General features: G+C 46.5%; 3 protein-coding genes across 10 annotated transcripts in view; 1 reads left to right on the forward strand and 2 right to left on the reverse strand.

Annotated features, from left to right (window-relative positions):
* Positions 1 to 576: 576 nt before the first annotated feature.
* Positions 577 to 20,511, reverse strand: LOC125915515 (leukocyte immunoglobulin-like receptor subfamily A member 6). 6 transcript variants are annotated; one of them, XM_049621421.1, is made up of 10 exons: positions 20,422 to 20,511; positions 9,079 to 17,157; positions 8,754 to 8,887; positions 8,560 to 8,595; positions 8,082 to 8,366; positions 7,629 to 7,931; positions 7,108 to 7,404; positions 6,588 to 6,890; positions 1,863 to 1,910; positions 577 to 1,717 (listed from the first exon to the last, which is right to left on the reverse strand). In XM_049621421.1, exons 2-10 carry the CDS (start codon positions 9,102 to 9,104, stop codon positions 1,572 to 1,574), a joined length of 1,578 nt encoding a protein of 525 aa, XP_049477378.1. In that variant the 5' UTR covers positions 9,105 to 17,157; positions 20,422 to 20,511; the 3' UTR covers positions 577 to 1,571. The 6 variants fall into 6 exon arrangements, with proteins under 6 accessions (XP_049477378.1, XP_049477377.1, XP_049477382.1 ...); XM_049621420.1 differs by having other exon boundaries at positions 1,863 to 1,913; XM_049621425.1 differs by lacking the exons at positions 577 to 1,717; positions 1,863 to 1,910; positions 6,588 to 6,890 and adding exons at positions 5,568 to 5,853; positions 6,067 to 6,220 and having other exon boundaries at positions 7,262 to 7,404.
* On the reverse strand, positions 17,904 to 27,276 carry LOC125915578 (leukocyte immunoglobulin-like receptor subfamily A member 6). Its single transcript, XM_049621520.1, is given in 14 exon segments — positions 17,904 to 20,932; positions 21,691 to 21,746; positions 21,928 to 21,965; positions 22,043 to 22,085; positions 22,415 to 22,531; positions 23,442 to 23,492; positions 24,843 to 25,145; positions 25,363 to 25,659; positions 25,884 to 26,186; positions 26,333 to 26,617; positions 26,799 to 26,834; positions 26,991 to 27,047; positions 27,050 to 27,091; positions 27,094 to 27,276. Coding segments are annotated over 14 exon segments (2,055 nt in total). The 5' UTR covers positions 27,131 to 27,276; the 3' UTR covers positions 17,904 to 20,542.
* A 30,598-nt stretch (positions 27,277 to 57,874) lies between these two features.
* CDC42EP5 (CDC42 effector protein 5) overlaps positions 57,875 to 62,928 on the forward strand; it is a 10,347-nt gene continuing 5,293 nt past the window's right edge. The window contains exons 1-3 of one of the 3 annotated variants that reach the window (XR_007455698.1): positions 57,875 to 58,490; positions 58,748 to 58,883; positions 60,583 to 61,502. Coding sequence is in view for 1 of the 3 variants with exons in the window: in XM_049621530.1 (XP_049477487.1) it covers positions 62,697 to 62,926 (230 nt within the window). In the remaining 2 variants the exon portion in view is untranslated. Of the gene's footprint in view, positions 58,491 to 58,747; positions 58,884 to 60,582; positions 61,503 to 62,696; positions 62,927 to 62,928 lie in introns of those variants that run through there. The other 2 variants (XR_007455697.1, XM_049621530.1) reach the window with 2 other exon arrangements.

The following is a 62,928-nucleotide window of genomic DNA, read 5'->3' on the forward strand; positions in this document are numbered from 1 at the left end:
GCCTCCAGTAAGTTTCTGCTGGGAATGGAGTGCAGAGACCCTGTCCCCATATGCCAGCATCCCTGAACACAGCTGCCTGCTCTAAAATTACTGAGACTGAGGGAAAGACGCCCACAAATGAGCTGGGAGTGATGGTCCAGCTGAGCCAGCTGCTCAGGAAAGTGCTTGGATAGGGCAGAGGGGGAGGTAGTGAGGTGGAACAGGCAGACTCTTAAGGACAGACCTATATGAAGCTCAGGCATTTATATGGTTACCACCATAATGGATTGCATAGGAAGCTTTTCCTTCCATTCTTTATAGGGCTGAAGTTAGTCATGCCTGCTTAAATAATAACTGTGGTCTCTTCTTGACATTAAGTATGTGATGGAATAATCCTACATACAGGCTTCTTGATGTTTTCTTTCATTTTATTTAATGTGGTGTTTGAAACTGTTGATTTGTTTGTATGGTTTTATCTACACTAAATGACACCCTTGTCAATATTCTCATGCATATATCAGCATGCATATGCACACGGTTTCCGCTAGGGCATAGAGTTGTGGGACAGAGCTGTGTCTCTTCCTTTGACCAGGTGAATCTGACCTACTCCCCAAATTGAATGGAACAATTTATACTCCTACCAGTAATGTATTGGAATTCTAAGTACACGGTATTTTCTCCAACAATCGATTTTGCAATTGTGCTCTCTTGCCTCTCATGTGAATGTACTAGGAATGGAGATTACAATTCACTGAAACTGTGGCATTACACTGAGGTGGTAAATCCAAGGATCTTACAAATAGAAGGAAGCATACGTACATGCTGGGGTTACCAGTGAGGTGTCCCACAGCTGGATCACACTCACCTGTGAAAGACGACTGTGTCCATGCTGGGCACACAGTGCATTCACATGACATCTTGATGTTGGCCATGAAGGGTGTGTTTACACCGAAGAAATGGGCAAATGCCGTGGGAAGCAGCTTTCTAAAAAATGGTTATTTCGTGAACCAGTGTAACAGCACAGCACCAGGCTGTCACTTCAGACAACCCTGTGCTCAGTCCAACTACAGGTATTTCTGGAAAATACCTCAGGAATCATTGGATGAGGAGCAAAGAGCTTTATGAGTCCGGAGGGAGTTAAGGCATTAGTTTTGGATTTCTCTGTCACAAAGTGGATCTGATTTTCACCCACTTACTCACTTATTAAAACAGATATTTTGTTTGGTGCTGAAGGAATGGAAGTAGACAGCACACATTAGGGAATGTGAAAATTGAAAATAAAGGAAAATGTATCCCAATAAAGTGGACCAGAACATGACACTGTAGGAAGGTATGAACCTAAACCAGTGTGAGATGTACCCTCCTGTCACAGGGATGAAAAAAGACAGGGTGGCAGTGAAGGGAATCCATCAATGGCAGGAGGGAAAGTACCACAGTTCATGGACGAAGAGTCCTGGCCAGGCAACAGCCCAGACAGTTTTTCAGCAGACAGTTCTGCTGGCAAAGCTGCAGATTTTCTTCCAGAACCCCCTGGACCATTAGGTTCATTCCCAGAGCTCTGCCACAAAGAGTGGTGGGTTGCCTCCATTTTCTCATTGTGTTTGTCTCCTGGTTGCATCTGGGGTTCTTCTGTGGCTGTGTCGAGGCTGAAATAGCAGAATCCCAAGGACCACCAGGATCAAGCCTGCCACACCCATGCGGATGAGATTCTCCAGCGTGTAATCTTTGGGGTTGGAGGCTAGGAATGAGGACCAAGAGGTTACAGAGGTCAGGGGAGACCCAAATCACCCCGGATCCTGGATGTCCACCAAAGTCACCCACCTCCTCTTGATAGGACTTTACCCTCCATGCCAGTCCCAAAACTGAGATTTTCTTCTACTCACCAATGTTGGGGTCTGACTTGTTTTGGGGTGGGCTGATGGTGTCAGCTCCTACTGTGGGGAAAATAGAAGCAGATGCTCAGGAGCCTGAGACCACTGTCCAGCCTGTCTTCTGACTCTGTGTTCTATATCCGTCATTTCCTCATTACATAGTTTTTATACAGTTCCTGAACAACCCCTTCTCTGCAGTAATGGGGTTTCCTCTGGCATACTCATTGGATTTCTTCCATATCCATGTCTTCTTTGAATTCAGACTGCTTATGAGTCACTCTGGAGTAGATGCTACCTGTGCCCTAGGAGCTCAGGGTTGGGGAGAAAAATATCCTCCCAACACAGAAATAATTGTGTCCTTATATGTCCCCTGTTCAGTCTGGGATACAAAACCCCATGTGCTCATGTCCCCACAGCTGAGAGTTCCCATTTATTCAACAGCCAAGGATCCAGCATCCATGGATGAGGGGTTGGTATCAGGGGCTCCTGAAGGTTAGGAGCACAGAGGGACCGGATATTCCGGGGCAGGGTCTCCTTCCCTCCATCTCAGCCAGCTCCCATCTTTCTGGGACTGCATTTTAATCTGTACCTGGAACTTTACATCCTCGTGTGCTTCCATTAATTCATTTTTCATATAATTAGAAATGCCCACACTGGTTGATAGATATACACATAGATAGGTGCACACATCTATACAAAACACATTAGTATGTATTTCCTAAAGGTGATGTGCATTTACTGGGTCACATAAACACCATTATTCCTTGCTTGTGTGTGGGTCTAGGCAGGGAGATCCTATCGTGAAAAGCTATTGAATGAAGAGTATGGCCATGAAGATGAATATCTGTATATATATGTTATATATTCATAGATCATTTGTATATACATATATAACCATATATATTTATATTAACAGAAATATTATAGATATATGAATACATAATCACATGTATTTGTATAGATATATAGATCTTCCTGTCTAGAGAAAGGGAGAGACAGAGAGGTGTGGTCTGTCTGTTCCTCAACAGAACTGCAGTCACGTCTGTGGTCTGGGGGCAGGAAGACGACAGGAACACCTGGTCTCAGGCTTGGTGAATGGAGACAATTCAGGGAGGCATGCCCATAATGGGAGGCTCCATCATCATCTTGGTGTTTTGGGACAAACTCTAGAAATCTGGTGATGTTTCCAGTAAGGATAGCTAATCATTTTATTTACATTGTCAAAGACAAACTTTGCTCCCACTATCTCACAGGGTCAAACTGAGGAAGTCCCTATGTATGGTTTTCAACTTCAAGGAACAGAGAAGTTCAGTGGAATTATAATATCGAGTGAACACAAAGACAAGGAAATCATGAAAAGCTATTACCTCATTTTAATATGAAAATCAAAGTAGCAAAAAAAAAAAAAAGAGAGAGAGATAAAAATTACAGACCCCAAATACTGAAAGTAATGTTGAAAAAGAAACCAAAGCAGGAGGCATCACAATTCTGGACTTCTAGCTGTACTACAAAGCTATAATCAACAAGACAGTATGGTACTGGCACAGAAACAGACACATAGATCAGTTGAACCCAGTAATGGACTGACACATTTATGGCCAACTAATCTTCAACAATATAGGAAAGAGTATCCAATGCAAAAGAGACAGTCTTTTCAGCAAATGGTGCTGGGAAAACTGGACAGCTACATACAGAAGAATGAAACTGGACCACTTTCTTACACCATACAGATAAATAAATTCAAAATGAATAAAAGACCTAAAGATAAGACAGGAAACCATCAAAATCCCAGAGGAAAACACAGGAAGTAGCCTCTTTGACCTTCGCCACAGCAACTTCTTACTAGACATGTCTGGAGGCAAGGGAAACAAAAACAAAAATGAACTGTAAGGACCTCATTAAGATGAAAAGCTTCTGCACAATGAAGGAAACAGTCAACAAAACTAAAAGGCAACCAATGGACTGGGAGAAGTATTTTCAAATGATATATCAGATAAAGAATAGTATCTAAAACCTATAAAGAACGCATCACACTCAATCCCACGAAACCAAATAATCCAGTGAAGAAATGGGCAGAAACCATGAATAGGCAATTTTCCAAAGAAGACATCCAGATGGCTAACAGACACATGAAAAGATCCTCAATATCTCTCATTTCAGAGAAATATAAATCAAAACCAGAATGATAACCACCTCACACCTGTCAGAATTGCTAATGTTAACACCTCAAGAAACAACAGATGTTGGCCAGGATGGGGAGAAGGGGGAACCCTTTACACTGCTGGTGGGAATGCAAACTGTTGTACCCACTCTGGAAAACAGTATGGAGGGTCCTCAAAAAACTAAAAATAGAAGTATGTTAGACCCAGAAATTGTAATTGTAGGTGTTATCCAAAGAATAGAAAAATGTTGATTCAAAGGGGAACATGCACTCCAAGGTTTATAGCAGCACTATCAACAATAGCCAAATTATGAAAAAAGCCCAATGTCCATTTTCTGATGAATGGATAAAGAAGATGTGGTGTGTATGTGTGTGTGTAGGATACATACACACACACACACACACACACACACACACACACACACACACACGAAATACTACTCTGCGATGGAAAAGAATAAAATCTTGCCATTTGCAACAATGTGGATGGAGCTAGAGTGTATTATGCTAAGGCTAAATAAGTGAGTCAGAGAAAAACAAATATCATATAATTTCACTCACATGTGAAACTTAAGACAGACAACAGATGAACATAGGGGAAGGGAAGGAAAATAAGATAAAAATAGAGAATGATTTTAAGTGATACATCACTGGGTTCTGCTACTGAAGCCAATACTACATAGTGTGTTAACTAACTTGAATTAAAAAATATTTTTAATGTTTACTTATTTTTGAGAGAGAAGGAGAGACAGAGTGCAAGCAGGGGAGGGGCAGAGAGAGGGGGAGAGACAGAATCCAGAGCACGTTCCAGGCTCTGAGCCATCAGCACAGAGCCCAATGTGGGGATCACACCCACGAACCACGAGATCATGACCTGTGCTGAATTTGGACGCTCAACTGATTGAGCCACCCAGGTGCCCCAATAAATAAATTAATTAGAAAAAAAAAAACAGCAATGGGAAGTCAGAGAGTGCATAGTGAGTTAACGGCACATAAAAATATGCCCAAACCAATAGCTCCCTTAGGCATACTTAGCTATTATTCAGACAACTTACTTTGTGGTATTAAAGTAGTTAACCAATTCTTAAAACAAGCTATGAATTGACACCATTTTTATGAATAAAGTTGAAAAGCTTTGAACCTGGTATCAGGTGTGCACCCTGTGGCAGTGGGGCCCCCAGGTAAGCATAGGGGGCAGCAGAGCAGAGCCCACAGGTATAGAGACTTCCCTCTAGGGGAGAGTCCATGGGGCCTGACACCACAGTTCAGATTCTGATATGGAGGCATCAGGAAGAGAGTAGGAGGCCTCTGTCTACTCAGAATCCTTCACCCACCCCTCACCCACACCCTACCTCTCATCTCTGCTGAGACTGAAGGATGGGGGAGCCTGGGTGGAGGTCCCTGCTCTTTCCAACCTCTCCTGGGCTGGACCCTACTCTACGGAGTCCCCTGAACCCTTCATTTGTCACTGTCTCAGGTTTTCCTGAGGATTGGGCCCTGAGCTGATGGAGTCAGTAAGGACAGGGTTGGGGACCCCTCACCTGAGACCTGGAGCTCCAGGGTCACTGGGGTGTGACAACAGGTGGGGGGGAGGTGCTGTATGAGCCATAGTACCTGTAGGTCCCAACCTGGGCTGAGGTCACAGGATCATGGAGAATTTGGCCTGGTAATGCCCATCTCGGTACTCTGATCTAAGACGCAGGGGGGGATTGGCTTCCCCCTCCTTGGACAGAAGGAAAGTGTCCACAGAGCTCCAGGACTGACACAGCAGGGTCACATTCTCTCCTGAGGCCACCATGGGTCCTGGCTGCACTGAGAGGGAGGGTGTGGAGGGGAGCTGTCCTGGAGAGAGGAAGGCAGGTGAGGGGCTGTCCATCCTTGCTCTGACTGTCTGTCTGTCTGTCCTCTGAGTCTCTCCCCTTCCCCATCCCCTGTCTCTCTGTCTCCCTCCTCCCTGGGGACCCCACACCCCTGATTCCAGCCACCACCACCTGGGATGCCCCCAGCAGGGCCTGTGCAGAGTCTGGGGCCCTGACTGAACCCGTGTCCCCTCACCTGTGACCAGGATGTCCAGGGGGTCACTGGGGGCCGACCACTCGGAGGAGAGGTTGTGTCCACCATAGCATGTGTACCGGCCCCCGTGGGAGCTGTTCACTGGGCCCAGGGGGAAGTCGGCCCCCGAGAGCCCAGCCTGGGGCTGCAGGCTAAGGTGCTGGGGAAGGTCACGTGCCCCCTCCTTGTACAGAGTGAATCTGTCATAGCCAACATCGGAGCGACACTGGAGGGTCAACCTCTGTCCAGGGGTCAAGAAAGGGCTCTGCTGGGTCAGGAGGGAAGGCTTCCTGGACACACTTGGGAGACAACCAGTCGTGGATTGAGGAGCAGATTCTCCCCAAACCTCTCTTCTCCTATCCTGGCCCCCAGGTCTCAGTGTCTCTCACATTCTGTCTCTCTGACCTGTGAGACCCCCATGTCTCCTCCCCCCACCCTCTGATCTGGGGCTCCCCTGGGAGCAGAGCCTCCATAACCTGTCTGGTGGTCAAAACACGGATGGAACAAAAATCAGCTTCCCTCACCTGAGACCAGGAGCTCCAGGGCGTCACTGGGGTGTGACAACAGGTAGGGGAAGTTGCTATATGAGCCGTAGCACCTGTAGGTCCCCCCCTGGGCTGAGGTCACAGGACTCATGGAGAATTTGGCCTGGTAATGTCCAGCTCGGTACTTTGATCTAAGACGCAGGGGAGGGTCGGCTGCCCCCTCCTTGGACAGAAAGAAAGTGTTCACAGAGCTCCAGGACTGACACAGCAGGGTCACATTCTCTCCTGAGGCCACCGTGGGTCCTGGCTGCACTGAGAGGGAGGGTGTGTAGGAGAGCTGCCCTAGAGAGAGGAAGGCAGGTGAGGTGCTGTCCATCCTTGCCCTGAACTGAGTCTGTCTGTCTGTCCTCTGAGTCTCTCCCCTTCCCCATCCCCTGTCTCTCTGTCTCCCTCCCTCCCTGGGGACCCCACACCCCTGATCCCAGCCACCACCACCTGGGACACCCCCAGCAGGGCCTGTGCAGAGTCTGGGGCCCTGACTGAACCCGTGTCCCCTCACCTGTGACCAGGATGTCCAGGGGGTCACTGGGGGCCGACCACTCGGAGGAGAGGTTGTGTCCACCATAGCATGTGTACCGACCCCCGTGGGAGCTGCTCACTGGGCCCAGGGGGAAGTCGGCCCCCGAGAGCCCAGCCTGGGGCTGCAGACTAAGGTGCTGGGGAAGGTCATGTGCCGCCTCCTTGTACAGAGCGAATCTGTCATAGCCGACGTCAGAGCGACACTGGAGGGTCAGCCTCTGTCCAGGGGTCAAGAAAGGGCTCTGCTGGGTCAGGAGGGAGGGCTTCCTGGACACACCTGGGAGACAACCAGTCGTGGATTGAGGAGCAGATTCTCCCCAAACCTCTCTTCTCCTGTCCTGACCCCCAGGTCTCAGTGTCTCTCACATTCTGTCTCTCTGACCTGTGAGACCCCCGTGTCTCCTCCCCCCACCCTCTGATCTGGGGCTCCCCTGGGAGCAGAGCCTCCATAACCTGTCTGGTGGTCAAAACATGGATGCAACAAAAATCAGCTTCCCTCACCCGAGACCAGGAGCTCCAGGGCGTCACTGGGCTGTGACCACAACTGGGGAGTGTTGTTGAAATAGCCATGGCATCTGAAAGTCCACCTGGCGCTGGGGGTCACAGGGCCCACAGGAAACAGGGCCTGGAACTGTCCACTGGTGGGTTGCTGGGAGTCCAGGGTCCAGGAGGGTTTGGGTTCTCCTTCCTTCATCAGGACGAACCTATGGAATTCCATCCATGAGGTGCACTGGAGGGTCACCTTCCCTCCTGAGGTCACGACGGGGCTGGGCAGGGCTGAGAGACGGGGTTTGCCATGGAATCCTAGGAGAGGAGGAAGGGGTGTGTTAAATGGGGCTCAGATTCCACCCCCCACAATACCCCCAGGGCTGGACTGTGAGAGGGAGACGCTCTGGGAGCAGACCCCCTCCCTGAAGGCAGAGCCTGGGGCGGGGACTCTGAGGGGGCTCGCACCTGTCACCACCAGCTCCAGGGGGTCACTGCGCTCTGACAAGCCAGCGGGGCTTCGATAGGAACAGTGATACCGTCCTGCATGTCTATCTGTCATGTGTGTGATGGAGAACTTGGCCGTGTTCCCAGGCTTCTTTGGGATATGAACATCCTGAAGCCCTAATCTTCCCTCTTCATCCAGAAGGAACACTTGGGACTCCAGAGTCCCCTGACAGCAGATGGTCACAGGTGTCCCCCAGGGGACCACAAGGCCTGGCTCAGCCCAGATGGTGGGTTTGGGGAGGGCCCCTGGAAGGAAACAGAGGCAAAATCACAAGACCTTCCCCACCCACCCCCAGTTCTCAGCTCAGACCCAATCCCCCAGACGTCCCCTCTCCATTTGCCCAGAACTGCTGTTCTCCATTTGCAGCTGCCTGGTGGGTGACCCCTGTCTCCAGTGAGGAGGGGACATGCTCCTAGGGACCCCTAGGGACACACTTACCTGCCTGCCCTCGGGTCCTGGGGCCCACACTCAGTCCTGGAAGAGAGTTCCTGTGAGAGGATGGCCCCAAATCCTGAGCAGAACCCCTCCTCCCCATGAGCCTCCTGTGCCTGGGGTCTCTGAAACCCCAGGGCCTGGCTGTGACTGCGGGCCCCTCCCAGACTAGGGCGTCCCCTCCCCTCCTGAGATCTCACCGAGGAGAAGCAGGGCTGTGAGGGTGGGGGTCATGGCGTCTCCTGCCTCTGTCCCTGGTTGTGCAGATGGAGGGATCTCAGTGCCCGCAGGACAGAGAGAAGCACAGGGTGTGGCCACTTGGGGGCTGGTCTGCCTGGTCATGGGGTTGTCACGTCAGCAGCCCCACAGGAAGGAGAACAGCCTGTCCCCAGGGGGTGGCTCTGGTGTCCATGAAGGTGCAGTAAGTGGACCCCGAGTTTTCCTGAGATGCCCTGTCTAGGTGAGGAGACCAGGGCACGTCCTTCCCTCCCAGAGACTCCCCTATGGGTTCTCCGTCATTCTCACCACATCCTGGGGGTGCCACCACACATGGGGTTCCCAGGCTCCGGAGATGCTGTAGGTGACGAGGGTTCTAGATCTTCTGTGGCCTCATGTCAGTGCAGACATACCTGTGGCATTTCTGCATGATTCAGGTCAAGGTCACCATGGCAATGCACACAGAGGAGAAATACAGGGAAATAGGGAAGGAAACACAACCCTCTCCTGGCCTTAGAGTGTGGGTGGGCTTTCTTTCTGTCACAGCCTTCATGGACTTCTCTATTTTCCTGTGTCATCATCCACCTCCACTTCCTGGGAACACGCCCATGAGTCCCTCCTGTCTCTCAGTGCCCCTTGTGTCTGGGGCAGAGTCCTCCTTTCCATTCTGGGACCCTGCATGCAAGATGTAGGGGACAATGCATGGGTGAGTGCCCTGATCTGGGGGACAAAGCTAATTCTAATGTAAATATTACTCCATCATCTGCTGCCCATGTGACCTTAGCAGAGGGACCTGGTCTGTAGCACTTTGTCCTTAACCCCACTCCTCACAATGGGTGTGGGGTCAGGGGTACCCAGAACATGGCAGAATCAATCATTGTTAGTTTCCCAACCTGAATAAGAGGGGTGTGGTTGGGACAGGAGAGGACCAGGTGTTGGGCCCCACAGTCAGGTTGGACCAGGGATACACCCTCTCTAGAGGACCCATCTGCTTCTAACGTGGAGAAATGCTATTTATGATGTTTCTGAAGTAGCTGGCATCCATCAACTGCAAGAAAGGGGAAACAAACGTTTCTAGAATTGACAGGACCACAAGAGAAAAAGAGGCCAAAGCCAAGTGACCACCAGTCCCTGGGATCCAGCTGGGGGTCATCCAATTTGACTTCTGCCTCTGTGTGGCCAGGAGGGGCAGCCAGGTGTTCACAGGCAGGAAGGGCATGTGCTTTCTGGGTGACTGTGGAAGCTTCATGACCCTCCACCATGTTTGGGGTGGGACCTGACATGTCTCTGCCCACTGATCCAGCCCAAGGTCAGCACTGAGCCATGTTCCCTCTGTCTGTGTGTAAAGTGCTTCCTTCCGTTGGAGCCCCACATGGGTGTCAGTGCATGTGTGAATGTGTGGCTCCCATGGGAGCCATCAGTGCCCAAATTTCCCTCATCAGATGCTATGTTGGGAGAGTGGAGGCCACAGGACAAGGTTTCCATGACTATCCACCCCTTACAGCTTCAAGACAGCCCTGGGAGCAACTGTCTCTGGAAATAGGTGTGTGGAGGTGAGTATACAATATGAATGGACGTCAGACTCTCTATAAGTCATTTATCATAGCTGAGATTATAGAACAGTAAGAATATAGGAAACTCATTATGTTATCCATGTTACACATCTGAAAGAGCAGAGAAGAAAACTGAAGTTTTGAAGCCATAACAGAGATTATATTATAGAAGATACATAAATTTAGAAATGCATTAGTGAATACGCTGGAGGTAAAAACCTATAGATCAGCTCTAGCTGTTTTTGGTGGAGACTTTCAGGTTTTCCATGAAGACTATCATGTCATCTGCAAAGTGCAGGATATAAAATCAATCTACAGAAATCAGCTGCATTTCTTTACACCAATAATGAAGCAGCAAAAAGAGATATCAAGGAATTGATCCCATTTAGAAACTGCACCAAAACCCTTAAGATATCTAGAAATGAACCTAAGCAAAGAGATAAAAAGATCTGTTTGCTTAACTATAGAAAGCTTATGAAAAAATTGAAGAGGAAACAAAGAAATAGAAAATTATTCCATGTTCATGGATTGGAAGAACAAATATTGTTCAAATGTTCATACTGCCCAAAGCAATCTACTCATTTAATGCAACCCTATCAAAATAATACCAGCATTCTTCACAGAGCTAGAATAAAGAGTTCTAAAATTTGTGTGGAACCAGAAAAGACTCTGAATGGCCAAAGGAATGTTGAAAAAGAAAACCAAACCTGGAGGCATCACAATTCTGGACTTCAAGATGTATTACAAAGCTGTAATCATCAAGACGGTATGGTACTGGCACAAAAAAACAGACACATAGATCAATGGAATGTACTGGAGAGCTCAGAAATGGACCCACAAGTCTATGGCCAACTAATTTTGACAAGGTAGGAAAGAATATCCAATGGAAAAAGACAGTTTCTTCAGCAAATGGTGTTAGGACAACTGGACAGCGACGTACAGAAGAATGAACCTGGACCCTTTCTTACCCCATACACAAAAATAGATTGAAAATGGATGAAAGACCTAAGTGTGAGACAGGAAACCATCAAAATTCTACAGGAGAAAATAGACAGCAACTTCTTTGACCTAGGATGCAGCCACTTCTTATTGAACATTTCTCCAGAGGCAAGGGAAATAAAAGCAAAAATGAACTATTGGGACCTCATCAATATAAAAAGCTTCTGCACAGCAAAGCAAACAATCAACAAAACTAAAAGGCAACCGACAGAATGGAAGAAGAAATTCTCAAATGACATATTGGATAAATGGCTCATATCCAAAATCTGTAAAGAACTTCTCAAACTCAACACCCAAAAAACAAATACTCCAGTGAAGAAATGGGCAGAAGACATGAATAGACACTTCTCCAAAGAAGACATCCAGATGGCCAACAGACACATGAAAAGATGCTCAACATCACTCATCATCAAGAAAATACAAATCAAAACCACAATGAGATACCATCTCACACCTGTCTGAATGCCTAAAATTAACAACTCAGGAAATAAATGTTGTAGAGGATGTGGAGAAAAGGGAACCCTGGTGCACTGCTGGGGGGAATGCAAACCAGTGTGGCCACTCTGGAGAACAGTGTAGAGGTTCCTCAAAAAATTAAAAATAGAACTACCCTACAACCCAGCAATTGCATTAATAGGTATTTAATCAAAGGATACAAAAATGCTGATTCAAAGGGGCACATGTACCCCAATGTTTCTAGCAGTACTATCAACAATAGCCAAAGTATGGAAAGAGTCCAAATATCCACTGACGGAAGAATGGATAAAGATGTCTCAATGGAATACTACTCAGGGAACAAAAAAGATTAAATCTTGCCATTTGCCACAATGTGGATGGAACTAGAGAGCATTACGCGAAGTGAATTATGTCAGTCCGAGAAAGACAGATATCAAATAATTTCACTCATATGTGAAATTTTAAAAAGACAACAGATGAACATGGCAAAAGGGAAGGAAAAACAAGATAAAAACAGAGGGAGGCAAACCATGAGAATGTTAAAAACCAAGAACAAACTGAAGGTTGCTGGAGGGGAGGTGGGTGGGGTAATGGGCTGAGTGGGTGATGGGTATTAAGAAGGGCACTTTTCGGATGAGCACTGGGTGTCATATGTAAGAGATGAATCACTGGGTTCCTCTCCTGAAACCAAAACGGCACTGTATGTTAATTAACTTGAATTTAACTTTAAAAAAAAGACTAGATGGAACAGTCTCAAACTATTTTTACCATCATTGAGAAGACACAGATGAATATAAAGACACAGAATATAAAATTGGAAAACAATTTTGAGGACACTTTGTCAGGTGCAATGCACAGACTGAAGTACTTGGGGAACAGGGAGTCTGGTGGATATGGTGAGTTCTGGAAGGAGAGCAGTGAGGAGGATATTGGGCAGCCATCAAGGGGTCACTGGCTGGGAATTTTGCAGAGATGGAGACAGGAGACTGCTGGTGTGCACAGTATATCCATGACATCTGTGTCTTGATATTTCGTGGTGGAGTTCATAGTGGGAAATTTCTCAGTTTTTCCTCATTGAGGATGATATTAGTTGCATGTCTTTTGCATATGGACTTTATGATCTTGAGGTATGTTCCTTCTCCCCCTACTTTCTTTTTTATATATTAAATGTAATTTATTGTCAAATTGGTTTCCATACAACACCCAGTGCCCATCCCAACAGGTGCCCTCCTCAATGCTCATCACCCATTTTCCCCTCTCCCCCACCCTCCATCAACTCTAGCTTTGTTCTCAGTATTTAAGAGTCTCTTATGGTTTGCCTCCTTCCCTCTCTGTAACATTTTCCCCCACCCCTCCCCCCATGGTCTTCTGTTAAGTTTCTCAGGATCCACATATGAGTGAAAACATACGTTATCTATCTTTCTCTGCCTGACTTATTTCACTTAGCATAATACCCCCCAGTTCCATCCACGTTGCCGCAAATGGCCGATTTCATTCTTTCTCATTGCCAAGTAGTATTCCATTGTATATATAAACCACATCTTCTTTATCCATTTGTCAGTTGATGGGCATTTGGGCTCTTCCCATAATTTGGCTATTGTTGAAAGTGCTGCTATAAACATTGGGGTAGAAGTGCCCCTATGCATCAGCACTCCTATATCCCCTGGGTAAATTCCTAGCAGTGCTATTGCTGGGTCATAGGGTAGATCTATTTTTAATTTTTTGAGGAACCTCCACACTGTTTTCCAGAGCAGCTGCACCAGTTTGCATTCCCACCAACTGTGGAAGAGGGTTCCTGTTTCTCCACATCCTCGCCAACATCTATAGTCTCCTGATTTGTTCATTTTAGCCACTCTGACCAGCATAAGGTGTTATCTCAGTGTGATTTTGATTTGTATTTCCCTGATGAGGAGTGACGTTGAGCTTCTTTTCATGTGTCTGTTGGCCATCTGGATGTCTTCATTAGAAAAGTGTCTATTCATGTCTTCTGCTCATTTCTTCACTGGATTTTTTTGTTTTTAAGGTGTGGAGTTTGGTGAGTTCCTTATAGATTTTGGATACTAGCCCTTTATCCGATATGTCATTGGCAAATATCTTTTCCCATTCTGTCAGTTGCCTTTTAGTTTTGTTGATTGTTTCCTTTGCAGTGCAGAAACTTTTTATCTTGATGAGGTCCCAATAGTTCATTTTTGCTTTTAATTCCCTTGCCTTTGGAGATGTGTCGAGTAAGAAATTGCTGCGGCTGAGGTCAAAGAGGTCTTTTCCTGCTTTCTCCTCTAGGGTTTTAATGGTTTCCTGTTTCACATTCAGGTCCTTCATCCATTTTGAGTTTATTTTTGTGAATGGTGTAAGAAAGTGGTCTAGTTTCATTCTTCTGCATGTTGCTGTCCAGTTCTCCCAGCACCATTTGTTAGAAGACTGTCTTTTTTCCATTGGATACTCTTTCCTGCTTTGTCAAAGATTAGTTGGCCATATATTTGTGGGTACAATTCTGGGGTCTCTATTCTATTCCATTGGTCTATGTGTCTGTTTTTGTGCCAACACCATACTTTCTTGATGATTACAGGCTAAAGTCTGGGATTGTGATGCCTCCCACTTTGGTTTTCTTCTTCAATATTACTTTGGTGGGGCACCTGTTGGTTGAGGGTCTGACTTCGGCTCAGGTCATGATCTCGCTGTCTGTGAGTTCGAGCATCAGGCTCTGTGCTGACAGCTCAGAGCCTGGGGCCTGTTTCAGATTCTGTGTCTCCCTCTCTCTCTGCCCCTCCCCCACTCATGCTCTGACTGTCTCTCTCTCTGCAAAAATAAATAAACATTAAAAACTTTTTAAATTTAATAATGCTTTAGCTATTCGGGGTCTTTTGTAATTCCATACAAATTTTAGGGTCGCTTGTTCTAGCTTTGAGAAGAATGCTGGTGCAATTTTGATTGCTATTGCACTGAATGCCACACACTTCCAAAACTCAAAGGGAAGAAATAGAAAATTTGAACAGATGCATAACCAGTGAAGAAATGGAATCAGTTATCAAAAATCTCCCAACAAATAAGTCCTGGACCAGATGGCTTCCCTGGGGAATTCTACCAGACATTTAAAGCAGAGATAATACCTATCCTTCTCAGGCTGTTCCAAAAAATAGAAAGGGAAGGAAAGCTTCCAGACTCATACTATGAGGCCAGCATTACTTTGATTCCCAAACCAGACAGAGATCCAGCAAAGAAAGAGAACTACAGGCCAATATCCCTGATGAATACGGATGCAAAAATTCTCAACAATATACTAGCAAATCAAATTCAACACCATATAAAAGGAATTATTCACCATGATCAAGCGGGATTCATTTCTGGGCTGCAGGGTTGCTTCAATATTCTCACATCAACCAATGTGATACATGACATTAATAAAAGAAAAGAACCATATGATCCTGTCAATCGATGCAGAAAAAGCATTTGACAAAATACAGCATCCTTTCTTAATAAAAACCCTCGAGAAAGTTGAGATAGAAGGAACATAGAAGGAACATCATAAAAGCCATTTATGAAAAGCCCACAGCTAATATCATCCTCAATGGGGAAAAACTGAGAGCTTTCCCCCTGAGATCAGGAACACGACAGGGATGCCCACTCTCACCGCTGTTGTTTAACATAGTGCTGGAAGTTCTAGCATCAGCAATCAGACAACAAAAGGAAATCAAAGGCATCAAAATTAGCAAAGATGAAGTCAAACTTTCACTTTTTGCAGATGACATGATACTGCACATGGAAAACCTGACAGACTCCACCAAAAGTCTGCTAGAACTGATACATGAATTCAGCAAAGTCGCAGGGTAGAAAATTAATGTAAAGAAATCAGTTGCATTTTTATACACCAATAATAAAGCAACGGAAAGAGAAATAAAGAAACCGATCCTATTCACAATTGCACTAAAACCATAAAATACCTAGGAATAAACCTAAACAAAGATGTAAAAGATCTGTATGCTGAAAACTATAGAAAGCTTATGAAGGAAATTGAAGAAAATACAAAGAAATGGAAAAACACTCCATGATCATGGATTAGAAGAATAAATATTGTTAAAATGTCAATAAAATATTTTTAAAGGCAGAAGAGGAAAAATAGAAGAACAAACAAAAGAGGGGACAAACTAAAATGGGAAATCTAATAACAATCTTATCAGGAATTACACTATATGTAAATGATCTAAATACAACACTTAAAAGACAAAGATTTTAAGATGGGTTTAAGAAAAACAACTATATTAGTTTTGCTTCCCAATATAAACACTGGGAGAGGGACAAAACATAAGAGACTCTTAGATATGGAGAACAAACAGAGGGTTACTGGAGGGGTTGTGGGATGGGGGGATGGGCTAAATGAGTAAGAGGCATTAAGGAATCTACTCCTGAAATCATTGTTGCACTATCTGCTAACTAACTTGGATGTAAATTTTAAAAAAATTAATTAAAGATGAAAAAAAGAAAAACAACTATAAGCAAAACTCTATTTGCAGTCTATAAGAAATTCACTTCAAATATAATGGTGTAAATGGGTGAAAAGCAAAAGAATGAACAATGTGGATGAATCTTGAAAACATTGTGCTAAGTAAAAAATCCAGACACAAAAAGTCGCATATTGTATGATTCCACTTAGATGTACTAAGTAGACAAATTCACAGACATAGGAATTGGAACAGAGATTGACAAGGGCTGGTGGCAAAGGGACATGGGAGTGATTATTTAATGTGTAGGGAGTTTCCATTTGGTATAATAACAGTGTTCTGGAAATGGATAGTGGTGATGATTATCTAAGATGGTAAATATACTTCATGCCACTGAATTATATGCTTTAGTGATGGTTAAAATGGTGAATTTTATGTAATGTAACCACATGAAAAGGTAGAAGAGGGGTGCCTGGGTGGCTCAATTAGTTGAGCATCTGACTTCAGCTCAGGTCATGATTTCACAGTTTGTGAGTTCAAGTCCCACATCGCGGTCTGTGCTGACAGTGCAGAGCCTGGAGCCTGCTTCAGATTCTGTGTTTCCTTCTCTCTCTCTCTGTCCCTCCCCCACTCACACTCTATTTCTCTCTCTCAAAAAATAAATAAAAACATAAAAAAGTAGAAGAATGAAAAATGTACTATGCAAACATTAATCAAAAGAAAATTTAAGGGGTTGTATTAGTTTCTAATTGCTGTTGTCATAAATGACCACAAACTTGGTATCTTAAGATAACATAGATTTATTATAATTCTGGAGGTCAGAAGTAAATAATCAGTCTCACCGGTACAAAGAAATAGGGGGGCATCCACCTACTCTATCTTCATCCAGAACTGGAACTCTGAATGCAACTGATGTCTAAATATTGACCATGTATCCAGTAAATCTGGAATTAAAAAAAAATTTTTTTTTAGTTAACATACAGTGCAATCTTGTTTTCAGGAGTAGAATTTAGTGATTCATCACCTACGTACGACACCCAGTGGTCATCCCAACAAGTGTCCTCCTTAATACCCATCACCCATCTAGCCCATCCCCCACCCACCTCCCTCCATCAACCCTGTTTGTTCTCTAAAGAGTCTTTATGGTTTGTTTCCCTCTCTTCTCTCTCCCCCCTCTACTTCCTATATGTTCATCTGTTTTCTTTCTTAAATTTCACATATGAGGGAAATCATATATTTGTCTTCTCTGATTGCCTTATTTCACTTAGCATAATGCATTCTAACTCCATCCACGTCACTGCAAATGGCAAGGAAACTTTTTAATTTGGATAATACATCTTTATATTATTTTTTATCTTCTGTGCACACACCTGTATAATCTTGAAGCAATACAATTATTATTCTTATCCATTTCAGTGCTTATCACTTTGTTTTGCTTCATTTAATTGGTTAGTACCTCCAATTAAATAAATTCAATGCCATGCTGAATACAAATGGTCATAGGAAACATACTTGCATCATTTCCAATCAGAGAGAGGACTTCAAGTTCTCACCTTTAAAAATGATTGGCTAAGTGGTGATTGCTAAATATGCCTCTGTAAGTTCTAAGAAACAACCTTTTATATCTGATGAGTTTTTATTTTCATGATGAATTGTTGGTGTATTTTATCAAAAGCTTTGTCTGCACCTGTTGAGATTTCTTCATTTTTTTAATTTTTAACTAAAGTACAGTTGACATATTAGTTTCAGGTGAACAGTATAGTGATTCAACAATTACATGCATTATGAAATGCTCACTATGTGAAGTGTAGTTATTTAGTGTCAGAACAAAATTATTACAATATTATTGACTATATTCCCTATGCTGTATTTTTCATCCCTGTGGCTCATTTATTTTATAGCTCGAAGTTTATGCCTTTTAAGCTCTTTCATTTGCTTCACCCATCCCCACCCTCTTCCCCTCTGGCAACCACTAGTTTGTGAGATGGTCATTTTTTTTAACTTATTCTGTTAATGTATTGGATTATATTGATTGATTTTTAATACTTTAAGCTACTCTGTTCTTCCTCTCCCCTGCAAAATCCAGTATGGTCATGATGTATTGTCCTTTTTATATACTGCTGAATCTTATTTGTGAATGTTTTGTTTAGAGATTTACATCTAAGTTTATGTGAGACATTGTTCCGTGCCTTTCCCATTCTATAAATTCCTTTCCAGGCTTTGGTGTCAATATTTTCCTAGCCTGATAAAATATTACTTCCTTTTTTTATTATTATTCTCAAGAAAGGCTTGTGTAATTCTGGTGTGTGTGTGTGTTTTGTAAGTGTTTGGAGGAAATTGCCAATGAAGCCTCCTCAACAGACACATGTATATATTACAAGATGATTATCACTATGGGATTAGCTAACATTTCCATCCCATAACATAGCTGCCTTTTTTATATGATGAGACCATCTTAGATCTACTCTCTTTGCCACATTCAAGATGATACAGTATAGCTATGGCCACCATGCTGTACATTAGATCCCCAGAATGTATAATCTTAGAACTAACTATATATCTTTTAATCTTATACCTATAATCTTGACCAACACTTCACCATTTCTGCACCCCCAGACCTGACAGCCACCATTCTGCTCTCCATTTCTGTCAGTTTCCTCACACTTCAGTTGGGGGGTGATTTTTGATCACAGAGTCAATGCATTTAATGTATACATAAGGTGATACATATTTTCTACTTATCCTTCATCATTTTGGAAACTTGTATTTTTGGGGATTGTGTTCATTTCATCTACATTTTCTAATATGTTGGCATACAATCGATCATCATGTTCTATTATTGATTTAAAGTCTGTAGGATGTGATGCCCTCCTGAAAATGATAATGGGTGCCCCCCACTCTTGGCCATTTTGACTAGGATTTATAAATGTGATTAATGTTTTAAAAAATGAACATTTTGGGCTTTATTGATTCTTCTTTATTTTTTGTTCGTCCTCATTAGTAGCTACTATTATCACTATAATTTCCTTCCTTCTACCTTCATTTGGAATAATTTGCTTCTTTCCTCCTCTAAATTCTTGGTATGATAACTTGGATCATTGACTTTTTAGGCTTTTTTCTTTTCCTTTCTTCTTCTTTTTTAAAAATTACATCCAAGTTAGTTAACATATAGTGTAAAAATGATTTCAGGAATAGAATTTAGTGATTCATCACTTACATATAACACCCAGTGCTCATCACAACAAGTGTCCTCCTTAATGTCCCTTGCCCATTTAGCCCCCCACCTCCTCCCCTCCAGCAACCCTCAGTTTGTTCCCTGTATTTAAGAGTCTCTTATGGTTTGTCTCCCTCCCTGTTTATTATTATTATTTTTGCTTCCCTTCCTTTATGTTCATCTGTTTTGTATCTTAAAATTCCACATGAGTGAAATAATATATTTGTCTTTCTGACTGACTTAGGTCGCTTAGCATAATACCCTCCAGTTCCATCCACATAGTTGCAAATGGCAAGATTTCATTCTTTTTGATTTCCCAGTAATACTCCATTATATATATATATATATATATATATATATATATATATATATATACATATACATATATATATATACACACACACACACACACATATATATATACACACACACACAAACACACACCCCACATCTTCTTTATCCATTCATCTACCAATGGACGTTTGGGCTCTTTACATACTTTGGCTATTGTTGATAGTGCTGCTGTAAACATTGGGGTGCATGTGTCCCTTTGAAACAGCATACCTCTGTCCCTTGGCTAAATACCTAACTAGTACAATTGCTGGGTCGTAGGTTAGTTCTATTTTTAGTTTTTTAAGGAACCTCCATACTGTTTTCCAGAGGGGCTGCACCAGTTTGCATTCCCACCAGCAGCGCCAAAGAGATCCTCTTTCTCCGCATCCTCGCCAACATCTCTTGTTGCCTGAGTTGTTAATTTTAGGCTTTTTCTTTTCTAATATATTCGTTCCTGGTTGTTAATTTTCCTGCGCCATAGGTCTGATGTGTAACATTTGCATTATCATTCAGCGTAAGCATTCTCCCATTTCCATTTTGGGTTTCTCATTTCACTCACGGATTATCGAGAAGTCTGTTGCTTTATTTCCAAAATGTAGGGGCTCTAGCTATCTTTGATGGCAGAATCCGGTCACTCCCAGAGGGTCCCAGGAGTTCTTACTGGTCTATGTTAGGAGTCCAGGCTGGCTGGGGCCATTAGGCGGCCTCTGTGGGCAGCTCCCGCGCCTCCTGGGGTCCCCGCGGTCCCCTCCCTGGAGTGTGGGGTGTGGGTCCTTCCTGGGCTAGCGGATGGCCAGAGCAGCATACACGCTGGGCTCTGCTGGAGGCTCCCCGGCTTGGGAGGAATGGGGTGCACTCGTCTCCCGTCTGAGCGTCAAGCGGTTCAGCTGGGCGTAGGTCACATCTGGGGGGGCGTCAGATGCGGCAGCCTGCAGTGGGCGGAGGGAGAGGGGAGGTGTGTGGTTAGCGTGGGGGGAGCCTGGGAGCCTGGAGAAGAGAGGACCCACCTGACTGTCCATCTGCCTGTCTTCCTCTGCTTGTTTGTCTTCTGTGTCCGGCAATCCCCCCCACAGGGGGGAAGGAGAAGTGGCCGGTCCCCGACTGAGTCTTGATCTTGAGTGGCTCACCTGGGCATACGTCGTTCCTTGGGGGTCTCCATCCTCCGCGTCCTGCTGGAGACAGACAGTGAGGGGGAGATTCGTCTCCTTGATTCCACTCGACAGCCTCGGTGAGTTTTCCACACTATTGCCAGAGTGATGCTTTCGAACTTTTAGGCAGCTTAGGTCAATCTCCTGGTGGACTCCTCAGGGACTTCCTGAGCCTTGGGGCATCTGGGTGCTTCCTACGGCTCTGAATCTGTTCCTGACACTGTTTCTTGCTCATTTGGCTCCAACCACATGGCCGTCACCCCCACCTTCCTGAAAACGCATGTTGCTGCCTAAGGACCTTTGCGCCTGCTACCCCCACCTCCTGCCTTATTTTCCCCAGCCACGCTTTGCACTCCAGGACACTGCCCACTTCCTCGCATATGGTCTGTCGCCCACAAGGTGAGCTCGCCGAGCGTGGGTCAGGTTTGCTCACTGTCGTGCCTGCAGCACTAGGTGGGGCCTGGTAAACGGTGGGCTCTCCGTGCACATTCGCCGGGCAAATGAACGAACGGGGCCTAGAGACCTGCGGGTGCTCACGCACCCTCTTGAGACCTGAGCGAGCACCCCAACAACCGGAAGTCCGACGGCGGGTGAGGACCAGTCACGGGGGGCATGTGGGAGGTCCCGCGAGGTCACGGCAAGAGGCCCCGGGGTGCCCAAGGAGGGAGAGGGCACCCGTGGGACACCGCCCGACCGGGTGGTGTGAGGACACAGGAGTGTCCGTTGGTTTACGTTTGGCACCAGGAGGGCCCTCGGGGTCTGCACGGGAGCAGGGGTCTCACCCGCTGGTCCAGCTCCACCCCCTCCTCGGGCTGTGCGTCTTGCACGGCGGCATCTGCTGGGGCGGAAAGGGGGGCGTGTCTCTTGGCAAGGTCCCCTGGGCTCACACCCCACCCCGCGGTCCAGGGACCCCAGTGGCGGGTGAGGGGCCGAGGCCACACGTGCAGGAACGCGGTCCTCACTCCCAGCCACCAGCCCCTCCCAGCCCCCACCCCCCGGGGCGCCCCCACTCCTCTCACAGAGGGTCTCCTCCTGGGTGGCGGCAGCTGGCCCGGAGCTGGGGAGGAGATGGGGTGTTAGGGGGCATAGACGGGCAGGCGGGTGGGGGCCCGGGGGTCTGCGGGCACGAGTTACCTGTCCTGCAGGCCTCTGTCCTGGGGCTCTGGGTCTGCGGCCCCTGCAGGAAGTTGGGAATCAGCCTCCCCCTGGGCTGGGAGGTTACGACCCCCGCCACATAATCCCAGAGGAAAGGAACCCTTCACACACATTGCCTGTGTTTCAACATCTCCCGAGACGGAAAAGAGGAAAACACCTTCAACTGGCACATGGGTGCCGACCTTACGTGTTTTCTTTCTAGCCTCTCTGACGTGAGACTCTGCAGAAGTGTCTTTCTACGCTGGCCTTTCCGACATCTGGTTTCCCTCTGGCTGGTGCCCTGAGCCACTCTCCATCCACCCACGGAAGAGCCACCACCCCCTGGGGCTGGTCACCCCCGTCCCTTCTCACCCGGCTTCCTGCCTTTGCCCTGACGCTGGCGACGGACGAGGAGGACGACGAGGAGGCAGAGCAGCAGGACGAAGGCCCCCGCGGCCCCGATGAGGACGTACAGGTACCGGTTGGGACCTTGGGCAGAGCCACACCGTGAAGGAGGCAGTGATGCCATTTAACTGGGCGCCTGCTGTGTGCCAGGCACGTGCTGGGCTCTGGGCATTCACCTCTGACCCTGTCAAGGGTCACGCAGCAGGGGACTGCCGCCCCGCCCCCGCCCCCCCACTCCACAGACAGGAAAGTGAGGCACAGGGAGGCTGATCACGTGTCCCAGGTGGCCCAGCGTGGAGGCGGCAGGGGTGGGACTGGAACCCGGGCTGTGGGTTCCCTGCACTCTCCTCATGCTGCCCCCCCCCCCAGACTGACACCAGCTTGGGGCTCTGGGCTCCTTATCTGCAGGCGGGTCTGTCCCAGCGTCTTCATCTGGGGCCGAGGGTCCTTCCAGATTCCCCTCACTACCTGAAGGCCCCCAGCCATTGTCCTCCCGTCCCTCCCCCTCCAGGGTCATCCCACCGCTGCAGAGGGCCAGGTCCCCATAGAATCCCGACCCGGAGGGGCTTCCCCATGAGCCCTCCTCTCCCCCCCGGAGGGGGCCAGAGCCACGGCCAGAACTGAGGGGAAATCTAATCTGGGCCACGACTCTCTCCTTTACACCTGGGGAAACTGAGGCCCAGGCAGGGGAGGGGCGTGTCCAAGCCAGCGTCTCCAGAGGTGCCTGAACTGACGGTGTAACCAATCCCTGCTCCCATGGACCCACCTGCCTACTCCTGACAGAGACCTTCACTTGCCCGCAGAGGCTCCTGGGGTCGGGGGCAGGGGGGCAGAGGGGGCTGCCTCTTCCCCAGCTGGGCCCCCACCCTCTCCCTCTGCCATGACCACCCCAGCCCTCCTCCCCCTGGCCTCAGAGCCCCTGGAGCCTGGTGGCCGCCCTGGCATCTCTGAAACACAGGAAGGAAAGCCCTGGACAGAAGTCACCGTGACTCACCAGCTGTTGAGCTGGGATCTGTGGCTGGGGGGCCAGGCTCTCCAGAGGATCCTGGGGGAAAGGCAGTAGTAGAGGAGGGGGCTGGAGTTTCCCTTCAAGACCCTGTCTCTGCTTATAGTCTTCTCCCTCATGTGCCCTGCGGCCCCCAGGGCCCTCCTCCTCCACCTGGAGAATTGTGGTGACGGGGACAAGGGAAGGGGCAGGGAGGGAGGGGCGTGTTTCCCTTCTGTGCTCTGAGGGGCGGACCCCTCGGGTGACACTTCCCCTGAGCCCCTTCCATTATGTCTCAGCCCAGGGCTCTCTTGGGCACAGGGCCCTGAAGACAACATTGGGACACAGAGGGGACAGGGCTGGGGCCCCTCACCTGAGACCTGGAGCTCCAGGGGGTCACTGGGGTGTGACAACAGGTGGGGGGAGGTGCTATATGAGCCGTAGCACCTGTAGGTCCCCCCCTGGGCTGAGGTCACAGGACTCATGGAGAATTTGGCCTGGTAATGTCCAACTCGGTACTTTGATCTAAGACGCAGGGGAGGGTCGGCTGCCCCCTCCTTGGACAGAAGGAAAGTGTCCACAAAGCTCCAGGACTGACACAGCAGGGTCACATTCTCTCCTGAGGCCACCATGGGTCCCGGCTGCACCGAGAGGGAGGGTGTGGAGAGGAGCTGTCCTGGAGAGAGGAAGGCGGGTGAAGGGCTGTCCATCCTTGCTCTGAACTGAGTCTGTCTGTCCTCTGAGTCTCTCCCCTTCCCCATCCCCTGTCTCTCTGTCTCTCTCCCTCCCTGGGGACCCCACACCCCCGATCCCAGCCACCACCACCTGGGACGCCCCCAGCAGGGCCTGTGCAGAGTCTGGGGCCCTGACTGAACCCGTGTCCCCTCACCTGTGACCAGGATGTCCAGGGGGTCACTGGGGGCCGACCACTCGGAGGAGAGGTTGTGTCCACCATAGCATGTGTACCGGCCCCCGTGGGAGCTGTTCACTGGGCCCAGGGGGAAGTCGGCCCCCGAGAGCCCAGCCTGGGGCTGCAGGCTAAGGTGCTGGGGAAGGTCACGTGCCCCCTCCTTGTACAGAGTGAATCTGTCATAGCCAACATCGGAGCGACACTGGAGGGTCAACCTCTGTCCAGGGGTCAAGAAAGGGCTCTGCTGGGTCAGGAGGGAAGGCTTCCTGGACACACTTGGGAGACAACCAGTCGTGGATTGAGGAGCAGATTCTCCCCAAACCTCTCTTCTCCTATCCTGGCCCCCAGGTCTCAGTGTCTCTCACATTCTGTCTCTCTGACCTGTGAGACCCCCATGTCTCCTCCCCCCACCCTCTGATCTGGGGCTCCCCTGGGAGCAGAGCCTCCATAACCTGTCTGGTGGTCAAAACACGGATGGAACAAAAATCAGCTTCCCTCACCTGAGACCAGGAGCTCCAGGGCGTCACTGGGGTGTGACAACAGGTAGGGGAAGTTGCTATATGAGCCGTAGCACCTGTAGGTCCCCCCCTGGGCTGAGGTCACAGGACTCATGGAGAATTTGGCCTGGTAATGTCCAGCTCGGTACTTTGATCTAAGACGCAGGGGAGGGTCGGCTGCCCCCTCCTTGGACAGAAAGAAAGTGTTCACAGAGCTCCAGGACTGACACAGCAGGGTCACATTCTCTCCTGAGGCCACCGTGGGTCCTGGCTGCACTGAGAGGGAGGGTGTGTAGGAGAGCTGCCCTAGAGAGAGGAAGGCAGGTGAGGTGCTGTCCATCCTTGCCCTGAACTGAGTCTGTCTGTCTGTCCTCTGAGTCTCTCCCCTTCCCCATCCCCTGTCTCTCTGTCTCCCTCCCTCCCTGGGGACCCCACACCCCTGATCCCAGCCACCACCACCTGGGACACCCCCAGCAGGGCCTGTGCAGAGTCTGGGGCCCTGACTGAACCCGTGTCCCCTCACCTGTGACCAGGATGTCCAGGGGGTCACTGGGGGCCGACCACTCGGAGGAGAGGTTGTGTCCACCATAGCATGTGTACCGACCCCCGTGGGAGCTGCTCACTGGGCCCAGGGGGAAGTCGGCCCCCGAGAGCCCAGCCTGGGGCTGCAGACTAAGGTGCTGGGGAAGGTCATGTGCCGCCTCCTTGTACAGAGCGAATCTGTCATAGCCGACGTCAGAGCGACACTGGAGGGTCAGCCTCTGTCCAGGGGTCAAGAAAGGGCTCTGCTGGGTCAGGAGGGAGGGCTTCCTGGACACACCTGGGAGACAACCAGTCGTGGATTGAGGAGCAGATTCTCCCCAAACCTCTCTTCTCCTGTCCTGACCCCCAGGTCTCAGTGTCTCTCACATTCTGTCTCTCTGACCTGTGAGACCCCCGTGTCTCCTCCCCCCACCCTCTGATCTGGGGCTCCCCTGGGAGCAGAGCCTCCATAACCTGTCTGGTGGTCAAAACATGGATGCAACAAAAATCAGCTTCCCTCACCCGAGACCAGGAGCTCCAGGGGGTCACTGGAGAGTGACCACATGTGGGGGGTGTTGCTGAAATAGCCATAGCATCTGAAGGTCCACCTGAGCCTGGGGGTCACAGGGCCCACAGGAAACAGGGCCTGGAACTGTCCACTGGTGGGTTGCTGGGAGTCCAGGGTCCAGACGGGCCTGGGTTCTCCTTCCTTCATCAGGACGAACCTATGGAATTCCATCCATGAGGTGCACTGGAGGGTCACCTTCCCTCCTGAAGTCACCATGGGGTTGGGCAGGGCTGAGAGAGTGGGTTCGGCATGGAAACCTAGGAGAGGAGGAAGGGACACGTTAAATAGGACCCAGATCCCCCCACAGTATGCCCAGCGCTGGACTCTGAAAGGGAGACGCTCTGGGAGCAGACCCCCTCCCTGAGGGCAGAGCCTGGGGCGGGGACCCTGAGGGGGCTCACACCTGTCACCACCAGCTCCAGGGGGTCACTGCCCTCTGAGGAGCCAGTGGAGCTTTGATAGGAACAGTGATATCGGCCTGCATACTGCTCTCTCACGTATGTGATGGAGAACTTGGCTTTGTTCCCAGGCTCCAGTGGCCTCTGTCTGTCCCAGGGCATTGAGTGTCCGTCTTTATCCAGATGGAACTCGTGGGCCTCCAGGATTCCCTGACACCAGATGGTCACAGCGCTACCCCAAGGGACCACAGAGCCTGGCTCAGCCCAGAGGGAGGGTTTGGGGAGGGTCCCTGGAAGGAAACAGAGGCTGGGTCACAAGACCTTCCCCATCCCCAGTTCCCAGCTCAGCCCCAAACCCCAGACGTCCCCTCTCCATCCGCCCAGAACTGCTGTTCTCCATTCCCAGCTGCCTGGTGGGTGACCCCTGTCCTCAGTGAGGAGGTGGGATGGAACACCTGGGGACACACTCACCTGCCTGAGCTCGGGTCCTGGGTCCCACACTCAGCCCTGGAAAAGAGTTCCTGTGAGAGGGTTGCCCCAAATCCTGAGCAGAACCCCTCCTTCCCAGAGCTTCCTGTGTTTGGGGTCTCTAACAGCCCAGGGCCTGGCTGTGACGCAGGTTCCTCCCAGACTAGGGCGTCCTCTCCCCTCCTGAGATCTCACCGAGGAGAAGCAGGGTCATGAGGGTGGGGGTCATGGTGTCTCCTGCCTCTGTCCCTGTTGTGCAGATGGAGGGACCTTGGTGCTTGGAGGACAGACAGAGCACAGGGTGTGGCCACTCGGAGGCTGGTCTGCCTGGTCATGGGGTTGTCACATCAGCAGCCAGGCAGGAAGGGGAACAGCCTGGCTGTCATTTCCCCAGGGCTGAGGCTGGAGAAGGCAGCAGGCTTTGCAGATATTTTGACCACATCCGAGGCCTCACCTGATCCATAAACTGTTGTCTTCCTGGCCTGTCTTCCTGGTCACCCCCTTGTGACCCAAGCTTCAACACGTATTTATTAAGTATTTGCAATGTATCTGGCCCAGAAATACATCACTGGACAGGACTGATTCAAACTAGTTTGCAGAGCTCAGACTACCAAAACAAAACCCCCAGACTAAAAAAGAAACATAATTTAAAACGGAGTATCTGGTGTATTATTTTCCTGTTGTGTTGTTACCATAACCAGTCACTACAAGCTAGTGGGTAAAACTGTGAAGATTTACAATGGTACAGTTTTGGAGGGTTGAAGTCCGAAATGGACACCCCTGAGCTAAAATCTGGGGGTCCTCAGGCTGTGCTCCTTATTTTTTTAATGTATATTTTTGAGAGAGAGAGAGAGAGAGAGAGAGAGAGCACAGAGGAGGGGCAGAGAAAGAGGGAGACACAGAATCGGAAGCAGGCTCCAGGCTCTGAGCTGTCAGCACAGAACCCGACGCGGGGCCTGAACTCACGAGCTATGAGTCATGACCTGAGCCAAAGTCGGACGCCCAATCGACTGTGCCACCCAGGCGCCCCAGACCGTGTTCCTTCTAGAGGCCCCAGGAGTGAATCCATTCACATCTTCCCTGCCATCTTCAGGACATCACATCACTCCACCTGCTCTGGGGTCACTTCTTTGGCTCTGACCCCCTGCCTCCTTCTTTCACTCATTAGGACCTTTATGATGACTCATGTCCAGACATTCTGTGTCTACTGGAGTCCAGGAGCACCCCAGAAGGTCTTTCACAAAGGAGACTAGTTCTCTACGGAAATGGCATAGTGTGGTTCCAAAATCTCTAATATCTATGCCCTCCTTCTTCCATATAGTTCTCTGCTGAAGGATGTTGACCTCATCTGCCACAGGTGCTCCAAACCCCACTGCATGTCTTCAGTCATGTAACTCAGGCCAGGGCCCACTGCAAGGGTTTCTCTTGTTTCTCACCACTCAAAGCCAACAGCCTCTCAAGACACTCAGTAAGTGGGTGGAGGTCGCAAGCCCAGGGAGCTGTATGTTGTCTCCACGTTCCCAAGTTGGCCCACTAGGGAGTGAATTTTTGTCTCATTAGCAGGAGGATGAGACAGAGCAATGAGTCTTCACCTTGGATGGGGTATCTCTCAACATGCCTCAGGCAGCTGTCCTCCTAGAGATTTCACCGAGGCAGCAGGAACCTGAGATTTGGGGAGATTTCTTTCCCAAACTCTTACAAAGCACCTAGAAGAGTTGCTACTCCCTGTTTCACAGATCCAATCAGCATGGTGCGTTCCTGTGTGATGTCTTGTGTAATGGAGGGGCACTCACGGTCCCCACAGCCTTGATAACACAGGGCTGGAGACATAACGTGGCCCCGAATGTGGACAGTGACAGCGTACAACTGGCCCTGACGGCTAACCACACACTGAACCTGATGGCTTTTACAGAAAGAGCCAAGAAAATAAACCCACCAATCAGGAGCTGCACAGCAGGTGCCAAGGGGATTGGTGGGTTTTTTCTATGGGTCTTCAGATGGAGTAGAAGTGGAAACTGGAATGACCTGACACACAAGAGCCTGCTTCCCCAAGGCCCGTCTATGCCTTCCGTGAAAACCAAGTAGGCAAGTTGAGTTGGGATGTCTGAGACACCTACCTCTGTATCTTTTTGAGTCCTCGATAGCAGTGCAACTCTGTGCAATCTCTTCAAGAGTGCAGAATTACCAGGGTCCCTGGGTGGCTCAGGTGGTTGAGCGTCTGATTTCAGCTCAGGTCATGATCACGCAGTTCATGAGTTCGAGCCCCACGTTGGGCTCACTGCTGTCAGCCTGTCAGCACAGAGCCCGCTTCAGATCCTCTGCCCCTCCCCCCGCTTGTGCTTTCCCCCAAAAAATAAATAAATATTTTTTAAAAAAGAGTGCAGAATTACCTTCGTTCCACTATTTCGGTAGGGAGACGTGTTTCCAGAGCCTTCCACATGGCCTTTCCTTTGCCAAATCTCTTACTCCACGTGTCAGAAAACCACTGCCCGTTGTTGAGGATATCTGTGCTGCCTAAAGATTCCAGAACTAGGGGCGCCTGGGTGGCTCAGTCGGTTAAGCGTCCGACTTCGGCTCAGGTCACGATCTCACAGTATGTGAGTTCAAGCCCCGCGTTGGGCTCTGTGCTGACCGCTCAGAGCCTGGAGCCTGCTTCAGATTCTGTGTCTCCCTCTCTCTCTGACCCTCCCCCGTTCATGCTCTGTCTCTCTCTGTCTCAAAAATAAATAAACGTTTAAAAAAAAAATTAAAAAAAAAAAAAAAGATTCCAGAACTAGAAAACTAACTACAAGGGTGGGTTCAGGGACCCACTAATCACACCTCCTCTTTATGCCTTTACTCTCACTGGCCCACTCAGACATCAGTAGTTTGGGGGTCTCCAGAAGTAATTGAATATTTATAACCAAATGGTAAGGTCAACAATGCATTTTTAGGAAAAAAAAAAATCCGCAGGAGACTAGAGGTTACTATTTTACCAGTAAAGAAGGCAATGGCATTGTTCTTAAGTGAGGGGAGACAAAATGCTCAGAAACTGAAAAGCCTGCACGTAGGGCATGGCGATACCGTCCGCTCTCAACTTCCAACACACGTTCCAAAACGTGAATGTGCATGAGGCGCGGGTCCTAACTTCCTCCTCTCTGGAGAAACAGATTCTCCTGGGAAGAGCTCTTCATCCCCATTTCTCCTACGCAGAAATTCTTACTGTTACTTCCCATTTCAGGGTAGATACCAGATCTGAATCTGCCTCTCTTGGTGACTCTCCACTCCTATCTCGGCCTAACGGTCTCCTGAATCCCTCCCCGCTAGGCTCCCCTTCACCTACAGATCCAATATAATCTCACCTGGTGTCTAGGACTTTCGTGGAAGTGACTAATTTTGCACTTCATGCTATTAACATGCTATTAACACATAGATTTTTTTTATGTGTTTTATGCTATTAACACATAGATTGTCTATCCCTGCCTCGTAAATAATTGTCCCTGACAGCGTAGCGGGTGCATTTCAGAATTTGTTATAATGACTCTGTAGACAAACAAAAGGAATTCAGCAACAAATTGCCCCGTGGAAATCTTGGTTTTTAAATTTTTGGTAATCTTTATTTATTTTTGAGAGAGAGAGACAGAGCACGAGTAGAGGAGAGTCAGAGAGAGGGAGTCACAGAATCCGAAGCAGGGTCCAGGCTCCGAGCTGTCAGCACAGAGCCTGACGCAAGGCTCGAACCCACAGACTGTGGACTGTGAGATTGTGACCTGAGCCAAAGTCGGATGCTTAACCGACTGAGCCACGCAGGCGCCCCACCCCACCCCCGCCACGGAATTCTAAGCCACATCTTCTCAGTGCTGAATCATCAGCAGACCTCACACTGTGCTCCAGTATGTGAAAGATAATACGTGAACGTTTATATAGCAAACAAACACATTATTAATGCTTGGATAATATTTGCTTAGGTGATCGCCAATGCTTAGACTATTTGTGAATGAATAGTAAATTGGTAACACACCACCAAGAAGATAAATTTGAGGGGAATTTTAAAGTAGAATTCAAGGGGGCACCTGGGTGGCTCAGTCAGTTAAGCATCTGACTTCGGCTCAGGTCATGATCTCACGGTTTGTGGGTTCGAGCCCCACGTCAGGCTCTGTGCTGACAGCTCGGAGCCTGGAGCCTGCTTTGGATTCTATGTCTCCCTCTCTGTCTGCACTCCCCCTGTTCATGCTCTGTCTCTCTGGGTCTCTTAAAAATAAATAAAAATGTTAAAAAAAATAAAGTGGAATTCAAGGCTCATTCTAAAAGTACAAAGTGATATCATAAATATGACTCACTTTCCTTCCCCACAGAGTACAGCAGTGAGTTTCACAACCTCAGTGACTTTCCTGCCGGCCCCGGGCTGTGTGGAGGGGCCAGGGGACAGAGCCTGGAAGGCCACACTGAGCAAGAGGGTGCATGAGTAGGCATCATTACCCTCCGCCTCTGTCCACATTTTGACACTGAAATTTTACAGGAAGCAGAACAGCTATTTCCCCATTTGTCAGTCCCTATAGTGGTCCCAAATGTGATGTGGACTTCTCCTTTCTCAGGTAACCATTTCTACCTGTCATAAGCACACAGTTGTGCATTGCAGGCGCTGTCCAAATGTGCCATCAAGTGAAGAGTGCCCGGAGCCAGGTTCAGAGCTGGACAGTCAGAAGGTTTGTGGTTCCTGCCCAGGTGACCGGCTCCCCCTGCACTTTGGTGGTAGACGTTGAGTACCTTTCCTCGCAGCTGCTGATCACGGCTGGGGTGGTTAATGGAGAAGACTGAGGGCTGATGAGAAGGGGTAGGCTCTGCAGAGGAAGAAACCATGGTGCACACGAAAGAAGAAGTTTGTCCGACGGCACCTCACATTTAGATTCGGGATGTACATTTTAGGGTGGAGTACCACTCCAGCGACGTTGTCCTCATTTTTTCTTGGGATTTTTGCTTTCAGAACTTGCTTAACTTTGGCACCCCCCAGGTTTGTCCACAGTGAAGTTGCCATTAGCCCTTTGTAATCAGTCACTGATTTGTGGGGAGCTAGTTTGAGACTAGGTACATATCACGTTCCCCCATGAAATTTCCACCAGCTGATTCTGTCAGCCACTGACCATCATGCTGAAGCAAATGCCTTCTCTTCTCCCAGAGGTATTCATTTTTATATAAATAATATTGTGGATTTCACTGTTTTTAAATGCCTATGAAACATAGCTGGAGCTACTGGTATTTCTTTCTTTTTAAAAATGTGTATTTATTTATTTTTGAGAGAGAGCCCAAGCAGGGTAGGGGCAGTGAGAGACAGAGAGAGAGAGAGAGAGGGAGAGGGAGAGGGAGAGGGAGAGAGAGGAACCCAAGCAGGCTCCACACTGTCAGCACAGAGCCTGATGTGGGGCTTGAACTCATGAACCATGCATGAGATCATGACCTGAGTCAAAATCAAGAGTCGGCCACTTAATGGACTGAGCCACCCAGGGGCCGCTCCTAATATTCCACAATAAGCAGCGGCATCTGGGCTTTCTGATTCCCCCATATCTTCATATTGATATCTGATGTTCTTACAGCACCATTTTTTCTTCTCTTTACTAGTATGTTCTTTTCATTTAACAGTTCACCCTAAAATTCAGTTTACGTAAAGATAACTTTCTTGCAAAAGGGTGAAGTTGGACCACTTTCTTAACACCATGCACAAAAATACACTCAGAATGGATTAAAGACCTCATTGTGAGACCTGAAACCATAAAAATCCTAGAAGAGAACGCAAGCAGTAATTTCTCTAAAATTGGCCATAACAACATTTTTCTAGCTATGTCTCCTCAGGCAAGAGGAAAATTAAATCGTTGGGACCACATCACAGTAACAAGCTCTCATAGCAAAAGAAACCATCAACAAAATAAAAAGGCAACCTACTGAATGGGAAAAGATATTTGCAAATAATGTCTCTGATAAAGGGTTAATATCCAAGATATAAAAACAAACTGAGGGCTGATGGGGGGTGGGAGGGAGAGGAGGGTGGGTGATGGGTATTGAGGAGGGCACCTTTTGGGATGAGCACTGGGTGTTGTATGGAAACCAATTTGACAATAAATTTCATATATTGGGGGGAAAAAAAAGAATTTACACAATTCAACACCAAAACACAAATAATCTGATTAAAATGATCAGAAGACATGGGTAGACACTTTTCCAAAGACGACATCCAGATGGCCAACTGACACATGAAAAAATGCTCCACGTCACTCATCATCAGGGAAACACGGATCCAAACCACAATGAGATACCACCTCACACCTGTCAGAATGGCTAAAATCAACAACACAAGAAACAACAAACGTTGGCAACGATGCAGAGAAAAAGGAATCCACACGCACTGTTGGTGGGAAGGCAAACTCGTGCAGTCACGTGAAAAACAGTATGGAGGTTCCTCAAAAAGTTAAAATAGAATTACCATATGATCCAGTGATTCTGCTCCTGGGTATCTGCCCAAAGAAAATAAAAACACTAATTTGAAAAGACATATTTATCCCTATGTTTACTGCAGCATTATCTACAAAGGCCAAGATACGGAAGCAACCCAATCATGGATAAGGAAGCTGTGATGTGTACATAGACAGATACACACAATGGGATGTTACTCAGCCATGAAAAGGATGAAATCTTACCATTTGCCACAACATGGTTGGACCTAGAGTGTATTGTGCAAAGTAAAATAAGTCAGATAGAGAAAGCCAAATGCCATATGCTTTCACGTATATGCAGAATCAAAACAAAAACAAAAACAAAAACAACCCAAAAGAAATGAATAAGCAAACAGACAAAAAGCAGAATCAGATCTATAAATACAGAAAACAAACTGGTGGTTGCCAGAGGGGAAGGGAATGGGGGTAGGGGGTGGGCAAAAGGGGTGAAGGGGAGAGGGAGGCACAGGCTTCCAGCTGTGGAACGAGTAAGTCATAGAATAAAAGGTACAACGTAGGGAATCTGGTCAATGATGTTGTGATGGCATCATGTGGTGACAGAGGGCAGCTACACTTGTGATGAACACAGCCTATCATACAGAGGAGTTGAATCACTCTCTTGTGCACCTGACACTAATATAACGTTCTGGGTCAACTATACTCTAAAAAAATAAAAGAAGAAGATAATTTTCTATTGTCTTTTACCTTTATCTAGTTTATCTAGCTCGATTTCCCACTAGCTCACCAGTACAAATAATGCTTCAATTGGTAACCTTGGGATATATCTTCTCATATTTTGGAGGGCATTTCCTGGGCAAAAGCGTAATTTGCATATGGTGTTTTGGTAAATAATGACAATTTCCCCTAAATGTGAACTGTCCAATTTCTTTTTCCACAAAAAAGCAATCCCTTTATTTAAAAAAAAAAAAATTAACATTTATTTATTTTTGAGACAGAGAGAGACAGAGCATGAATGGGGGAGGGTCAGAGAGAGAGGGAGACACAGAATCCGAAACAGGCTCCAGGCTCTGAGCCATCAGCCCAGAGCCTGACGTGGGGCTCGAACTCACGGACCGCGAGATCGTGACCTGAGCTGAAGTCGGACGCTTAACCGACTGAGCCACCCAGGCGCCCCAACAATCCCTTTATTCTAAGGAAATTGGTATTTCCCAAAGATATAGAACTTTGAGGGTCTGGGTTCAATTTTGCATTCCTACCAACAATATGAAAGCATTTCTGTTCCCTCTCAGATTTGTAAAACCAAGTTGGCAAGTTTCTATTTTTTGCCAAATAGAAAAAAATAACATTTCGGCTTAGTTTAAATTTGCATTTTTTATAGAAGTAAATCTGAACAGACTTTTGTGTTAAAGTGCCATTTTATTTTTTTTTTAATTTTTGTGCTGTAAAAGAGTGTTCATTTTCATGGAAAATATTAAAATTAATTTGGAAAAGAATAGAGCACAGGCATTGGATTATTCCTTTTGTTGTTGTGAAATATTCTGAATATTTATTTTTATTATTTATTTTTTTTAAGTTATTTTTATTTTTATTTTGGTATTTTTAAAAATTCCATAATAGTTAACATACAGTGTTATACTAGTCTCAGGTATACAATATAGTGATTCAACACTACTATACATTACCCAGTGCTCATCATAGTAAGTGCCATTTTAATCTTTTTTATTAATTTCCTATTCACATAGTTTGCCATGTGTCTATTTTTCTTCAATAATTGACATCTACATATATAATGTTCATATACATGTGTATGCATATACATATAAATATATGCAGAATCTTTGATATATGTTATACATATTTGATTTTCCACCTATGTTTTGATTTTTTCTTATTTTTTGTATCATGAAAAGAAGTTTATTTTAATTAAAAAAGTTTTTTTAATGTTTACTTATTTTTGAGAGAGACAGAGACAGAGCACAAGCAGGGGAAGGGAAGAGAGAGAGGGAGACACAGAATCTGAAGCAGGCTCCAGCCTCTGAGCTGTCAGCACAGAGCCCGATGCGGGGCTTGAACCCACAAGCCGTGAGATCATGACCTGAGCCGAAGTCAGACACTTAACCTACTGAGCCATCCAGGTGCCCTAAGATATGTTTATTTTTATGTAGTTCTATTTCCATTATTATTTGGCACTACATCTGCATTTTGAGTTATATTTTATTTTTTTAATATTTCTTTTTTATTTTTCTCAGCTTTATTGAGAATTGGCATATAACTGAATTACACCTTGAAAGTCATGTTTACTTCACATGCCTTTGTGGGTCATTTGTTCACCTATTTTATGTTTAGGGTTTTTTTTGTTTGTTTGTTTGTTATTTATTTTGAAAGAGAGAGAGAGAGAGAAAGTACGTGAGCATGGGAGAGGCAGAGAGGGAGAGAGAGAATCCCAAGCAGGCTCTGTGCTGTCAGCGTGCAGCCCACACGACCCTGGAATCATGACCGGAACAGAAATCAAGAGTCTGATGCTTCATCGACTGAGACCCCCAGGTGCCGCCTAGTTTGCATTTAGATCTCTGTTTTATCTGGAGTTTAATCTGTGTACCGTGTGACCTATGGGTCTAATTTCATTCCTTTCTGCCCAATCCCATCTTTGCCCCAGTGAGTTGATACACCATCTCGTTAGTATCTATCACATACTAAATTTCCATATGCCCTGGAGTCTACATCTGAACTTTATATCACGTTGCTTTTTTCTGTTTATCATTGTGTCGACAGCAACTTGTTTTAATCACGTGGTGACTTTGGTTGAGCCTGCCCACTCCTACGTCCATACCTGCACTTTGCTTTTTTCCTAGCTCTTCTTCCATTTTCGTTTATCTGTGTGAACTTTCGTATCAACTTGCTTAGTTTGAGGAGAGCTCCTGGGTATATTTTGGGGACTCAGTCACACTTATAAATTCGCTTACAGGGAACTCACACCCTTACTATGCCCAGTCATTCCATCCAGTGATAAAGGCACGTCTCTCTTTTTGTGCAAGTCAATTTCTGGTACCATTCAGAAATGTCTGAAAGGTATATATTTGTGTGTGTTTCAAGTTATGCACATGGTGTAAAACATCCATTCCTTAGAATTTTCTCATCTTGCTGTCATTGGTCTTTAGGGTAAAGTTGGGATTTATTTGTGTGTATGAAAGCTGTTGGTTCCTACAAATTAATTTCATAACAGCTAACACATTTGATATTTTTTACTGCTGGGTGACTTTCACCATCGGGTCTCTAGGGCTTTCCAGGTCACTTCACTTCTAGCTGTGCACTCTCGCTCAATATCTTGCCCTCCTCACCCACATCCTTGCTGTCCAATTCCCTAAGAATTACGCACTCAAATTCTCCCTGCTCCTCAAATTCTTCAAAGAACTGGCTCATCCCGCCTTTCCAACTCTGTTTTCTACTTGATATCCCCACCAGAGTAGAACCACCATAATTCATGCGAGGGCAAGGTCTTGCAATGCAAAAAATTTCAGTAAAACAAACCAAAAAAAAAAAATGGCTAGAGTCCATTCTAAGTGTTTTAATACCCACCCCCTTGGTTTTTGTTGGCAACCAGCCTGGTTTCCGGGCTCACAGAATGCAATGAAAAATTTGTGGAAATGCAAGAATTGTAAATATATGTCTAATCTGGACAGTGATGTTGCAAAATAGGAATCCAAAAGTACAAAATAGTAAGAAATGATAAGAATACGTGCTTTCTCTCTCTTTCTTTTTTTTAAGTAATCTCTACACCCAACGTGGGGCTCACACTCATGACCTCAAGATTGAGAGTCACATGCTCCTCCACCTGAGCCAGCCAGATGCCCCTGTGAAAGTTTCTTTAAGAGCTGATAGAACCCAATAACATGCTGAGGCAGGGGGCCCTTTGGGTATGACCCTTTCTTTACCTTGGCCTTCCAGAAAATTCTTAGCCAGATGAACGTGGGTTCCAACGGGGATAGCCTCAAATGATGTGGTGTTGTGGTCTGTTCCAGGCTACCGTTCAGCTCTATTCTCCCTAAAGGATGATGGGAATTTCCCATTTCAGAACCGAAACAGAAGTTGGGGGGGGAAAGAGGAAGCAGAGCTCAAAACAAAAATGAAATAAATTCTATCTTTGGGTTCAGAAGGCTGTGGAAATCGAGCGTTTAGCTTTCTAGGATTATGGGAGCAAATTCCAACGTCTTTGGTGAAATGACTGGGTCTCTGAAGACATTCAAAGTAAAGGGAACAATTGACCAGTGAGCTCAGTGCAGCCTGAGGTACTGTTTATGAACCTCGAAAAGTGGAAATGCCCTCAATACTCATCTTTCAGTGAAGATATGGTCAAGCCAGCTCTGGTTAGAGACAACCTCCAGCCAGTTAAAACCAGAATTAAGGACATTGAAGCATCTGGGAAGAAACACACCATACTGAGCAAAGAAGTGAGGGAACAGAGAGGGATGTGTATTTATGGGTCATCTCAATTTTGCATTACTCCCATGGAGAGAAAAGACTAGCAACAAATACCAGGATTAATACAGGTTGGTTTGAATTGTAAGATTATCAGGTTTTTATTTCTTCTTCCTACTTTTCTGTGATTCCTGAGTGTTCTGTGATGAACGAACTGTTTATATAATAATAATAAGATACAAATGTATGAATAAAAAAAGGAAATTTGTAGAAGGTCCAGGAGTCCAATGAGCAGACACTGCATGAAATCCCCTGAATTTACATGTTAAAGCAGCCCTATTTCATTTCCCTCTGGTTGACTGCTGACTTCATATTAGATCTGCAGGTTTTAGAAGCATGTCCATGGGTACCCCATCCCAAGGATACTCATGAATCTTCACATTTGGTGTGGGGACTTCCTCTGAAGCAATGTCAACCCCAATCCCTAGCTGGGGAGAACCTTAAAGCAATAGGGGCTGGGAGCCCATAAATATATTCCCAAGTGTCTCATCATTTGGAAGGAAAACTCTGGATGGTATTCTGTTCTCTCTTGGAGATGCTGATAAAGTCTGGTCCACATGACCTACGGTAGCAACCTTAAGAAAGAATCCCTAATTCAGGAACCCCTTTCCCCATCTTATTCTTTCTTTCTTTCTTTCTTTCTTTCTTTCTTTCTTTCTTATTTACTTATTTTTATTATTTTTAAATGTTTGTTTTTTTGAGAGGGAGAAAGAGAGTGTGTGTGAGAGGGAGACACAGAACCTGAAGCAGGTTCCAGGCTCTGAGCTATCAGCACAGGGCCTGACATGGGGCTCGAACCCACGAACCATGAGATCATGACCTGAGCTGAAGTTGTACGTTTAACTGACTAAGCCATTCAGGTGCCCCATCATCCTTGATGCCAAAGAAACTACCTGCACTAACATATTTGCCTTAGGCGCTGATTTTAGAATCACTAACACTAATTCAAGAACTAGAAAATTCCATGAGGTTTCTCCCCCCAGTGACATGACTGCTTCTCTAATTGCTCAAGATTCCTCACCATAACTAGCCCAAGACGTCTTCTTACTGATTTATTCACCCATTCACCATTCAGTAAGTCTTACTCCTGTTCATTTCAGAAATATCGAAACATGTCAACCCACAGCCACCAAATGAAGAGATAATGTTGAGCAAAGTGGATATATTCTCTGCCCTCGTGGAAGATCTGGTGTCACTGAGAAAGCCCAATTAATAAAACAATTACACAAATAAGTCTAATGTAGAAACCAGGATTAGTCCCATGGTGGAAAGTTTTACAGCAATAGGACAACATAAGGTAAAGAGATAACCTGTTTTATGGATTCCAGATTGAAGGTGATGAGGGAAAATTATTTAAGTTACAGCTAAATGCCAAGCATGAATTGATATTATAGGAATTAAGTGACGTTAAGAGGAAGAAGAAAGCTCATCACAAGTGCCCTCCTCAGTACCCATTACCCACCTAGCCCATCCCCCACCCACTTCCCTCCATCAACTCTGTTTGTTCTCTATCCTGAAGTGTCTCTTGTGAAGGGGGGGGGGGGGAGTGGGCGGCGGCAAGATGGCGGAACAGCATGGAAGGTTTTTGTGCAACCCTGAAATACAGCCAGATCAACACTGAACCATCCTGCACACCTAGAAAACTGATCTGAGGATTAACACAACAATCTGCACAGCCTGAATCACAGAATTCAGCAGGTACGCGGCGGGGAGAGCTGAACTGGGGGAGAAAGTCACCGATGGCAGGGAGCTGTTTGTGCTTGCGGAGAGAGGACGGAGTTAGGGGAGAGTACAGGACGCTTCCCCCCACCCCCAATGCCCGGAAGCAGCTGGAGAGAAAAGAAAGTGTATGCAAGGGACTGAACAAAAAAGGGAGAAAGGAGAAGGAGAGGGTTTAAATTCCATTAAACTCTGTAAAGCGGGGGGGGGGGGGGGGGGGGGGGGGGCAGAGTCCAAAGCTCTGCAGCTGCATACCTGGTGGAGCTCTGATGGGAGGGGCGAATCCCCAGGAGCAGAGAGCGAGGTCTTCGGGCCACACGGGAGGCGGTTCCCCTTCTGGGAGGAATCCCCACGGGCAAAGGTCCCAGCGGATCCCGGAAAACAACCACATTCCCTGGTGCTGGAACAGGGCCGTTGGGGGTGAAGCCTGGCGCCAGATGTGAGTTGTGATTTTCCAGAATCCCTGAAACGCTGCTGCTACATGCCCCCGTGAACTTTTTCTGGGGCGGGCTGGCACCCGGCTGCGGTCTATGGGCGTTGGCAGCAGCACAGTCTCGAGAACGTTCCCGGGGCGGTTGGCAGGTGAGACCCTCCCGCAGAAGGTCTGAGCGGGGACAAAGCCGCAGTCCCTCAGAAGTGACCAGCGGGAAACAGCCGCGTCTGAGATAAAATTCAGGAGGGAGGAGCTGCCTGGCAACCTGACAGCTTGCTCACGGACAGTGTGGAAGCGGGGAGTGGACGGAAGCCGGACACAGAGGATGAGTGCGCGATTGCTGGCGGGAGAGAACAGAGATCCGATAGAAGAGATCCGCTACCTGGGTGACGCCATTTTTGCCCCTCCGCGCATGCGCACACACGCCTAGGTGCGCCGCAACAGCCACCCCAGTAAGCTAAGCAGCGCCATCTAGTGGAAAACCAGGCTGTTACACTAAGCCCCACCCAACTGCCAATCACGCTCTTCAGGAACAACACTAGTCTCTCCACCTGCTTAGTTTATGGACTACAAAGTGCTTCATAGTTCAACTTCTAGGGGAAACTGATGTAATTTCAATCGTACTTCAGTCTGTTTGCTGGTCCATCTATTCAATTTTTTTTTCTTTTCTTATCCTTCAATACAGAAAGAGAAAAAATTTATTTTTATTTTCCACTTCTACTAAAAATATTTTTCTTTAATTTTTTTCTACTATGTTTTTTACTTTTTTGTAAATTTTTCAAATTCTATTTTTTTACTTCCATCATTTCATTTTATTCTCTTTCATTGTATTCATTTTTTAAAATTTTCAAACATTTTCCTTTTTTTCTTTTCTTTTTTTAATATTAAATATAATTTTTGTCAAATTGGTTTCCATACAACACCCATTGCTCATGCCCAATAGGTGCCCTCCTCAGTGCCCATCACCCACTTTCCCCTCTCCCTCACCCCCCATCAACCCTCAGTTTGTCCTCAGTACTTAAGAGTCTCTTATGCCTCCCTCCCTCCCTGTAACTTTTTTTTCCTCTTCCCCTCCACCATGGTCTTCCGTTAAGTTTCTCAGGATCCACATATAAGTGAAAACATATGGTATCTGTCTTCCTCTGCCTGACTTATTTCACTTAGCATAATACCCCCCAGTTCCATCCACGTTGCTGCAAATGGCCAGATTTCATTCTTTCTCGTTGCCAAGAAAAAATTTGTTTTGAAGAACCTCCACTGTACCCCAATGTTTATAGCAGCACTTTCAACAATAGCCAAATTATGGAAAGAACCTAAATGCCCATCAACTGACAAATGGATAAAGAAGATGTGGTTTATATATACAGTGGAATACTACTTCGCAATGAGAAAGAATGAAATTTGGCCATTTGCAGCAACGTGGATGGAACTGGGGGGTATTATGCTAAGTGAAATAAGTCAGGCAGAGAAAGACAGATACCATATGTTTTCACTCATATGTGGGTCCTGAGAAACTTAACAGAAGACCATGGGGAAGGGGAAGGGGTAGGGGAAAAAGTTACAGAGAGGGAAGGAGGCAAACCATAAGAGACTCTTAAATACTGGGAACAGGGGCACCTGGGTGGCTCAGTCGGTTAAGCATCCAACTTCAGCTCAGGTCATGATCTCGCGGTCTGTGAGTTTGAGCCCCGCATAAGGCTCTGTGCTAACAGCTCAGAGCCTGGAGCCTGCTTCAGATTCTGTGTCTCCCTCTCTCTCTGTTCCTCCTCTGCTCATGGTCTCTCTCTCTCTCTCTCTCTCTCTCTCTCTCTCAAAAATAAACATTAAAAAAATACTGAGAACAAACTGAGGGTTGATGCGGGGTGAGGGAGAGGGGAAAGTGGGTGATGAGCATTGAGGAGAGCACCTGTTGGGTAAGCACTGGAAACCAATTTGACAAAAAATTATATTTTTTGATATTATAATTCAGGGGTCTGTCCACCAAGAAGATCTATCAATTTTAAACATTTATGCTCCAAATGTGACAGCACCCAAATATATAAATCAATTGATCACAAACATAAAGAAACTCATTGATAATAATACCATAATGGTAGGGGGCTTCAACATCCCACTTACAGAAATGGACAGATCATCTAAACAGAAAATCAACAAGGAAAGAATGGCTTTGAAAGACACACTGGACTGGATGGACTTAACAGATATATTCAGAACATTTCATCCTAAAGCAACAGAATACACATTCTTCTCCAGTGCACATGGGACAGTCTCCAGAATAGATAACATACAAATAAGCCCTCAACAAGTACAAAAAGATCGAGATTATACCATGCATATTTTCAGACCACAACGCTATGAAACTCGAAATCAACCACAAGAAAAAATGTGGAAAGATAACAAATACTTGGAGACTAATGACCATCTTATTAAAGAATGAATGGGATAACCAAGAAGTTAAAGAGGAAATTAAAAAGCACATAGAAGCCAATGAAAATGATAACACTACAGCCCAAAACCTCTGAGATGCAGCAAAGGCAGTCATGAGTGAAATATATAGCAAACCAGGCTTTCCTAAAGAAGGAAGAAAGGTCTCAGATACACAACCTAACCTTACACCTTGAAGAGCTGGAGAAAGAATAGAAAATAAAGCCCAAAACAGGCAGAAGACAGGAAATAATAAAGATCAGAGCAGAAATCAATGCTATTAAAAAAACCAACAACAACAGTAGAACAGATCAATGAAACCAGAAGCTAGTTCTTTGAAAGAATTAAGAAAATTGATAAATCCCTAGCTAGTTTGATCAAAAAGAAAAAAGGAAGGACCCGAATAAAATCAAGAATGAAAGAGGAGAGATCACAACCAACACAGCAGAAATAAAAACAGTAATGAGAGAATATTATGAGCAATTATACGCCAATAAAATGGGCAATCTGGAAGAAATGGACAAATTCCTAGAAACATATAAACTACCAAAACTGAAACAGGAAGAAACAGAAAATTTGAACAGACCCATAACCAGTAAAGAAATCGAATCAGTAATCAAAAATCTCCCAAAAAACAAGTCCAGAGCCAGATGGCTTTCCAGGGTAATTCTACCAAACATTTAAGGAAGAGTTAACACCTATTCTCTAGAAGCTGTTCAAAAAAAAAAATAGAAATGGAAGGAAAACTTCCAAAGTCTTTCTATGAAGCCAGAATTACCTTGATTCCAAAACCAGACAGAGACCCCACTAAAAAGGAGAACTATAGACCAGTTTCCCTGATAAACATGGATGCAAAAATCCTCAACAAGATATTAGCCAACTGGGTCCAACAATACATGAAAAAAATTATTCACCACAACCAAGTGGGATTTATACGTCAGATGCAGGACTGGTTCAATATCCGCAAAACAATCAATGTGATTCATCACATCAATAAAAGAAAGGACAAGAACCATATTATCCTCTCAATAGATGCAGAGAAAGCATTTGACAAAATACAGCATCCTTTCTTGATAAAAAAAAAAAAACAACTCAAGAAAGAAGGATCATACCTCAAGATCATAAAAGCCATATAGGAAAGACCCACTGCTAATATCTTCCTCAATGGGGAAAAACTGAGAGCTTTCCCCCCTGGGATCAGGAACAAGACAGGGATGTACGCTGTCACCACTGTTATTCAGCATAGTATTGGAAGCCTTAGCCTCTGCAATCAGACAACGCAAAGAAATAAAAGGCATCCAAATCAGCCAGGAGGAAGTCAAACTTTCACTCTTTGCAGATAACATGATACTCTTTATGGAAAAGCCAAAAGATTACACACACACACACACACACACACACACACAAAAACCCTGCTAGAATGGATCCATGAATTCAGCAATGTTGCAGGATATAAAATCAATGCACAGAAATTGGTTGCATTCCTATACACCAGTAATGAAGCAACAGAAAGAGAAATCAAGGCATCGATACCATTTACAATTGCACCAAAAACCATAAAATACCTAGGAATAAATCCAACCAAAGAGTGAAAAATCTATACACTGAAAACTATAGAAAGCTAATGAAAGAAATTGAAGAAGACACAAAAAAATGGAAAAAGATTCCATGCTCCTGGATAGGAAAAACAAATGTTGTTAAAATGTCAATATTATCCCAAGCAATCTACATATTCAATGCAATCCCTATCAAAATAACACCATCAGCCTGTTTCCGATTCTGTGTCTCCCTCTCTCTCTGCCCCTCCCCCATTCATGCTCTGTCTCTCTCTGTCCCAAAAATAAATAAAAGACGTTGAAAAAAAAAAAATAACACCATCATTCTTCACAGAGCTAGAACAAACAATCCTAAAATTTGTATGGAACTAGAAAAGACTCTGAATAGCCAAAGGAATGTTGAAAAAGAAAACCAAACCTGGAGGCATCACAATTCTGGACTTCAAGATGTATTACAAAGCTGTAATCATCAAAGACAATATGGTACTGGCACAAAAAACAGACACATAGATCAATGGAATGGAATGGAGAGCCCAGAAATGGACCCACAAGTATACGGCCAACTAATTTTGACAAAGCAGGAAAGAATATCCAATGGAAAAAGACAGTCTCTTCAGCAAGTGGTGCTGGGAAAACTGGACAGCGACATGCAGAAGAATGAACCTGGACCACTTTCTTACACCATACACAAAAATAAACTCAAATGGACTTTGATCTTGGCCGCAGCAACTTCTTACTCAACACGTCTCTGGAGGCAAGGGAAACAAAAGCAAAAAGGAACTACTGGGACCTCGTCAAAATAAAAAGCTTCTGCAGAGCGAAGGAAACAATCAGCAAAACTGAAAGGCAACCGACAGAATGGGAGAAGATATTTGCAAATGACATATCAGATAAAGAGTTAGTATCCAAAATCTATAGAGAACTTACCAAACTCAACACCCAAAAAACAAATAGTCCACTGAAGAAATGGGCAAAAGACATGAATAGACACTTCTCCAAAGAAGACATCCAGATGACCAACCAACATATGAAAAAAATGCTCAACATCACTCATCATCCGGGAAATACAAATCAAACCACAATGAGGGGGGTGCCTGGGTGGCTCAGTTGGTTAAGCATCCAACTTCGGCTCAGGTCATGATCTCACAGTTCACAAGTTTGAGCCCCGCATTGGGGTCTGTGTTGACAGCTGAGAGCCTGGAGCCCAATTTGGATTCTGTGTATGTCTCTCTCTCTGCCCCTCTCCTAGTCACACTCTGTCTCTGTCTCTGTCTCTCTTTCAAAAATAAATAAACATTTAAAAGAAAAATTTTTTAAGCTTGGGACACTTATCAAGGTCACCTCCTTGCTGGGAAGTGATTATCATTTCAACTGTAAGTACAGAGACAGTGTCTGCATGGGGGTTCGACATGATCTCAGAAAAACGTGTGGGATGTTCAGATTACTGAAGGCTATTCATAGCTATTGGCAGTGATGGATCAATTGAGAGAAAGATGAAGAGAGAGAGAGGTCCAGCGGCCCCACAGGCAGAGCAAGTTACATGAAGAAGTGGCCCAGATGCACACGGTCTCCACTCCTGCTACACTATCTGTCTCACAGCCTGCACTTATGCTCATGGGGTGCTCCGTATGATCAGCTTACAGAGGACGGGAAAGCTTGGACATGTTTAACGATGGTCTTGCACAATATGCGTGCAGCACATGAAAGTGGATGCTGCACCACTGTAGCCCCTCCCTGGGACACCCCTGAAGGACGTGATGAAGGAAATCCTCCCAGTGGACAGAATTTTGAGCAGTGCACGTGGTTGTCCACTGTGCTTGGAAAAGGAAATGACCAGAAATAGGATTATATACCAATTCGTGGGCTGTGGCCAATGGTTTGGCTGGATGGTCGGGCACTTGGAAGCAACGCAATTAGGAAATTGGTGACAAAGAAGCCTAGGGAAGAAGTAGGGGCAAAGAAAAAAGACCATGAAGATAATTGTGTCCCATCTGAATGCTCACAAAAGAGTGACCTCAGTGGAGGAGAATTTTGATAATCACGTGAATGGGATGCCCTGTTCTGTGGATACCAGTCAGCCTCTTTCCCCAGCCACCCCTGTCATTGGATGCATGAACAAAGTGGCCACAGTGGCAGGAATGAGGGTTGTGCATGGGCTCAGGAACAGGGACTGACACTCAATAAAGCTGACCTGGTTTTGGTCATTGCTGAGTGCCCAATCTGCCAGCAGCAGAGACCAACACTGATAGGGAATCATTCCTCAGGGTGATCAGCCAGCCACCTGGTGGCAGGATGATTGCACTGAGACTCTCCCATCATGGAAGGGGCTGTATTTTGTCCTTACTTCAGTAGAGCCTTACTCTGGATTCAAATTTGCCTTCCATGCACACAATGCTTCTGTCGAAACTACCATTGGTGGATTTACAGAATGTCTTGACTGCTATCATGCTATCCTTGCATCTGACCAAGGAACTCACTTCACAGTCAAAGAGGTGTGGCAATGGCCTCGTGCTCGAGGACCATAGGAGAAGGGAAGGAAAAATAAGATAAAAACAGAGAGGGAGGGAAACCATAAGGGACTCTTAAGTACAGAGAACAAACTGAGGGTTTATGAGGGTGGGGGCTTGGGGTGGAGAAAATGGGAGATGGGCATTGAGGAGGGCACTTGTTGGGATGAGCAGTGGGTGTTGTATGTATGTGATGAATCACGGGAATCTACTCCCAAAGCCAAGACTACATTGTGTACACTGTATGTTAGCTAACATGACAATAAATTACTAAAAAAAAAAAAAAAAGACTATTAACTCCAGCAATAGTAAAAAGCTGTGCAATAAAGAGGAAAAAAGGGAATTCACTGGTCTTACCATGTTCCCCACCATCCTGAAGCACCTGGCTTGATAGAACGCTGGAAAGGCCTTTGAAGATTCAGCTACGGCATCAGCTAAATGGCAATACATCACAGGGCTGAGGCATTGTTTTCCAGGACGCTGTATATGCTCTGAATCAGTGTCTAATGTATGGTTCTGTTTCTCCAGTAGCCAGGATTCAAGACTCCAGCAATCGAGGGCTACAAATGGGAATGACACTATTATTCCTAATGACACACTAGCTAAACTGTTCCTTCCTGCCTTATGCTTTCCTTCCTGTGACCTTACGCTTTACTGGCCTAGAGCTCTTATTCCAAATGCGTCCACTAGGAGATGCAACCATGATTCTATTCACCTGGAAGCGAAGAATGCCTCCAGGCCACTTTGGGCTCCTCCTGCCTCTGAATCCACAGGCACAGAAAGGAATTATTGATTACCAGCGGGAGACTGGATTGCTGCTCTGTTGTGACAGAGGTGAGAAAGAGTATGTCTGGAACACAGCAGATCCCTTAGGGTGTCTCTTAATACCATCTGCCCTGTGAATAAGATCAATGAGAAATCACAACAATCTAATCCAGACAGGACTACTAAACAGCCCAGTCCCTTCAGCAGGGTAGATTTGAGTCATCATACCAGGCAAAGAACCACAACCAGTTGAGGTGTTTACCCAGGACAAAGAAAATATGGAATGGGTGGTAGAAAAGGTAGTTATAGATACCAGCTATGACCACGTGACCAGTTACAGACATGAAGCCTGCAATCGTCATTAGCATTTCCTCCTAATTTTATTTTAAATTATATTATTATATTATATTATATCTTTATACGTATCTTTGTTTTCTATTTTCTTCCCTCTCCTGTCTCTTAACATCTAACATAAAATGTATTAGTTTATATCATTGTATTTATTTAAGTACTATCAACTTTACACCATAGTAATGAGTTATGAGATACAAGGAAAAGAGTGAATATCACCCAAGGACTTTGATCCTATTCTGAGGAAAGGGTTGGTGTGTTTCCAGCTGTATGAAGGGTGGTTGTATCATATCGGGTGGAAGTATGACCTCATCATCATGTTATCTGGAGATTAATTATAGTTTGAGATGCATATGGGTGGCAAGTTGACAAAGGACTTTGTGAAAGTTAATTTTGTGTGTCAACTTAGCTGGGCCCATGGTCGGATGTGTAGTAAAACATTATTCTGGATGTTTCTGTGAGGATGTTTCTGTGAGGATGTTTTTGGATGCTTTAACATTTATTTGGTAAGTTTCCATCGAATGATGAATGGATAAAGAAAATGTCGTGTATATATCCAATGTAATATTACTCAGCCATCAAAAAGAATGAAATCTTGCCATTTGCAACAACATGGGTGGAGCTAGGAAGCATTATGCTAAGTAAAATATGTCAGTGAGAGAGAGACAAATACCATATGATTTCACTCATATGTGGAATTTAAGAAACAAAACAGATGAACAAAGGGGAAGGGGGGCAATGAGAGAGGGAAGCAGACCATAAGAGACTCTTAACAGTAGAGAAGAAAGTGAGGGTTAATAGATGGAGGTGGGTGGGAGATGGGCTGGATGAGTGATGGGGATTAAGGAGGGTACTTTTGATGAGCTCTGGGTGTTGGAAGTAATGAGTCACTGAATTCCACTCCTGAAACCAATTGTACCATATATGTTATCTAACTAAAATTTAAATAAAAACTTGAAATAAAAAAAAATTATTTGATGAACTTTGAGTAAAGCAGGTTGCTCTCCATAATGTGAGTGGGTCTCATCCAATCAGTTAATAGAACAAAAACTGATCTCCTCTGAGCAAGAAGGAATTTTGCCAGCAGACAGCCTTTGGACCTGAACATCAGCCTTCCTGAGTCTCCAGCCCGCCAGCCCACCCTTCACATTGTGGACTTACTAGCCTCCATAATGGTATAAGCCAATTCCTTATAATAAAGCTGTTTATATATATACACACATCTTATTTGGTTCTGTTTCTGGGACAAACTCTGACTGATAACAGTGGGAACAGGGCTTCCTTTTGAGATGATGAAAACACCCTGAAACTAATTAGAGGTGACAGCTGCACAAGATTGTGAATGTACCAAATGCCACCGAATTGTACACTTTTAAATGGTTAATGGTCAATTCTATGCTATATGAACTTTCTTGCAACAGGAAGAAACAGCTATGATGTAATTAATGTTTGTTTTTAAAGCAGGCAGAACAGCCTTGACACTTTATGGGTGCGTGTACTCAGATTGTACACGTATCCAGAAAAGACAACATTACGACCAAAGTCCAGAGTACTTTCTTTATTGCTGTCTCTCTGCCTGCCCCAGTGTAGAGTAGAAATTATGTTCCCCAGACGACAGCATTCTGTGGTCAATGTGATCCGCATCTACATGTTGAGCTTCCCTCTCTCCTGCAAAATTCTGTCTCCTTCTTTGGGTGTCCCCAGCACCCTGGACCTGTGTATAAGCACCCTCCCTATTTCACCCATCAGGACCCAACCTCCAATGGGTGGGTTCTGTCTTTGCTGTCCATGGTGCTGATCGGGACTTCCCTATTCAGTACGTTTCAGCACCATGGCCAGAGTCTATTGGGGGCGGGGGGCACAAATTTGCCATATTCTGATACCCCAGTTGGCAAGCTTGGCTTACTGGGCCCCTATCTTTGGTCCTCCTATATAGTCTCCACGCAGGAGTCAAATAAAAATATTCAGTCAGAACTTAAGAGTAAGTTGCAAAAATACAGGGGGATGTCAGTATTTGAAATTAACTCAGACCCCCTTGGCAATCCGTGCATCCTGAACAGAGACAGAATTCAGAAGCTCAGAATGTTAGCCCCACACTCAGCATTAATGTTACCTCAAGCTCATTACCGCAGAAGATCCCTTACCAGACCAAGTTCAGGGTACCGACTTTTGAGCATGGCCAAAGGATAACAGACTTGGGGGTACAGCAAACTGGTTTCAAAATGTAGAGCTGCCTCTTGCTAGCTGTGTACTTGGGAATATCATTTCACCTCTCTGAGGCTCCCTCTGCTTTTCTGTAAGATGGGTGCCTGCTTCGCAGGAATGTTCAGAAGATTGATTGATGGTCAGAGATTGTTATACTCCGCCTTTCACAGGAGACAAGAAGTTCAGCTAAGTGGGAAAGATCTGGAGCCAGGTAGCCTGGGATTTGACCATAGGTCTGTCTCATTAACTACATGACTTAGGGAGAGTCACCCCCATGCCTCTGTGTTGTCATGTATACAATGAGGATAATGCTAGGATCTATTTCACAGGGTTTTGGTAAGAAACTAAACAGTTTTATATGTGGTGTGTGGAGTAAGGTGCCTGACATAGAGTTAGCTCTCATGCAGGAATGAGAGTTGTTATTACCATCATCATCATCATCATCATCACCCTAGTCATTATGTGCCTAGACACAGCCTGATAAACTGCCTGTGTTCAGGAATGACGGATGCTCTTTGATAGATTACTGTTAGAACCGCTGACAACTGATACAGGTAAAAACACTGAGGCCAAGAGCTGAAAGTGACCAGCCTGGGGTCACACGGGCAAGAGTTGGTGGAAATGGGGCCCGAAGCCAAGCCTGTATGATGCCAGTGAATGGGCTTTTACCACAATCCCACCTGCTCACATTTAGCACCAAGGCAAGAAGGATCTGAGGAATCCCCTCTACCACTCCAGAGGCTCAGAGTACTTGGCCAGGACTTTGGCCCTTCCCTCCTGCCTCAGATGTTCCACTGGTACCAGAAGAGTTGCTCCTGCAGTGGAATCCCAGGACCTTCCCCGAGGTGGGGCAGAGGAGTAAGGAATTGTACATGGTCTTAGTTGCATGGGAGATACAGGCACTGGGAGATGGCTCAGTGGGAAGGAGGAAGGAGCTGAGACTCATGACAAGGCACTCCAGAGACAGAACAAGGCTGTCCTGGGAAGCAGGCAGACTGGTTGCAGACCACTCCTGGTGCCATGGTTTCTCCTGGGGCTCCCTCTGCTGGCATGGTCCTCACCCCCTCTCTTCTGCCTCCCTCTCTGTCTCCATCTTTCTGGGGCCTCTTCTCTCTGATATAGATTTCTCTCTTTCTCTTTATGTGTGTTTCTGTCTCTCTGTCTCTGTCTCTGTCTCTGTCTCTGTCTCTCTCTCATTCTTTCTCTGTCTCTCCTCTCTGGGCCTCTCTCCTCTCCTTCTGAACCTAGATGGGGGTGTTTCAAAGTCCTTTTGGGTGCTGGAAATCCCTTCTGGTGGCAAAACCCGACCTTGGGCTACCCTGCACCCCAACTCCCCTGTTCACATCCCTGAGCTGGTGGAGAAACCCCCATAGCTCATGCATTGGCCACTGCACCCTTATGGCCTCTGACTCCCCTGGCCTCCATTTCCTCATCTGCTGCTCAGAGCCTGGAGCCTGCTTTCAAATTCTGCGTCTCCCTCTCTCTCTGCCCCTCCCCCCTCTCAAAAATAGACATTAAAATTTTTTTTTAATTAAGTAAAACTAAGTAAATTTTAAATTTCAGTCCTTCAGTTCCACTAGCCACATTTTAAGAGCTCAGCAGCCACACATGGCTACCATATTGTATAATGCAGATAACAGGACACTCCCATCATTCCAGAAAGTTTTGTTGGACTGATCCCTGTCTTCCTTGCTCCTGGGGGTCCTCTCCATCGTAGAACATACCCTCTCTTGTATTTTCCATCACTCCTTCCCTGTCAGGGTCAGCCTGCCTGAATTAAAATCCCACCTGCACACCTTAACAGCTACATTAGCTAAGTTACCTAAAAATTAAAATTAATTTAAAAATGAATTTTAAAACACCTTTCTGTTGTGTGCCTCAGTTTCCTTATTTGTAATATGAGGATAATAATATCAACCTCCACCACCCACCAAACACACAATGCTATTGCAAGAATTAAATGAGGTTACATACAGAGAGGGCTTAGAGCAGTTTCCAGAAGATTCTAAGCACTCGATAGATGTTAGCTGCTGTTATTATTATTATCGTTGTTGTTGTTGTACATCATTTTCAAAATGCGGAAATAAGCTCAAGCCTCCTTTTGAAATCTGTATGTAGGGGCACTTGCCTGGCTCAGTCAGTAAAGCATGAGATGCTTAATCTCCGGATCATGAGTTCAAGCCCCACATTGGGCATAGAGATTACTTCTAAAAATAAAATAAGAGGCACCTGGTGGTTCAGCCGGTTAAGCCTCCGACTCATGATTTCAGCTCAGGTCATGATCTTGCAGTTAATGAGTTTGAGCCCCACATCAGGCTCTGTACTGACAGCTCAGAACCTGGAGCCTGCTTCATATTCTGACTGTCTGTCTGTCCGTCTGTCTCTCTCTCTCTCTCCCCCTCCCCCGCTCATCCTCTGTCTCTTAAAAATAAATAAACGTTAAAAAAATTCTTTTCAGTGTTTTCTTTGAGCACCATCTCGATCAGCAGTACTCAACAAGAGGCAATATCCCCCCTACAGGGGACATTTGAGGGGAGGCAGGGGTGATACTGGTATCCAGTGGGTGGGGGCCAGGGGATGGGGCCGCACATCCCACATGCACAGGACAGCCCACCCGTGACAAAGAATGATCTGGCTCCAAATGGCATAGGACAAAGGTGGAAAATGCTGGTCTATGTGTTTGCAAGAACCCAGACCATTTGGGAGGTGTACACCCCAAATTAATTTCAGGGGATACACAAGATGGAGACTGGATTGGAGAATGCCATCGAAACCTTATTAGTTGAGGTTTATTTCTCGATCTTTACAAACAGGATGTGTTCATGTATTGTTCATGTAACTAAAAATTACATTAACAACAAAACAAAATAGTAGCAAATGTATCCAAAGCAACCAAAGAAACAATACTCTTTTTCTGACCCCTATCTGACTCTTATCTCTCCTCTGTTCCTGTCACTGCCAGACTCCTGGGGTCTGTACCTCCTCTCTGCCTCCTCCCCCACCCAGGGCAATCTGGCTTCCGTTGCCATCCCCCCAGCTGCTCACCCAGGCCATTATCAGGTCTCTGGGTTGTTACTGAATCCAGTGAATCTTTTTATCACGTTGGCCTGCTTTTGAGACTGCGGTGAGAGACTGTCTGACTTCCCTGAGCTTCTGGATCCCATCTCTCTCCCCCTCTTTCTCTGGCTGCTGCCAGGACCTTGTCCTGGAAGTTTCTTTCCTTCTTGCTAGCCCTCCAATGTCACACTTCTCGGACGCTTTGTCCCAAGCCTCTGCTCTTCCCGCACTTCACCCCAGAACCAGCTACACAATCGGGGTTGGGGGTGCATTGCAAATTAAAATGTGGGGTCCCTTTTTCAAAATTGTTAATAATTTCAAGATAGTCACAGGAGATCATTAAACCAAGTGCACAGCACTTCTGAGCACAGGGCCCCAAGGGACTGTGCAGGTCAGTGGCCCATAAACTCACCTTGCTTCCTGCTTTCCTGGGTACAACTCCCAGCCTGTCTCACTCCCACCCCCTGTTCTCCACCTTGATGGTGGCCTCATCATCCCCCAGGACCTGCTTTCTGAGGGTTGTTGGGGTAGACAAAATGCACCTCTCAAGATGTCCTGGCATGAATGCCCAAAACTCACGAATATGTTGATCACAGAGCAAAGGGACTTTGCAGATACGATTAAAGTAACTTACAGACCTTCAAATAGATTATCCTGGTGTGATGGTGAATCTTGTGTCCACTTGGCCAGTCTCCAGCACCTGGTTATTTAGTCAAACACTAACCCAGGTGTTGCTATGGAAGCATTTTGTAGATGTGGTTAAATGTCTACAGTCGCTTTACTCTAAGTAAAGGAGAGAACATGGCGGGGGGAGGGGTCTCTCATCCAATCAGTTGAGCAAAATGAAGGTTTCTTTGAGGGAGAAGGAATTCTGCTTCATCTTCTCCTGACTGACAGAGCTTCCAGTCAGTCCTGTGGATTTGTGTCCTGCCAGCCCTACAAGCACAAAACCCAATTCCTTGCAACAAATCATATATATATGGTGTGTGTATATATATATATATATATATATATATATATAGTAAGTAATCATATATATATTTTAACTAATCATATATATATACAACTAATATATATATATATATTTTAACTAATCATATATATATTGCAACTAATCATATATATATTGCAACTAATCATATATATGTGCAACTAATATATATATATATATTGCAACAAATCATATATATATGATTTGTTAATGTATTCCCTAGTAATCAGTAGAAATTAATATTTTATATATATCTTAACTATGTAGGTATCTTAATTATATATCTTCTTAGTTTGGTTTGGATACATTTGCTACTATTTTGTTTTCAATGTAATTTTTAGTTACACAACAATACATGAACACATCCTATTTGTAGAGAGAGAAATAAACTTTGACTAGTAAGGTTTTGATGACCTTCTCCAATCCAATCTCCATCTCACATATCCCTGTATATCTTAATACGTGTGTGTATGTATATACACGTAGGATATGTCCTGGTTCCCTGGAGAACCCTGACTGATAAACCTGTGTTATCCAGGTAGGCCCATCTAATCACATGAGCCCTAGAAGCAGAGAACTTTCTGTGGCCAGAAGCAGGAGAGAGATGAAGAGAATGGGGAATCCAAGAGATTTGAAGCCTAAGAGGGATTCAACTCACTGCCACCAGAGGGGAGCTTCATGGAAAGCATGAGAAGGAGGCAGACAGCTTGTAGGAGCAGACCAGGCCCCAGCTGACAGCTAGTCAGAGCCAGGAACCTCAGACATATGGCCACAAGGAACTGAATTCAGCCAATACCTTGAAAGAGCTTGGAAGAAGATCGCCATATCGACATCTTGATTTCAGCCCTGAGAGGCCTAAGGACCCACCCGGACTCTGACCTACAGACACCGTGGAATAAAAAAATGCAGTGGTTGGCACAAAAACAGATACATAGACCAATGGAATAGAATAGAAACCCCAGAACCAGACCCACAAACGTATGGCCAACTCATCTTTGACAAAGCAGGAAAGAACATCCAATGGAAAAAAGACAGTCTCTTTAACAAATGGTGCTGGGAGAACTGGACAGCAACATGCAGAAGGTTGAAACTAGACCACTTTCTTACACCATTCACAAAAACAAATTCAAAATGGATAAAGGACCTGAATGTGAGACAGGAAACCATCAAAACCCTAGAGAAGAAAGCAGGAAAAGACCTCTCTGACCTCAGCCGTAGCAATTTCTTACTCGACACATCCCGAAAGGCCAGGGAATTAAAAGCAAAAATGAACTATTGGGACCTCATGAAGATAAAAAGCTTCTGCACAGCAAAGGAAACAACCAACAAAACTAAAAGGCAACCAACGGAATGGGAAAAGATATTTGCAAATGACATATCGGACAAAGGGCTAGTATCCAAAATCTATAAAGAGCTCACCAAACTCCACACCCTAAAAACAAATAATCCAGTGAAGAAATGGGCAGAAAACATGAATAGACACCTCTCTAAAGAAGACATCCGGATGGCCAACAGGCACATGAAAAGATGCTCAATGTTGCTTCTCATCAGGGAAATACAAATCAAAACCACACTCAGATATCACCTCACACCAGTCAGAGTGGCCAAAATGAACAAATCAGGAGACTATAGATGCTGGAGAGGATGTGAAGAAACGGGAACCCTCTTGCACTGTTGGTGGGAATGCAAATTGGTGCAGCCGCTCTGGAAAACAGTGTGGAGGTTCCTCAGAAAATTAAAAATAGACCTACCCTATGACCCAGCAATAGCACTGCTAGGAATTTACCCAAGGGATACAGGAGTACTGATGCATAGGGGCACTTGTACCCCAATGTTTATAGCAGCACTCTCAACAATAGCCAAATTATGGAAAGAGCCTAAATGTCCATCAACTGATGAATGGATAAAGAAATTGTGGTTTATATACACAATGGAGTACTACATGGCAATGAGAAAGAATGAAATAGGGCCCTTTGTAGCAACGTGGATGGAACTGGAGAGTGTTATGCTAAGTGAAATAAGCCATACGGAGAAAGACAGATACCATATGGTTTCACTCTTATGTGGATCCTGAGAAACTTAACAGAAACCCATGGGGGAGGGGAAGGAAAAAAAAAAAAGAGGTTAGAGTGGGAGAGAGCCAAAGCATAAGAGACTGTTAAAAACTGAGAACAAACTGAGGGTTGATGGGGGGTGGGAGGGAGGGCAGGGTGGGTGATGGGGTGGGTGATGGGTATTGAGGAGGGCACCTTTTGGGATGAGCACTGGGTGTTGTATGGAAACCAATTTGACAATAAATTTCATATATTGGAAAAATAAAAAAATTTTTAAAAAATGTGGTGGTTGTCAACCATATAGGTTGTGGAGATTCTTTCCACCATCAATGGAAAAACAATACTTTCATCCTTGCTTCTCTCTCTCCTGCAAATCCCTTTTGGTTCTCAAGTCCAAGTGAACCTGCCTGAATCCCTTTGCGTTGTAATTTCCTCTCCATTCTTGTGACCCTGGCTCCAACTCAGGTCCCTCTCCAGGGTCCCTGCACCCAGCCTCACAGCTTCCTGGCCAGGGCCGGGAAAAGGACACTGCCAAAAAAAAAAAAAATTAAGGAAACATCAAAGATTCAGTAACCAAGATTGACAACGCTGTAACACAACAAACGAATAAATGCGACAAAAAGGATCAATAACACATCCGTGATGAACAAAATATCAAAATCTTAAATGAAGATGGGATCAGAGTGACTGATTTTTTTCCTTTTGTCCCAGGACCCAAAAAAGCTTTCCACCAGCCCCATCCTGTCTTTCTTTGAAGTTTTGATGTTTTTTGTTCATTTTATACATCCATTTTCAAAATAGGGCATTAAAATATTTTTTATTTTAGACAAAATGTGGTCTATCTGTGCCATGGAATATCATTCAGCCATAAAATGAATTAAACACCAACACATGCTACAGTGTGGATGAACCTTGAGGACACTATGCTCAGTGAGAGAAGTGGAACACAGAAGGCCACATAGCGTAGGATTCAGTGTCTGTGAGACGTCCTGAACAAGCAAATCCACAGAGACAGAAAGCAGACTGGTGGCTGTAGGAGCTGCAGGTGGGGAAATAGGGAGGGACTGGCTTAGGGATAAGGGGCTTCCTTTAGAGGGTGATGAAAATGGTTTGGAGCTGGACAGAGGTGGTGGTTATATAACACTGGGGATGTACCAGACATCACTTTTGAATAGTTCCTTTAGTGTTGTGTGGATTTAACGCCAATAAAAGTGTTTGATAAAAATCTATATTTAAGTATATTATTTATCTTGGTTACTGAGTTTTGTGTAAACCCCTCCCCCCCCATCCACCCTCAATCCACCCTAAAATGCTGGATTTGAAATGCAGCATTCCTCTTGTGAATCCCAGGGGGAACTTTCTTCTTTCTTTCTTTCTTTCTTTCTTTCTTTCTTTCTTTCTTCTTTCTTTCTTTCTTTCATTTTTTTTAAGCAGGGCAAAGGGACGGAGAGCTTTAAGGACTGCAATTTTATTTTATTTATTAATTTTTAAGTTTATTTATTTTGAGAGAGAGAGCATAAAAATTGGGAAAGACAGAGAGAGAGGAAGAGAGAATCCCAAGCAGGCTCTGAGCTGTCAGCACAGAGCCACACGCCGGGCTCAAACTCACAAACTGTGAGATCATGACCTGAGCCAAAGAGGGATGCTTAACGGACTGAGCCACCCGGCGCCCACCCTCCAGGAACTTTCTAATACCTGGATCCGACCCTGCTATCCTATCCTGGGGTACCCCTTCAGTACCCCAGGCTCCAGGACAAAAATCTAAGCTCCCAGTGGCTTTTGAGCTGATCTCTGCATTTTAGAGAGTGCTTTTTGCCTGTGGTCCTCCTCTGCTCACCTGGACTTCCAGCCTGCTCTGAGTGGTCCTCCTCTTCTTCTCAGCTCTACAACCCGCCCCTCCTTGGAGGTTTGTTCAAGCTTCACTTCCTTGTTACCTGTGAGATTGACTCTCTTCACCAGCCCCAGCTCACAACTAAGACAGCCTCCTCCCTGGGCCTCCTCCCAACCAGCCTCCTCTCTGGGGACTCCACTCTCCTGGGAAGACCCTCCCTCGTGCCTCCTAGGGGGAGGGGGTGGGAATCTTCCCAACATTCAAATCTGAGACTCCTCTTGTCACTAAAAGGTGCAAATGCTCAGAGTCATGGAATGATCTTTCCATGAGCAGTGTCAGGCAGGGACATTCGCCCAGGAAACTCTCCAAAGCAGAGTCAGAGCTGTGCGGACTCAGGGACCTTGTCTGTTTCATTCTCACATTCTCTTTCCCTCTCCCTCCCTCTCTCCTGCCCTCCCTCTACACACACACACACACACACACACACACACACCACAGACACTCCTCCAACAGCTGCAATCTGGAAGAAATTACTCTTCTAAACAGCCAGACTTCCCCAGTTTCAGGAAATTCCAAGCTGGGCAGGAGGAGGGGCTGGGCTGGGAGGGGGGCGCGCCCTGTCCATCCCCCCACCCCTTCTGCGTGTCCTCTGTGCGCACCCGGTCCGGCCCAGGCCCGCCCCCACACTCAGCCCGGAGGCCTCTGCTTTTCCACCACCGCTTTCTAGTCCTTTAAATCCTAGAGGCAAAACTTTTGGGGGATAAGGAAGGCGGGGAGGGGCCTGGGCCTTAACCCTCTCTGCCCCAGAGGGACTGGGCTGGACTGGGCAGTGACTTCGCGGCCCGTTTGGGCTCCTACCATGGCCCCCCGAGAGGGGCTGACACTTCGGTCCCCGGTGCAGGTAAGAAGGGACTCGAGGCCAGGGCCTGCCAGGGGTGGGGGCCCGGACTCCTTGGGTCTGAGGCAGGGAGGGTCGGCGGCCTGGACCCCAGGGTCCGAGGGAGGGGGGGGGGGGTTGGGACCTGGGACTCCTGGGTCTGAGGAGTAAGAGAGGTAGGAGGCAGGACCCCTGGAACCTGAGAGAGGAGGGGTCCTGAGGAGGAGGACGCCTGGGTCCTGGACCCCCCCCCCTCCAGGTCCCGCATGACACTTTGCCAGGTGTGATCCGCCCGGAGGAAAAAGGAAGAAGGCGCGGACTTGGGACTCGGAGGCAGAGGCGGGCTCCGAACCAAGGAGAGGGGCGTCCCAGTCGGAGCCCGAGAGCGCGCCTGCCCCACTCCGCGAGGGCCACGAGGTAAGGGGCAGCGGGGAGCCGGGGTCCCGGGGCCCCTGCTCAGGTCCGGGGGGCACGCGGGACAAGACGCGCGAAGGGACCGCGGGCGGCAGCCACGTGGCCCCAGCAAGCGCGGCGAGCCCACGGGGGGGGGGGGGGGGGGGAGGTGTCTCCCACCCGCGGACCCGGCCCCGCCTCGGCCCCACCCGCCTGGCCACCTCTCCCCCAGAGCCGAGAACCAGTCGGGCCGGGTCTGGAGCGGGCGGTTATTTCCGTCTTGGCGGGGCTGGGGCTGGAGGGGACGGAGGTGACCCAGCTGTGCCCTCCTCTCCTGCAGCTGCAGCTGCGGGCCTGCAGGGGCGCAGGGAGGCGGGAGGAGGGCGGCCCAGCCGAGTCTCGGGGCCAGAGCCCCCGGGCTCCCACCCTTGCGCCAGCACTCCGCCAAACAACAGCGCTCTGTACGAGCCTTGGCCGGCTGACGGAGTTTTTCCGAGCATGATCTCATTGTGTCGAGCACTCAGCTCTGCTAGAGGGAGACTAGAGCCTTCTATTTAAGAGGACACCGAGGCTGGAGCCACTTACCCGAGGCCCTTAGAGCTAGCACCAAGAGGCCGCGCTCGAAAACGATTTCTAATTCATTGCGCTCAGTCTGGAATGGAAAAAAAAAAAAAAAAAAAAAAAGGCAAGGCAAACAGATATGGTCAAGGGTGCAGGAAATCCCGGGACTTTAGAGCATCTCCAGACGTTGTTTTTTTCCATGGGGATAACACACCCACCCGCCCCATCCAAAGGGGTCTGTGGGCAACAGGGTGGCCATCTTTAGACCCTCAAGTTTAGACTCTGCCTGGTGTCCAAACCGGGACCCCCACATTTGTTGCCCTGTGACTCCGGGCAAGTTAGTCCCTCTCTCTGTGCCTCAGCCACCACATCTGTAAAATAAGGGTCTCCCCCCCTCACTGGGTTGTTCTGAGGATTGAATGAGTTTGTTTATTTGAGTAAACCATTTAGGCCCCCACCTGGCCCAGAATACGGGCTTAGGAAATACAATATCAGCATCATGAATATACTTTTCAAGTACGCCTAGCAAACAGGCTTTCCGACTCCCATTTTTCAGTGGAGTAAACTGAGATTTAAGGTTGAGGAAGGTAGTTCAGGGTCCCACGGAAAGGTGTGTTTGGCCAGGCACTGGGAAAATGGTGGTAACGTGGCCTGGGAGAGCCACAGAAGGGTGGCATGAGGGACAAGCTAGGGCGTGGGCAGGGCGAAGAGCCAGCGGCTGAGAGCTGCCCAGGGAGGGCTCAGTTCAAGAGGCAGCAGGCAGTGGAAGTGGTAAGTCTGGGCTCCAGAGTCCCACAGAGCTGGCTTTGTGACCTTGGGCAAGTCTCTTTCCCTCTGTGAGTGTGTCCTTCTCTGGGACTTGGGACAATGATCTAAGGTGGCCACTGAACATTTACTGAAGTTCTGCTTTGGCTGTGTGTGTTGGGTCCTGTGCCCAGACTTTATTGGCAACATCTCACCAGTTCTTGCAAAGGGACTGTGACGTGTTATGGGAACACCCTATGTCCCTAGGTTCCTTTTTTTTTTTTTTTTTTTTGAGGAGGAAATGAGGTCAGAAAGGTTAAGTAACCTGCCCAAGGCCACACACACCACACAGCCAGACCGAAACCTGGGCAGTTGGCTGAGCTGTGATCTTTTTTTTTTTTTTAATTTAATTTTTGAGACAGAGACAGAGACAGCCTGAGTGGGAGAGAGGCAGAAAGAGAGGGAGACAGAGAATCTGAAGCAGGCCCAGGCTCCGAACTGTCAGCTCAGAGCCCGACACAGGGCTTGAACCCACCAACCGCGAGATCATGACCCAAGCCGAAGTCGGACGCTCAACTGATAGAGCCACCCAGGCACCCCATTCGGTGTTCTTTTCACCTGCAGCTCACTCCACAGTAATGATGGGCACCTACTAGCTCTGGGAGCAGATTCTTTTTATTTTACACTGTGGATTGAAATTCATTAATGAGAAAAAGTCAGCGTTTAAAACAAATAAAATAGATTAGGATTGAAAACATCTGAGTGCCTTAGCTTGTAAGTCTTGTTTCATCCAATGTTTGTTCCCTTTTATTGGGGGAGTGGTGGGGAGGAAAGGCCATTACGTGCCAGGTTATAATTAGAATATATTTACTCATCTAGGTGAGGTCAGAGGAGTTTGAGAAACACTACAGAGGTGATAAAATCAAGACTGGTTTTTCCAGGGAAATAAACGTAAAGTGTGTGTGTGTGTGTGTGTGTGCGCACGTGCGTGTGTGTTGGGGTGGGGTAAAGGACAATCCTCAGAACACATCCAGCCATGGTTATTTTAAATCCTTTTAGCTTTAATTTTTCTCTGCATTATCAGTGATGTTTCCCAGAGTGCTAGTTACTGACAGAATAGTGCTGACTGCTTTACCTTCTTCATAGGGTTTTATCAAATCTAAATTGTGTTCTAGTTATTTGGGGACACATCCTCCTCCCGCCCCCTCCCCCCCAACAACTGGCACCACCAATTGGCTGGCACTATTACAAGTACAGTTTTCTTTAATTGAGATTTTTCTACATGCCCTTCAAGGAAGGTGGTGTTATTTTATCCATTTTTTTAAATGTTTTTTATTTATTTTTGAAGGAGAGACAGAGCATGAGCGGGGGAGGAGCAGAGAGAGAGGGAGACATAGAATTTGAAGCAGGCTCCAGGCTCTGAGCTGTCAGCACAGAGACTGATGCGGGGCTCAAACTCACGAACTGTGAGATCATGACCTGAGCTGAAGTCGGACGCTTAACCGACTGAGCCACCCAGGCACCCCTTATCCATTTTATAGAGAGGAAACAGACATAGAGAAATCGCATAATTTATCCCACTCATACAGCTGGCAAAGGGTGGTGCTTCAATTCAAACAGAAAGGCGATTTTTTATTATTATGATGATGATGATAACAGTGACTGTTAAAACAAAAGTACAAGGTCATCAAAGCCCCTCCCAAAAGTTCCATAAAAACAGCCAGGTTCCAGGATGTGGGCAAAGGTTGGCAGGCATTTCCAGGTACCATAGAGCCCAGGGAAGCCACGAGGTAGTAACACAGCTATTCCTGTAGTGCACAAGGAGCCAGCTTCAAATTTGCGCTGTTCTTGCTCATTTTTAGAGAAATTTGCAAAAAGCAAGACATTATATTGTCTCTTTCGGACTCAAATACTCATGATAAAATGCTGTGCAAGTATACAGATTCCCAGGCCCACTTAGACCTGAATTTGAGTTTCCAGGCAGGCCTGCATTGGGACTTGCTTGTGCCCTAGGCAAAGGTCTCGTGGACATATATTAATTTCTATTTTATAGCTGTGTTGGTGTAAAGGCAAATCTTTCCCACACGTTTTAAAATAGATTAAAACATTTTAACATTCTCTTAGGCCTCTCCAAGTGTGGTGGGTCCCAGGCACTGTGCCTGCGTCCCTCCCCTCCATGGACAAAGACATCCCGCCTTCAGGGAAGGGGCCTGGGAATCTCTGTCGGGCAGAAGCCGGAGTTTCTCCGTCAAGTTTAGGAAACACTCGAAGAGTCGGTGAAGCACTGTTGCCTGGCCTGTAGGGAGACTCGAATATTAGTAATTAGTGGAATCAGCATGGCGTGGTGGTTGCGGGCCAACCTCCATTGGGGTCTGCGACCTCGGGCCTCCGGGAGCCGCTGTTTCCCCACCTGTCAAATGGAAGTAATCCCTTCTTTGAACCGCTCGCTGCCTTAGGCCCAGGGTGGGAACGCGGCCTCGCTCGCTCACTCGCTCCCGGAGGAGGCAGCGCTGACCCGGCCCTACCCCGCAGATGCCGGTGCTGAAGCAGCTGGGCCCCGCGCAGCCCAAGAAGCGGCCGGAGCGCGGCGCACTCTCCATCTCCGCGCCGCTCGGCGACTTCCGGCACACGCTGCACGTGGGGCGCGGTGGCGACGCCTTCGGGGACACTTCGTTCCTGAGCCGTCACGGCGGCGGGCCGCCGCCCGAGCCCCGGGCGCCGCCCGCCGGGGCCCCGCGCTCCGCGCGGCCCCCCGCGGTGCCGC

Source organism: Panthera uncia (assembly GCF_023721935.1).
Source record: "Panthera uncia isolate 11264 chromosome E2 unlocalized genomic scaffold, Puncia_PCG_1.0 HiC_scaffold_19, whole genome shotgun sequence".
NCBI lineage: Eukaryota > Metazoa > Chordata > Mammalia > Carnivora > Felidae > Panthera > Panthera uncia.

What these genes read in the sequence shown, in the direction of transcription:
- LOC125915515 (XM_049621419.1), bottom strand. Translation starts at nt 9,104, where the DNA reads ATGTGTGGTGGCACCCCCAGGATGTG. An exon ending in CCTGGAGCTGGTGGTGACAG is followed by an intron (nt 7,932 to 8,081) that starts GTGCGAGCCCCC and finishes CTCCTCTCCTAG; the next exon opens with GATTCCATGGCAAACCCCGT. An exon ending in CCTGGAGCTCCTGGTCTCAG is followed by an intron (nt 5,854 to 6,587) that starts GTGAGGGAAGCT and finishes TCCTCTCTCCAG; the next exon opens with GACAGCTCCCCTCCACACCC.